Source organism: Ciconia boyciana, chromosome 8 (assembly GCF_034638445.1).
Source record: "Ciconia boyciana chromosome 8, ASM3463844v1, whole genome shotgun sequence".
Classification (NCBI taxonomy): domain Eukaryota; kingdom Metazoa; phylum Chordata; class Aves; order Ciconiiformes; family Ciconiidae; genus Ciconia; species Ciconia boyciana.
Window position 1 is genome coordinate 56,256,508 of NC_132941.1, and position 72,089 is coordinate 56,328,596.

Sequence of the window (72,089 nt, forward strand, 5' to 3'; positions counted from 1 at the left end):
ATACTTCGGAGACTCCTCAGTTTTTATTTAGGGTAGGTTTAAATCTGCTTTGCATTGGTGCATCAGGAGATTTTTCAGTAAAAAACACTGTGGGCTGATGAATTAGGCTGTTCACTGGTGGTTTAATGACTCTTCTTCTTGGGGCACTTGAGTTCAGAAGGTTAGCTCACAAGGAAAAGTCTGCAGAATATTTTAAAATTAAATTAACACTTTGCAGAATATTTAGGAGATGTAGGGATGCTGTGAGGACACCTTGTACCCACATTCAGCCAAAGTCTTGGAGTTGCTCTCCAGCATCAGAGGAAGGTTTACATCTAAAGAGGGATAAGCTGAGCTGGCAGCCCTGCCAGGCTCTCTGAAACACCCCAAGGACACAGCCTCTCCTTTCCACCTACCTTGCAGAAGACCCAGTTCTCTGCCCTCCAGAGCTGTAGAGGGGCATTGGTTCTTATGGCGTGGGAGGATGGAGGGATCTGATGTGGGCCTGCAACCCAGAAGTCTGGTCTTGCGTCTGGGACACTTCCAAACTTGAGGCATGCTCAGGTCTGGACTTGGAGTGATACCTTCGTTTCTTTAAAATGCCTGTCCGGACCACAGGTTGCAGGAGGAAGGTGAGGTGAAGAGCTTCTCTCCTAATGCAAACTTTCTCTTGGAGCAGTGTAAACACCACGCTATGTCCACAGGCTTTAAAGATGGTCTTTCAAGGTGGTGGTGTTTGCATCAGGTGGCAAACACAGCCTGACTCCTGCAACTATAAAAATCAATCACAGCAACAGATAAAATCAGCTCCAAACGAAGTGCTTTCCATGTTAAGCAAATATTGCATCTGGCTGCCAAGGAAATGATGTTTTTTTCCTAATGGACAGCCTGGGGGCTGAGGTGTGGGAATGGTGGTGTCCAGGCCCTCCTCGGGAATCACAGCTATAGATGAAGCTCCACCACCATCTGCTGGACACACTGAAGATGGAGCTGGGCTCATCCGTGTTTGCTAGCGAAATGCCAAAATCCCTTTAAAGAAAAAGGTTAAAAATGTCAGGGCCACCCAGTCCTTACCCCCTCTGTTTTCCAGCCGCTGGGAATTTTTCTACACATGGACATAAAGTGGCAACTACACATGACCTTTGGAAAGTCTGTTTTTATTTCATGTTTTTGTAGCTCTGACAGATCTGAGAGGCAAGTCGTATGTCACAAAGCACAGTCTGAATGCAAAAGCAGGCAAACAGTGGGGAAAGAGTGTTTTCTTAGGCAATTTAAACAAAAAAAATCCTTATGTGGTTTACACAGTAGGGAGCAGTCAGACTCAAAGTTAACCTCCTGTTTGAGAATGAGTTGGGAGAAATCACTGTACCAGAGCCCATACGGACAGTGGAAATTGCTATAGTCACATAGCAACAAGAGGCACAACTGAGTTTTTTGTATTAAAGAAGAAAATAACCCTGAGTTAGTTGGACTTGGAGTCTCACCGTGCCTCCCCTCCCCTCACTTATTCCTACCTGCCATGACGCTGCTGGGTGGCCAGGACCTGCCCAGGTTGGCAGCCCTCCGTGCGTGCCACACGCTCCATCGCTGCCGCGGAGCGGCTGAGCAGGTGCCACTTGTCCTGCTCAGGGGCAGGGACGGGGCAGAGGTGCCCAGAGCAGAGATGCACCTCGGGACTGCCAGCGCGGTGCGGCCGAGCGCTGTGCGCATTAATACCTGTGGCCCTAGGCAGGCATCGGTCCATCCTCCGGAGGAGGTCCATGCTCCCAGGACCTGGGTACCTCAGGGCACCACGCCATCACCCCCAGGCACTGAAGGACTTTCTAACAAACACAGAGCATTAAGTGGTCTTCCCAGGGTCACATTTGGAGACCATTTCAGAGCCAGGAGCTGAGTTCTGTATCTCCATGTATCAGAGTGATGTCCCTCTAATCCTGCTCCAGTGCGCAGCCCTCCCGACTCTCCCCACCCTCTCAGCCCCTCGTCTCTTCATGTGACTTACAATAACAATCCCCAAGGAAGTGACCAGGCTATCTCCAGGAGATCCCACATCCCCAAAATTTCCTGCACTGAACCCACCTTCCAGCTTATGCCGAGACTGCAGCAGGGCACGACACACCAGGCTATTGCAACAGCAATGTCTCAAGCCTGCTGCATCATTTAGATCTGATTCTTTAATAAATGAAGAAGTGAGGCTTTAATAAGAGATAAGGGAGCCTCGGACTGCCTTGCTCAGAATAATCTTTTAATGGTTGAAAATGATAGACAAGCTGCTCCAATTTCTTATCTAGCATTTTGCTTTGAATTATTAATAACCAATTTGTACTTAATTTACTTAGTTCAGAAAATTAACTACGTGTCACTGGTTCCAACATTTTTCATTTTTACTGCCTTCTGCATTGGCAAAGGGATAACTTCATACAAACAAGTTAAAAGACAAAAACACACACAAAACCTCCTGCCCTGGTTCACTCTCCTAACTCTCTGGTGTATATCCAGAAGTACCAGCTTCTAATATTTCTATGCTTCTTTGCTTCAGACTTCCTTAAACTACAACTTGGGTTAATGATTACAGCTAGTAAAGGGATAGGATTCTCCTAATATCTAAAACAGTTTTCCCAGACTCTTGGACAAAAAGAAACATTTTGGGATAGAAGGGACAGAATATGCAGTTTTGATGGAAGAATGGAGGAGTTCTAAAACGTAGAACTAGAATTAATTCACATTGTATGTACGTATTACTTAAATGTTCAGACAGACATGTCTAAAATTCCCCATCTCCTAGAGACAGGGAACATTCACTTTATTGCATGTAATGATTTCTTTTGGGGGTTTAAAAAATATTTTTCAAGGAATGTGCCCTGTGGTATGGCTTCCTCGAAACATAATTTCTTTGCATAGAACGTATTATTCTGCAGCATAGCATTAAAGTTCATCTCATTGAGTCAGGTTGATAATTTTCAAAAACAAAAAATAACATTTATTCAGGAAAACAAATACTACTGGATTAATCAAGCTAGTCTTCAAAAAGAAGAGATGAATGACATTTCAGTGACAGCTGAATCGAGCATCACAAATATTTCAAATTCAATTGTTTTGTTGAAAGTTTTTATGGAAAACTTTTTTGAGAAAAAGCTTGTTCTACCTTCGTTTTCAAAATCCCAAACTGAACAAAGCCACTACTTCAATGCAAAGTCTTTCTTCAGATTTAATTCTTTCACAAACACCTTGCCAAAATAAAGAAGCACAGACAGAAATATACTTGCTTTGTAACACATCAATTTTTAAGGAAACAGGATTTTCTGATAGAAGCAGGATAAAATATATTCATTAATTTTAATTACCATGTCTGGATTTTAAAGGAGCTTATTTTTATATTTTGGGGGCTCTGTTTGAATGAGAAAGCTGAGTCACCCAACCAAAGAGTTGCTGTTAAGAAGGAAGAATGATGAGAAGCATCTGGGAACAGGAATGGTCGCGAGGATGATGAGTGTCTAAACCTGTAGCACACAGGAAGAAGAAATGGGGGAAACTGGAGGCTATAAATGGCCAGCCAGCCAGAGAGACAAAGGGAGGGATTTGTAGGCAAAGATGCTGAATTATGATAATTAAGTTTAATGAAGGGGAAATAGCACCACTGAAAAAGGGCTTTTACAGCTTTCTGACAGGTAGTAGGTTAATTGGCCTTCTCCATCCTGCAGAGACAAGAGGAAGGCTGATTCAGAAAGATGCCTAGCACCACCGCTAAAATTAGGCTTCAGCTAAATTTAGAGAGTACATATGTTAATGTAGCCATAAGGTGAGCCTGTAAAACTTTCCACAGATACACAAAATGCTTAACTGGGGAACAAAACCAATCTATCAGCCCTTCTTTAGCCTCATCTGAAGGAGGACAACAAATCAAAGGGGAGAAATTCGTTTTATAGACACGCTCCAACTAGCTGTAAACACACCATCTTGGGTACCAATTACATGGCAGCCATCACACAGGACAGAACTCACTTAAAGAGGTTGCTTAAGTATTTTTGGGGGATCCTGGAAAGTCTTCCAAAGAAAACACATTATGCTAAAATAGTGCCACTGTCAATTCTGTGGCATTTATAAATGTTGTTGTTTTCTTTGGGTAGATACAATCACTGGAGCCTGAACTCCTGAGATAACGCAATAGTCAAGACAGCGGTAAGCCCAAAACTCAGGAAACATCACTTGGCTTTCGGCACTTCTGAAGCAGGGTCAGAGTTAAATTGTAATCTGTTAACAGATTACAGGGTTAATTTGTAATCTGTTGTTGCAGTCTGCCAGGAACAGTCTGGAAGGTGAAAATGCCAGGGGCAGGATTCCTCACCCATTTTCCAGTCACCGGAGATTTTACTGCTGGCAGAGGCAGGAGGCTCCTACACATCTCTCCATGAAAATGCTCACACGACACTCAAGATGCAGTGCAGAGGCACAGCGATGTTATCTGGTTTCTTCTCTATTCCTTTCCTCATCACTGCTGGCACTCCATGTGCTTTTTGACCAGCAGAGACACTAAGCAAATATTTTTACAGAACAACCTTAATAAAGCCCTCATATATTTTATTCCTGACTGAATAAAATTTAAATAAATTTTTAAAAAATTTAAATAAAATAAAACTTATTCCTGAATGGAACAAGAAGTATAATCTATATTAGAGCTGCTCCTGATCTCGGGTCTCAGGGATAAAGAGCCAGCCAGACCACCAGTCAAAGCAGCCTGACCAAGCTGCTTCTGCACAAATCCATTTCTATTTCACCTAGGAAAGGTGGCCGGACCTGGAAGGCAGAGCTTCACCTCTCGTCCATTCCGCTCACCACCACGCAGCATGGCACAACCAGCTGGCAGGGACAAGGACCCAATACCCAGAACAAGGGAAACATCAGCCTGCTCAGGCCATCTATTTCAGTGCTTCTCTATGCTTACAGTAAAAAGATTTTACAGTATCTAACCTGATCCTTTTCACTGCAACTGAAGACTAAATTCACAACTTTCATCCAACCTGGGTACTCCCATATCCAGGGAATAATCCACATTCCTCTCTTCTTCTCCACAAGGGGGAAAATAAAAGCCATTTTTTTCCCTTCCATCTTGCCCATATCATCCTTCAAATAGAGCTCCTCAAACAAAACACGGTATGCCAGCTGAGACCTTATCAATCCGAACGGACTGGAAAGTTTTGCCCTGTGTTTGTCATTCATGTGCAGGCCTAAGGTATCTTTGCATGACGCCTGCCCTTTTCATAACAGCATGCCACTTTTGACTCATGTTCTGCTTGTGATCTGCCAGTAAATTGAAGTTTTCTCCAAAGAATTGCTACCCAGCCAGTTTATTTGCTCTCCTGTGCCTGTGCATTTAGTTTTTCTTCTCTCAGTTGTAATACCTTGAACTTTCCCTGCTGAATTGCATTCTTCTTTTTGCCTTCAGATCTTTCAAAAAATGTATCATTACCATTGGGATCATGACAACCTTCAGTGTACTACCTGGCTCTCCCAGATCTTGTTATCTACAACTGTAAAGAGCAAACTCTCTCTTCCATTCCCCAGGTCACTAATGAAGACACTGAATAGACAAGACTCAGAACAGATGCTAGTAGAATCATGTCCACTACTAATAGTAATTCTTCCACTCTGACTGTGAATTGTGCTTTAAGGAGAGAAAAAAAAATCCACTTAGTACCTGTACACATGCAGCCTTCCTCAAACTACCATCACTTGCTAATGAAAGTACAAGACAGCATCAGAAGTCACATGTAAATTAGGAGCAAAAGAATAGGTTCATAGGTGTCACTGAACCCACGCACGGCCTTCGACACATTATCTGATCTCCATGTCTAGGTTCCCTCATCTGTCAGAGATTGTTGCTCTGTAAAACATTTGAGACCAAGAGATTGCAAATACTATCAGTTTAAGAACCAATATTATTATTAGGCTGGAGAACACCCTTTTTATGCAAATTACTCGTAGCAATTATGCCATGCATCTTTTATTGAAATTTTGCACTGCATAGTTACATACACATATATATGTATAACTAGAAGTTATACAATAATTAATTAAATAGCTTTTGTTTCTGTAACTGTCAATACTTTATGACAGATGAAATTTAAAAGTCTCTATGGGGTTTATGGTCTCTCAGGTCTGAACTCCGGCGTAACACGCAGCAATGAACATTTCATATATGTTTCTTCCCAAAAGCCAGAAAGTTCCTTATTCTAATGACAGCATCAGCTATGATACTTTTTGGACAATTACATTAACAGGTGGACCAACTTACAGAAGAATTAATAACGACGATACTTCTCACCCAGCAAATGCAAAGTGCAATGAACATCTATAAAAGACTGAAAAGAAAATGTTTCAAGCAGCAATTCAGATCAATGTGGATCTTATCTTGAAAATACAGGGCTGCTGAAAACTTGGTGTACCATAAGAGAGAATAAAGCAGAGAGCTCAAATCAAGTGATTCTTCTAAATAAGCCTGACAAGCTTTTATTACAAGAAAACTGAATTAAGCAAAAACCAGAGATAAGTGCTTTATCTGACATCTGGGATTTTAAAAGACTGAGAAATAAGAAGACATTTACAGAAAGAATAACATGTAAGGTCATCACCAATACAAATTGGGGTTTATTCAAGCTATTGACAATAATTGGATTTTAGTTTCCTGCCTCAGCCTAGAGTTGTCAATTAATTGAGCCTTGCTTGCATGTGAACATTGCTAGAGGCCTCTTAAAGAATCAGTTGATTACAACTTTTTTTTTTTCTGAAGGGTGAAACAGCATCCCTCCTTCGCAATTTAAGTAATGACCATCTATGCAGGTTTTATTATATTAAAGCCCCACTCCAATTGATTCACATTTGCCAGATGCTGTCAGAATTGCTGACGGGTGCTTATTGCACTTCAGGTCAGCTTGAAATCACCAGGAGAAGGGGCAGTCTGCAGCATCGGAGCCGTCCCAGACTTCTGAATGACCCCCCGCCACTCCATAAGGCGAGAGGAACTTTCAAAGAAGCAGCCACGTACAAAAGCCTTGTGGGGATGGGGAAACAGAGAAGCAAAATGGCACCTCCACTTCGCATCAAAACAGACAGCGACTCAGCAGCCAGGATGTCACCTCAATCTGCTTTTTAAATGGTTCTGCTCCAGTGCATACACTAGTAGGGACACTTCTACAATGAAAGCTTTTCATGGTTTAATTTCAGAAACTACCTGGAATGGGACAAAGTTATTGAATGAATTATCTTAGCAGGTTATTAAAAAAAAAACAAACAACAGCAAAAAAACAAAAAAACCCAACCAAACAAAAAAACACTAGAAGAGCTTGTTAAATGTCATATTAGCAAACTGTTTAATTTATTAAAATGACTCCAGTACACCTCTGTGCTTCTACAACAGACACGGCATTTCACAGAACAGGTAAAACGTGGTAACATTCTCACAGAAGCAGTATCAGGCTCATTAGCACAGAAACACAAGAGAAACAGTATCTTACATGACCTCCCAGCTCAACCTTCTTGACATGGTGATTCTGATACTTCTCTGTGGAGCAGGCAGTCAGTTCAATGCAAGTGTGTGTATATGTTTCCTAATCAAAGACAGGTGAGTAAAGCCCTATACTGTCAAAGAGAAGGCAGGTATGCCTCCAATGTCAGTGTGAGTAGAAAGTAAACGTATTAACAAGTTTATGATCCCTGGGGGCCTGGGTGGCTGTGGCGGCACGGGAAGTGGAATTCTACATTTTCATCACTCTAAAAATGTGAGATCTACAGGATGCATATGGAAAGATTAAGTTTCTCATATCATAAAAGATCCTGGCCCAAAAAGACTTGCACACCTGAGTAATATGCTCATAAGAATGATGAGACTCATGTAAATCCTTATAAGAGGAGAGTCTTAGAATACATTCGTGGTAATTCAGGGCCAGTCCTTTCTTCTTTACTGGTTAACTTTACTGAAATTAACTCAACCTGGCATTCTATCAGCAAAGGAAACATGAGAGGTTAATAAAATCAGAAGACACTGAAGGTGTAAATACAGTGCAAAAAAGTGTTGGGTTTTAGTTTTTGACTGTTACAGCCTGATAATTTTATATCCTGTGCTTTATTTTCAGGGAAAAGCATAGTTGTGTGTCATAATATACACGCTTGCATATATATGTATACATACACACTTCCTGCAGAATGCAAAGGCTTCCAGTGGCATATGATTCATAGTACTGACTTCTCACATGCAGGTTTTTTTCATACAAAACCAAACCAGTTTTAAGGTGCCCCCTCCCTCTGCATACTAAATGTATTCATTAATGTGTATTCACATGCATTATTACCCTACCAACTCACCGATTTTATTTATTCATTTATTTATTTAAAATGTAAGCCATAAGTTACCTTAGTTGCAATACCTAGCCAGAACACTTCAGTGACCGCAGTACTCCTGGGTTTTACGGTAACTAATACATCAGTTGGCAGAACATTCTTAGTAAAATGACTCAAGTTTTGTTTGCTTCATATTGCTTCATTTTTAAAAATCTTTTTGATGTACAATCTTTGCTGTTAGTACACATCAGATTTACTGAAATGCAGTAAACTATGAGAGCTTGTTATTCAGAAGCACCTAGCCTTTTCTTGACATTAAATGGAAGCCATCAGCAACAACCGTTGTATGGAGCATTCATCAGGTTAACGAACAGTGCACATTAGCTAGTATGAGATGAAACTGTTTTCTAAATAGCTAGTAGACTTCACAAACCAAATTATGTGCGATGTAGTCACTATCGTGCTGAAACAGTGGAAGGACATAAGAACAAAAGCAACTCTAGGGTCAGTTTCTATCCATATTAATGTAGCTTTGGTTCAGAAATTCTTTCAGTGTTGTAGAGCACCTGGTTTAGTGACAAAACACATGCGTCTCACAGTGCTAACAGTATAATGTTAATAAACTATAAACTGCAGGTTTCAAATATTAATAGCATTTAATAAAAAAATTTACAGAAATATTCTTGTTGACAAACGTGCAGTACAAATGCAAGCTCCTTGGCCACAAACTCAAATTGTGTGCATCAGTTTTGTGCTGGCATAACAGTGCAAGTGCTGGGATTCAAGTATGCTTTTCTATATTTATGTTAAGCAAGAGAGACTACATGATGAAGTTTGGGGGATTTTCTGCTCACAAGGCCAGAATGTGAGAACCAAGCGAAACATTGCAGTAACTTAAATGTTTGATTTCCCTCATATAGAAGGCAATCTAAATGAGGAAAAAAACACATTTCACAAGCAAACCAGCTTCACATACCACCAAGTTATTGCTTCAGCTAGATCAGCTGTACTAAAATACAGGACTACAGGTTGCAATCTAGTCTCCACTCACATGAAGAGAAGATGAAATCTACAGTGCAAGCCCTCCATGCAAAAGGATCAAATCGCAAGACCAGAGTCCTGTTTCATAGGACAGAATTTATTCATCATTCAGTTTGGTCTGTGAAATTTTTTTTTTTTTGTAAGTCAGTTAGATCAGAGTCAAAAGTATGTTGTTTATGATATTTCTGTGTTTCTAGAGGTTACTACTTCATGCCAATTTAGATCTGCTCAGCAACAGAATACAATATGAACACTTGTTTCCAAAGAATTGCAAAGGTTATTGCTGAAATTTTTAGGGCCAAAATTAAAAATTATTTCACCAAATCAAGTCTTTACTCCACTTTAAAAAAAAAAAAATCTGACATCCTATTAATTAAAAAAACAAAAACAAAAACCCCCAAACTTAATAGCTTTTTTCAATTAAATAATAGTCTAAGATTTTACAAGATATTCACATTCAGGCAACTGTCTCCTGACTTTCATCTGGCTGAATGACAGATGCCATAACAAAAACAAGAATGCTACTCTCGCATTCTTCATGACAGCAGTGATTAGTGCAATTTACCACTGCACTACACAGCTCTAATAGTGCAAGGTGTGCCTGCTAACAATGTTTCTCACAATCATCTGCTACATGATAATTATTCAAATGTCTGTAACTGTTATTCTCATTAGAATTTTGGCATTTATGTTAACATTTATGAAAAACTATGGCTTTATCCGTGAAATATATATCCTGCCTAAGCAAAATTTTTAAACCATTTATTTAAAACAATAAAACTGAATTGGAATGAAAGTTACGTGTTTATGCCATAAGCTGTGTTGCCACTAAACTCAAGATCTCAGGGTTAGCTACAGACCACAAATATGTGCATTTGTGCATCTGTTACAGTCTTTAAAAGTATATTTAAAACATAACACTGATAAAACTTCACTCTTCATTTTAAATCTAATTCTAATCATTTATCTTATTTTTTGCAACGTTAAATTACTTGTATCCAAAGTGTCATCCGAGTATCGCTGTATTACAACAGGATTGGGACTGTAAGAAACCCATAAACGCATACATAAGAAGGCACTTGTCTTCCACTAGTTCAAGTCAGAGAAGGCCTTACCCAGACAGTGGCACCTTACACTCTGAAGGATTAGCAAATGTCCCCAGGCTTTGACACAGTCTCAAAACCCGTCTTCATGTCTGGGGACAAAGGTGCTATCTGTGGTCTATAATACCATGAAGCTCATGATGAATTCCAGTAGTTTTTGCCTGTTGTGCTGAGGTAGGAACGTAGTGCTTAGTTCCAAAATGGTGTCTCTTCTTTGTTTCGTCTGATTGAAAACCTAAAGCACAGCATGAATATATGTAAGCATCACCATGTTCAAGGAATCTCCTTTCTTTTGTGATTAAAAGTTTATGGTCTGTACTAAATTTGCCCTCATTTACAAGAATTTTTTTTTTTTCCTTTCTGGAAGGCTTAGATGGTAATGCCTTTAGATATCCTTTAGATATCATTAGAATTCACTCAATGTTGAAGCCCTTCAAGTGGTATGGAAGAAGAGAAACTGAGAAATAAGCACAGTGTATAATAAATAGCCAGCTCCTAACAGTGAGGGATAAAACACACACTCAAAAGGCATCTGAATTGAAAGAGTAAGCACTTTGAAAACAAGAATTCAGATGTTATGCTCTGAATAGATGCTCAGCAGATGCTATCTAGTTCCACTTTTCCAACAGCAGAATAAACTAGAATTAAATGATGGATTTGATATGTGCTTTCTTCATAGCTCTTACAGTCTACAGGAAGATACCTTTACTATAGGCTTTACTATAGGCTAACTAGTGTTAAATTATTTAATACAGCAGAATTCAAGGACAAAGACTTCAAAACCCTTATCTAGCAATACTTTGCCTAAATGCTGATGCTTTCAAAATTATAATGCTAAATCCCATCTGGCATTCAGGAAGCCATGTCATTCCGATGAAAGAAACTCTTCATTTGCAAAATCTACATAGGCGATTTAAAATTTGAAATGATAGTGGTAAAGTGCAAAACTGATCTGTTATTTTAAAGATCTGTATCCTCATGGTGGACACTGGACACCTATTAGGATGGTTCTGCTGGAGCATCAATCACTGCTAAGACAAAATTCAGTAACTAATACTTTTTGAAGATTTAAGTAGTCCTTCAAAACTTAGCACAGAGCATGCTCTCAGCCTTCCAACATTGTCACTGATGTTCAATAAGGACATGGAGTAGAGCAGACAAACTTCATTTGCTGTGAATAAAAATGCCTAGTCACCTAGCCCTCACCTAGACAGGTTTCCTCAGGGGCAAGAATTGCCCTGTTCTGCAATGTGTGCTCTTCTCCTACAGCCCTGAGCTTTAAGGAGAGCAAACTGCTCAAAACCCACAATACATTTGCAGAGATACATTGACATATTTTAAACTGACACTGAACAGGTTCCATGAATTGTCAAAATTGTGCTTCTTAAAATGAAACTTAAGAGTCTCCAAATTTTATCACCGAACACTTACCCCAATTTCCTTAAAAACTTTCACTGCATTTTTCACATGACTGTAGGTAGCACTCTCAGCTGCAAGAAAGAAAACCCAGAGATAAACAAACTGCAATTGAGTTTGGGCTACCTTGTGCTAGGAGGAGCGGAATTAATCAAATCCGGCTCCAAAACTGGTTTAACATACCATATACAGCAACATTCTTCTCCGTCCTGCTTATTAAGTGCCTGTGTAACTTTTGAAGGTATTCAGACTCTGAAACAGGACCACTAAAATTGTGCACGAAGATAACAGCAGAGCTATATGCTTCCAGTAAAGGTCCCAACAACCTCTGCAGGAAAGTGATGTACTGCTGGTGCTCTTGAGACGGGCTCACCTAAGAAAGGGCAACAAGAGCTTACGTGACAGAGACCAGCAGAAACACGAAATGACCTGCAACACAGTACACAGCAAAACAGCAGCCCAAATAATTCTTAGCACAAAAAGGAGTACGGGGGCACAACACAGCACATTATGAAAGCATAGCAAAAAAGCAGTTTACCACAAGGGACAAAACAGGCACTGCACATCACAGATCAATGCTACTTTTTTCTCCTCCAGGATATTAATAACTATTTTCGTAAGATAAAATTAAAGACATCATACTGTTCTGCAGCCAACAGAAGGCTTGCCATACATTCAGAGACAGACATAAGTTTCCAAGTGTTAACAAGATATCCTAGAGAGTGCTTGTGTTAGCGCTGTGAGAAAACTGGTAACATGTCTAAAATCAATGATCAATCTATGAAGTGAAATTTAGGCTGAAAATAAATACCAGCACGATTTGACAGACTGTGCGTGCTGTCAGTAAAGAATAAAACATTTAGACACTAAGATACTTGAGCCTTTATCAGTTTTCATGACACTAACCATTGCCCTTCCACCTCCCTCTAAGCTTATTTGATGTTTCTTCACTGTTTTCCCCACGAGAAGGAGAGAAAGGTGTTTTACTGACTGTAGCAAAATACAACAGACTAATACTGTGAACCAGCAAAAAAAAAAAAATCATTACCCTTCCTGAACTAATGAAGTAGTTTGTGTCTCTTTCAAGAGGCTTCAATGTTATTAGCCTTAGGATAGTATTACCTTCAGGTAGCAATCTCTCTGTTCTTCTCCAAAATCACTGTCTTCATCTTCCTCGTCACTTCTCCAAGATAATGGCTCAGGGAGTTTTTTATCCCACTGCTGCTCTGTAAGACTAGGGCTAACATCCTCCTGATCATCCTGCTTAAATTGGAAAGACAAGGTGATAAATAGGTAAAAAACCCAAATTCAGGCAAATAACAGGTTTATTTTATAATCTCATCTGACTTAATCAGTCCATTCATTAACCAATACTTAACAAAAGCAGATGAGACCCAGTTATAGACAAGGTAAGAGATAAGAGATCTGAGATAAGAAGAGAGAAGAGACATTTGGTGAAAAAGACTGTTTTTCTTTAGTTTGCCTGTCACATAAAAGTGAAAATCTTTGCAAGCATTGCTGAATCTTCCTACCAGAGGCCATGCAGTAGCAGTTGCCAAGAAAGGGTTTTCAGTTGTGTTAGGATAAAAAGTTGAGGTACTATCTGCTAACCTCCATACTACTGTGGCCTTAAAGACAGAGTAGTAAACTCTGTGTTATATTACAATAGTTAAAATCTCAGTTAATGCAGAATGCCACAAGTTGCTGTATGGAAGTGGTAACTTACTGCCTCCAGTGACGCTGTTCTTGTATTTGTCCCCATGTGAGATATTGGTTGGAATAGAATGAGCCAGTTTTAATCACAAAGGCCCAAATTGTTTAAAGCTTGATTATGTTGAGACATTAGGACCCCTCCAGCTGTTGCATCACAGCAATTCCCTTCTGCTAATCACCCTGACAAGCACCATCCAAGTTTAGCCTGCAAATGCCCCACAGTAATCCACCCTTGGAGCAAGACACGGATTTACACTTATACTTATTAGCAGGTAGGTCTCTTAGGCAAGTATACATTTCTTCAGGCTTTTGAGATGAGTGCATGATAGCAAGAATACTATCGGTGGAATTTCTTAACTTGAATATTGTGAGGGAAAAAGAGTTTGTTGTTTGCTTTTCATCTATTTAGTAAAACCATCTGTTTTAGTAAAAGCATTAATTAGTAAAGTGCTTTCTAAAGTATTGTAAAGTTCCCTTGCAAGGGCATAGTGAGGTAATCTGCCAGAAACAATAAGCACAAGTGGCAAATATATACATACTAGATGTACTTTAATAGTGATTTCATTCTGTTGTGCAATAATGCAGGCGTGTCACAAGTTCAGGTGTACGGTAACTGAGGTGCAACAGAAATACTCCACCTGACTGATCAATGTCTGATGTAACATTCAATTTCAACAAGGCATCTTCAGAAATGAGTTTTAGAGATAGTAAACACACACTCGAAAGAATAAGGGAAGGCTTAGTGTCAATCATTCGCCATTATTTGTTTTATTTAGAGTAGAACAGAAAGATTTTTCAAAGGTCACCACTGCTAAGTCACTGTGGAAAGACCCCCATACAGTTATTGCATTTAGAAATGAGAATCAGGCAAGATTAAAAGCAAATGGATAACAGACACCTCATAGATATGATTACTGTCATAATATTCATAACAAAGAAAAAGGCCTCTGCAGCAAATGAAGAATGATATCCTTCCAATCTTACACTCTGATCAAATATTTTATTTTGAATGAAGCAAAGGCCACAAAATAAGTTTAAAAAAATACTAAAGAGATCACTGTGTGTTAGGAGTATTTCTTAGTTTTTGAGGCAGACACTAGAATCACAGGAAAAGAATTTTTAAAAAAGCATGGATCAATGAAGCTCAATCTAATGGGAAATTTAACAATGTGTTAACGTCAGCAGTAAACTGAAATAATGAGAAAAGGCAGAAGCTAGCTACCTGTCTTAGAGAAGAGGTTGTAAAAACCCCACAAACATTTCCAACCTGTCCGAAGTCATGAAACAACTGTTGCTTATACTGTTTGCACTGATTATGCAAATTCTTAATATTTTAAAAGACGTAAGCAGGTACAGAGGTTTCCTAAGTTTAAAGAAAATTACTGATGGAATATATCTCCTTTTTAAGCATTCAAATGTTGCATTGGTGGTGTATATCAGACAACACAGACAAATATTTATATACTGCCTAATAACTATCGATACCCCAGCTATAAATAGCCAAGTACCAGACTCAGCAACCAAAACTTACAGAAGAACCCTCAAGACAGGTTTCATGCTTAAGTAGACAGAGGTGCATATCTACTGCTGTCCACACCTATTTTCCTCATCTGTCCCCGGGCATGGTACATACAGGTTTCTTCCTAATCCTCTGATTAGCATTCACTTTTGGATTTATCTAATAACGATTACAATCTAATGCATGACAACATGTCAGTACCTCACATAAAAAGCAAGCAGTAGTAACTCCAAAGGAGGAGAATGTTTAATATCCAGATATATCAAGTAAATAGTACCTATGGTTACATATATTAAAAATGGAAGCATGTATCAAAAGGTATGCAGCAAGATTAGAGTGAAGCAGTGGCCATTAACAAAGACACCAGAAGCAGCTCTAGCCTCCTTTGAAACTGGAGAGCTGCAAGAAGAAAGCAGCCAAATACATAACTCTTTTCTATGTGCTCTTTAAACCTGCTTGCTTCCTCCAGGGCACCAAGGTTTGTTTGCTGTGCACAAAAAAAGTTTGGGAAGCAAAGGTGTGCTGAGTCAGCTGCCCCCTGGTTCCCAGGTTTTCTTTACACTGTATGCCTCCGGCAGATTGCACCACACAGCGACTCCAGTACACCCCTGAAACTGCAAACTGTGCTAGCAGAGGAGGTTTACAATTATTTCGAGATCGATGCAAAGGAATCAAAGAATAACAAAAGATCTGGACTACTGCCTCCTGTAGAGTAAAAAGTAAACATCCATGTAGCTATGCTACAATTTGAAAGGGCTCCAATAATAAAATAAATCCCCAGTTTACAAGACAGTATAAAATGGTACAATGAAATTACACACACAAGTCACTCATAGCATCACAGGATGACTATACCCACATGTCTGATGCTTATAAATGTAAGAATGAAGTAGTATCAGTCCTGGTCTTGCTACCTTGTTACAAGCTTTCGGTAACAGCATATATTTAGAACAAGACTCACAACTAAGCAGCATAAACTACCTATGGCTGAAGTCAAGCACAAGAAACAAAGCTCATTTAGTATCTCTACTACCTTACCTCAGCCACCAGAAGAATACCATATTGTATCAGCCTTTCCACAGATTCATGGCAAACTTGATATATCACCTGGCAAGGCTGCACAACAAAAGAAATGCACTGAAAAAATCACATCCATTATACCTATTATAGCAACACCAGTTCCCCATTCAGTATGAATGTTTTAGATACAGCAGTGTTATTCCTTTTAAGTTATTAAACTTTTACCAGCATAATCCCAATGCACCACTCTTATGTTTATCCTGGCAGACATTAAAAAAAAAAAATTACAGTGAAATAGGATATTTAAAATTTTTCCAAATTTTTTTTTAAGAAATGCATTACAACACTGGTAGAAAAACACATTAAATATTCTCCCCTTTTAACTGCCTCTAACAAAATTTCAGTTTGTTAACAATTCTGGAATAAAATCATCCTAAAACTGAAATCATTGAGACTCATACCAGTGATTTATTTGGAATTTAAAGGAAAGCACACTTTTAAGAAATTCCCTTACGTGTTTTGAAACTGAATAAAAAAACCCAACCTCTTTTACATTGCTCAGAATCATGGAGGAAATATTTTCTAAGTTAAAAAAAAAATTAATTAACTCTGAAAGCAGAATAATAAGATTACTAAAGAACCCCACCATCTGAGCTATATTACTGCCCAAAAATACTAAATTTGGCTTATGCTTCATTTAAAAAGGCACGAGTCAGAAATGTGTGCAAATTTAAGAACTAATTCAAGAATCTCTAGTATTCTAAGTAACTTCTACACATAAGAAAAAAAAAATATCTAGCACTTAAAATTGCAAGTATACAGAGTGTCTGAAAACTGAGATAACATCAGCTCTCTTCAGTGTTTTGTAACAAAGCAAAAACCAAAGTCAGGCCATGTTTAAAATTGCCACTAAGTACTAGGTGTAGCACATTGACTATTGCACTCCTATGCAAATTAAGAGTATCTTTAGAATCTGGAGCCGTAGTTCGCACTGTAATTTCAATCATCTATGCAAACTCACAGGAGTTGGGTACTCTCAAAGACCTGCATTTGTTTAAGTAAAAAAATATTTAAATAGTTTGGGCAGAATGCAGATATGGTTGTGATGGTCTAATGACATAAGCAAGACAAAATCTGTTTGAAGGCATTAAGAAGCCCAACCTCAAGTTGTGGGAAGTTGACAGAGATAGAGTGAGCAGCTTTGCTTTCTCAGGAAAGGCCTAAAGCCAGCACAGCAGAAACACTGCAGGCTCACCCCAGCATCACCCACTTAGCACTTGCCAGAGCAGCAGGCGTGCACTCAGTATGTATCCCCTAAACTGGATCGACTGATTTTATCACACCTTACCAAGGAAACAAGGTAGTGACAGGAGTGTGGCAAGTTAATTCACGTGTTATCTTAGGCCAAACATCTTTTGGATGAACTGTTCTGATGGAACTACATTCATTCAAATGTTCAGACATTTCCTTGAAGCAAATAGGAACAACACTATCTTCCTTTTTCAAGGAATCTTTCCTTTTTCCTTATACTTTCCTATACTGAAGAAAGTATAAATTCTCTTTAAAGTATAAATTCTCTTTAAAGTAACAAAGGCAGTTACAAGCAGAAAAAAAAAAGACACGTGGACTATTAATGCAACTACTTACCAAAGATACAGTAAATTCATTAGAAAGCAAGTAACACAAGCTGGCAGCTTTTCGGACCAGGTGTTCTTGACTAATCAAACTGGGAGAAGGACCATTGGTACCATTTCTGTATCTCCTACTCTGAACTGCATGAAGACTGCAGGCTAGAGCAGAAACAAACATAAGCAAAGTTTCTTTTTCCAAAGAGCTTTACAGCAAAGGAAACTTAAAACTTTTGTCTTGTCTATTTCTAGGCCTAAAAGCAGCAAAACATTACACATGCAATTGAAGAATAAAGACAGAATTCACCACTATTCCATTTGCATCCAATTAGTGTCAGATTGAAACAAAATCTCATGAAATATTAGTGACCAAAGCACAAGTTTTGCCATGTTGGCTCAAAACTCTGATAGTGCCTTGCCTAAGGCAATGACCAATACATGAATACTTCCCAAGAAAGACAAAGGACGATGAGAAAAATGAGTGAAACATTCTACAAACCAAAACCAAGTTTACTTTAAAATTGGTTTTGTTAGAGTAAACATGGGCTGAAGCAGGGAGGGAAGAAATATATACAAGTAAATTACACGAAAAATGGGGGCTGGGGGAGGTTGTGCAGATACTTTGACTTCATGGGTCACAAGAAAGTCTATCCTTGGCAAACCACAACACATACCAATAATGGCCTCTTTAATAAATACATGTAGTACTCCATTGCTGTAGAAGTTGAGTTCAAAGACAGCAGGTATCGTTGTGCTGGGAGTGATGAAGAACTCATTGTTTCGGCTAGTGTTTGTGATATTTACACAGTTCCCCAACAAGTGAATGGCATGCATGACAACATCATCTGAGTTCCCTGAAAATCCCAAATCAAAGTCACGGGCTAAGACCTCCTCCTTCATGGAAAAGAAATCTTCTACCAACCTGGAAAGATCAGTTCCCTAGGAATAAAATCAGAATCACAAAGTGAAACAATTTTTTTTGCACAGGACTTTATCCATAAACCACATAACCATGTATATGGCAAACACATAAACAAGCCATTAATTTTCAAAAATTTAAAGCACAACAGTAGTATTAGAAAACCTTGTTTTCACAGAGATATTGCTAAAATAGTCCACAGGTTTTGAATTATATGCAATTATATTTTAAAGCCATGCAGCTATTTGAGAATCCAAGTTTTTTGTTTGCTTCTTGGTTTATTTCACAGCATGCAGAGACTTGAGTTGTTCTTTAAGAACATGTTACAGATATCATATTTCCATTACCTATGCTATAAAATGAATGATCAATTAGCTGAGAATACTGTAATTGGCAGAACTTCTCTGCAATTGTTTGGGGACATGAGGAAAACCTTTTCCTCAAGCACTTCCTTTCCTTGTTTTTTTTTGTCAAATTGGCTTCAGATCATATTGTAAAATGCTTCTTTGATCCCACTATTTTAGGAAATTGGAAAGACTGGACTGACAGGAATAGTGATACTGTCGTCGACTAGGAAGATTACATGTCTGACCAGTATTTTTCAGTTTGTTCTTGATTTACATGCAATAAAAGTTTCAGATTAGAGGCAGAAGGAAATTCAGAAAAAATGCTAAACACACTTGTAGGAGACAAATAATTTCTTCCATGCCCTAGGCACAAGACTTCAGTTAAACATTAGTATCATTTTGCCATCATGGTATAATATTCTGGACCAAGGAACAGCAACACTCATTTGAAAATTAACAGAAGAGTTGCTAGCATATTCAATAGCAACTGTGTTTAAGATCTAAAAAACAATCTTAATACAATGAACAAAAAAATGTATTCTTTTAAAAAAGTGTAACTACATTTTGAATTACAAAAATCTATTTCCACATGAGTATTTATTATTATCCCATCAATAATGTCTTATCTTCAAGCATCCACTACTAACTAAAACGTTAGCATACAGACTACCTGAAATCCACTTTAAATGCATCTTTCTTCTTTTATTCGTATCATACAATAGTAAAATACATACTATTGTTTTAACTAACAAGGCCAAAGTAATGTTTGGGTATTTAAGCAGCATGGAAGTCCTACCTGCCTGTGTCTGTACAGCAGCAAACAGGCAACAATGTGGGTAGACATCACAGCACAGGACTTGTTAGCAGCTAGATGTAAACAAGATAAACTCGTTAAACACCTGAGAAGTTCAGAACATCATTCCAAGTGAAAGAGTACCCATTATTTAAAAAAAGAAATTAAAAAAGTGATACCAGCACAGAACTGTACCTTCTGAATGAAAGACAAAGAGTATTATGTCTATAGACTAACAATATTAAAGTAATAAAATTAAAGTAACTTCAACTAAGAAGGCTGAGTAAAGCTTCCACGTCTACTAAGCTAAGTACCATTTTGTATGCATCTCTTATACCACAAATCACAGATCTACTGAATGAAGCATACACCTCATAACCTATAAAACCTGGCAACACTGGTCCATGCACCTAGATGAGTTCACATGAGTACTAACTTAAATAATGCCATCAAGACACTGCAATAGCTTATTACATAAAGTGATAAGAAATCGGTGTATCAATATGACAATCAAACACTTCAGAGTACAGCGAGTTCAGTATACTAGTCCAAGGAATACAGAAGTTACCCAAACAAACAGAATAAAAAGCTTGTACTTAATCAGAAAGAGAGTTTATTAAACTTTGAAGAGGAGGGAGAGAGGGAGGCAAAGGATGGAGAACAGTCAAGAGAGCATTTGAAGTCATGAAATGATCACCTGAATGGAGGGAATTGGGAAGTATGACATTACCAAAGAGCAAGTTAGTTCATGCAATCAGCAAAACAAAACAGGTAGCTGATAGTGATACTATAACACTTACTGAACAAAATATGCTCAGCCAAGTTGGATATCAGCTCTCTTCTGAAGGGTTCACTGGTGATATCCCTGGAGTTGAGCAGTGAGGCCTCTGTACCTTCATCCACAGTATCATTAGGTCTGAATACAGAATAAATATTCACATTATGACATTTAGATTTTCATCAAAATGTAAAATAACCTAGACTGATTTTTTTTTTATACACTAACTGAACCACAGCACAAAAAACCTCTATGCAGTCTGGTAAGGGCACAAAAATGTTATGCGTGACAAGCTCCACAAAAATTTTAATATCTATCGACTTTTCCAGATTATTTTTTCACACTAAACAACAATCCAAGATAAGACTACCAAAAAAAAAAATTGCAATATAGAACATTTACCTTGTCCTATGGCTATTCCTGACTTTGCCATTACACCATTTGTACCCCACAGCTCTTTTCCCTTCAATGAATATGGACAACAGTAGATTAAGCAAATCTGCCTAAAAGGCAGTTTCCAGCCCAGCCTCTCTACAAACTAGAAATGGTCTTGTGTATGGATCTACAACCTTCTAAAGATAAATTACTGACTTTGTCTCTGATAGGACCACACAGGTTTGTACAAGTCAAGCTAAGACCTCAACTAAAATGTATATCTGTGTAACAAATGCAGATCTAGCCCTTGAGCACAGTTTTGCATTTCTGAGTGATAGTCACCTTGAGCGAGGGGTATTCACTCACAAGTTCTATTTGCTTTAGAATTATACCGAAACCCACCTGAAATGTTTGTGAGGTTTAAAAACAAATCCTTTATTTTTCATTAAGTGTGTAATTTTTTCCCTAAGTTATTCCATAAAATTTAAAATTAAACCAGCAGAGGTCACTAAAATTAAAAAAAGAAAAAAATAAAGCCTCCTTGAGCTTATTTAAACAGAGCTCCCCAGAAAGAATGCAACTCTCATAATAAATTGCACAGTTACAATTGTGTAAGTTTTTAATTTTTACGTACACAATCAGATTACCCTCGGGGAGTTCAAGCACTGCTTGGAATGTAATGCAGAACATTAAAAAGACAAACAAACAAAGAAACCCCAACCTGTTCTCCCTCTCCCCAACACCGAAAAAATCTCTACCTTGACGGAAGTATAGCTGGTAACAAAGCTTGTTCCAAAGAAAGAGGAGCAGGCACAGGTTTTTGGCTTTGGCTGTTTACATATTCCTGTTAAGAGAAGATTTGTTATTTTTTGTACTTTTTCCACCTTATTCTTGCATTCAACTGATAATATTATTATAAGATAAAGGCAATTATTAAAAAATGCAACAGTGATTAAAAATAGCTCACACTAAAAGCGCAGTAATAAGGTCACAGAAATTAAAAGTTTGCAACATTTTATTCCCTTCTGACTTTATTTTATGAAAAGGCAAACTTTCCACAGCAAGGAATCCGTACTTTATAAAAAACATTGCAACAAAAACAATATATAACCCCTGTCAGCACCCTGCTGGAAACAATTCCTTTGAGACTAGCTTCTCCATGATTAAGTTAATGAGAACTGCCTTCATTAACATGAATGCGAGCAAAGTCTAATACCCTTTCAGAACCAACATGGAGACTGTAATTACTGCTTGCTGCTACTTTCCTCAAACACCAGGATAGGGAACTTCTCCACAGGTAAACAACAGTGTAGAGACTCCAGTTGCAAGACCCCTCACAGTGCCACAAACTAAAGCACCCAGGAAGCAGGCAGGGTACCGCATGCTTGGAATTCTTGAATCCCAAATTTCTCAAAAGCCAAACACCTCTCCTTACAGGTTAGCATTTACATTACTCTGTTTTCAGGACATTGTGTTCTTTCAGTTTCTATAAAGACTGATGTGGGAAACTAAAGAGCCACTTAACCTGCTGGTCAGGAAAACAGTTCCCTCCCAGGAAAGCTGGTTAAAAGACTCACAGCCAGCTTGCTCTCTTCTGCTTCTAAGCCTGTGCTCACAGAACGGCAGATGCCCAGAATTAACCCCCAAAGCTCTTCTCTAGAAAAGCCTGCAGTGACATAACTACAGCAATTTAAAAATAGTTACACTTCCGCAAATCTTGGTTAAGGCATACTTAAACAATTTAAGTCATTTATTACCTTTCTGGAGTACAAAAATGAATACACGTATAAATGAGACCTGATAGAGGTTGCTAGGAAGGTATAGAGTGATCAGCGTTTCAACAGATTAAGAGGGCAGATAACAATTATTCTTGGATCAGTATAAGGAAAAGAAGGTTAACTCCCTACCAAGAACAGCCTGGAAGTGACCCAATCCTTCTCCTTTGGAAGTGAATTAGTATCTTTCCCTACTACGCTAATTATAATGCAGTGCAGACAGTCACAATAATTTCATGCTGCGGTAATTGAACCCTCCAAAGCTCTCCAACCTACCGCTTTTCTGAGAGAAGTAGGGCAGAAAGAAGAACACCTAATTAATTTGAATAATATTCTAGTAGGTTGTTGTTACAGTAGTTAATCTTATTAAAGTCACACTAAAAATAAGGTATAATGTAGCAGAACACAGATTAGTGAAATGTAGATAAATTAAGTATAGTACTAGCAGATTCTGCAAAGAGATCAGAGAAAATTTTAAAAGTGAAGGCAGCTAGTACTGCACCACCCCATTCCCTGAGAAACTACATAACAGTATTTGGTGAACTAGTATAGGTAATAATTGTAAACTAGTAATAAACTATGACATTCAAAGAATATGCAGATTTTTATGATACATGATCCATGATACTTTTATAGCTAATTTGCTTAGCAGTTTTAAAAATCCAGTGAGATAAATGCCCTTCCTCAACAACAGTGTAAACCATTCAGTTACTCAAACTGGAGAACAGTATTCAGTTTCCTTCAATTCCAAATGTCTCAACAACTTAAACATGGTACAAGGATCATTTTAAAGACTGTTTGTTAAAACAAAACAAAGAAGCCCAGTGAGAACAGTTACACCATTTCAAACCTAACACAACCCTTTATATCAACTCTGAGACTATTTCAGCTTAACACAAACGTGTCTGAAGACTCATGCCTTCAGCAAAACAGGTATATTTTTGTCCCACTGGATGGACTTCAGCAGATAATGCTAGCAATGGTAACCCACAAAGAGAAAAATCAAAATAAATGCATCCCACTATTGAAACATCAGAAGTGTCAAACCTTCAAAAGGATCTTCAAAATATCAAACTTACTTTTAAGGAAAATGGTTGTGCAAAATCTACTCTGACACACCCATAATTCTTCCGCAGCATTCTGAAGACTCCTCTAGCTATACTCCAAAGACTTTCATTCTTCTTAGGCTTGCCCTGGAAAACATGGGTGGTTGTTTTGGGTTTTTTCCAATTTGCAATTAAAAAGTTATGTTTAAAATTAAAATGCATGCAACAGCAGACAAAACAAGGCCGAATCTTTTGACACACCTTAGAACGTCAAGTAAATCTAGAGAACTTTGTTTTCCATATATATCCACTTGAGTATATTATTTGTCATGTCATGAATGTGCACTTAGAAGTATGTCACCCGTACCTCAGCACTCCCTATCAGAGCGGTTTTGTGATTCATGGCTCTATGCTCTTCAACACTAACACCAAGTACATGTGGCAGAGGACTATTAGCACTCAATTTAACTATGTAACACATTTTCCTGCACATAAACAGAAAATCCCCTAGGCAAAACAAGTTGTTCAATTGCTCTTACCAGCTGCTCACTGTTATAGTGACCTTCAATTATGCGATCATAGGAGATTCCCACAGGTATAATTAGGACATCAGGAGTAGCATTTGAGAAGAGAGCATCCACCACCACAGATAAAAGACCTGCTCTAGCTCCAGATGTCTTTCCACTTCGAGACCGTGTGCCTTCCAAGAATATTTCTAAAAACTGCTGCTGTCTCAACAATTCTTCTACATGCTGAATACAAAAAGATTGGAAAAGAGGAAAAAATAAATATCTAATTATACTGGCAAATTCACATTTGAAATATATTGTCAGCAACCACTTCCTCTTAAAAACATTGGAAGATCATGAGCTGGCATGAATACTCGTGAAAAAAACAGAAGCAATAATTAATGCTTGACACAAACCCAGTCCAAACTGCAACTGAATTTGCATGAATATACAAGCAGTATAATGCCATTTGTTAAAGAACAGCATCTCTAGCAACAGTTGATCTAGCTGATTTGCGTACATCTCTCCTTTTGGTTCCTCAGTACATCCCATCTTCAAAGATGCAAATACAGCTATTATACTGAATGGCACAAAGGATTACATCAACCCATCATAAACAGAGACTTCCATGAAGTTAACAGAATCACTGTAGATATGCCCCAGTACAAAAGAAATCAGAAACAAGGCTTAACATTAATTCTGAGAGTATCAATTCCACTTTCTTTAATAAGGATTACGCAAGGTGAAAATCTGCTCATTCGCAAAGGTGCTGGGCATTCAATTCTCTTTTATTCTATACATTCAAGACTTCATACAAAAACATATCCCTTTTTTTCAGCATAAAACCTAAGACAAATTCAAAGCAGTAAAACACATCCCCAGACTGATGAAACTCACCTTCCTACTTGCCGTCTGACTGAAACGCTACCTACAGAAACAAAGAGAAGAAATACGTACCACGTAGAGCAAAGCTCTGTAGAGGAAGTCCTTACGACCATCAGGACTCTGATCTAACTTTCGACGAATGAAAAATCCTCCCAGCTTGCGGATCAATGTGCTACGTAATAAAGAAGAATTATACTCATTGATTTTAGTTTGCAGAAAACTACTATGCGTCCAGTACAAAATTCCTAGCATGCAACAGGAACCAAAATTACTGAATTCTCAAAGACTAAAGTGTATTACACTATTTATACATGATGGGACCAGACAAATATTACTTTAACTTATGAAACAAGCTTCTCTACACTGTCTTACTCCATTTCACTCCCTTGACAGACCACTTACCCTCTGCAGTGACCCTGACCAGGACACTATTGTACATTGAGATGTTGGTGACCCACATAACAGTTAAACTGAGCTGGCCCAAGTCCGTCCTGTGCTGCACATACAGCATGGCCTTTGTGCCCATGTTGTGCTGCACATACCCCTTGGCTGCAGGATCAGCTCAGGCAGCTAATTTTAACAGAGCAGCCTGCAGGCAGCTTGCACTTGGCATCAGCAATTATGCCACCTGCGTGGCCTTGCCTTTATCTAACAGTGCAGCAAGAAGTTCTTGTGAGAACATCCTTTCTGTTTGACAGAAGAAATTATGAATAGAGTTGTCTTCTTGTAAGAAAATCCTATACTAGCTTGAATGACCAAAATGGGGTAACCCTGTGTGTGAGCAGGGTCCACGTGGTGTGCTGTGTGTGCATCGGAGGCCCGCCGAACGCTGCACAACTCGGGGTTGCCAGCAACTAAAGGGACGTTAGATTACCTATACTAGTCTCGCTCCCTTTATACTGCTAGCCCTAATAAACAGCATTTTAATTGATACTTTATAGAGACTGAATGCCTTTCTTACTGGGATCATCACAGACCACCATGCTCTGGTGCAAAACACCCTCTAAGTCAAGGTATCCCCCTTCTTTCCTCATCATTTCCTGCAATATCCAGTGGCTTTTCAGAAATCAGTCATCCTCAAATTCTGTCTCACTGACAAAATACTACCTAAAAGACCTTCTTATGTTCTTCAGCTACCAGAAATACAATTTAAACAGAGACCAAATTGGAGTACTTTCCCAAGAAGTATTATTCCCTCAGTACTGTCAGTGCCCATTAGCCAGCTCATTAACCTTCATTAAGAGTTGACCATTCACAACACTTTTTCACTTACTTACCTTTCCTTAGTCACCTAACCCACTTTGAGACTCCTAGAAGAAGGGAATATCCTTCCTTACCCTACTTATGACAGAATTTCTCAGAAGGATTTTGTTATGCTCTCTCTCTGAGCATGTAATAGGAACCAAAGAAGTTCTACGTGATGGCCCAATAATACTCAGATTATCTTACACCTGGACATTGCGCAACAGGTCATCTGACAATCCCCCACCTCAGTCTTTTTCAAATAAGAAGAGGTTATTACCTGAAGATGGGGATGTTGAGATTGTTCCCTGCAGCAATGTAGGGTGCTTTGATGTTATGGCAGAAAAGAATGAATGTAAGGAGCAGGTAGTCAATGTGGGATTTGTGAACAGGCAAGAAGATAAGAGGCAAATTCATCTGTGGTGCAGAGAGAAGGAAAAAAAGAGAGACAACAGTTGGTAAGAACTGTGGAATATTACTCCTTTTCTAAAATCCATCACTGACATTGCTAGCGTCATATTATCAGAACTGATGGTATTTTCTGATTACCATCATTCAGTTTGTTTACTTCTGGTTTTCACTCCACTGTGACAACGAGAACATTTTAGCCAACTGTACTTCTTAATTTTCATGGACTGTAGTTTTTAGTTGTATGCATTACAAGAAACAATGATTAATTTTCCCAGTTTCTTCAGACTCACAGTATTGAAACAACTATCAAACAATTAAAGGGATGTGGCCAAATCATCAGTGTCACCCAAGTACTGCTATTTCTTTCCATTAGATATGAGCAAGGATCTATGAATAGTGGGGTTCCCAAACACTGTAATCAAAAGATAACAGAAAATATTAGGAACCTTTTTTGTGTTTGTTTTATTTATCTAATCCTTCTTTCTAAGGTAAACCCTGCAAAAAGAATCAATTAATTTGAGTGTAAAGAAAATGGTAGAATTTAGGAGTTATTTTGATCAATTTCAATAAATATCGAAGAACTGGGAACAGATGGCTAGTAAGAAATAGGGAAAGTTAATTTCTTAAAGATTTTTATTCCAAATTAAGGTAAGAGTGAAAAATCCTAAGTAGACCTACTAATTTATTACTGGCTGCCTCAGCACAAAAAAAAGAAATAATGCTGGAAGCAGGTTATCTGAGATAATAATTCAGCCTGATAGTTAAAATTTGATCCTGAAACAAAGGTAAAACCAGAGTTCACATATTATTTTAGGTTAAGCAACTCAAAGAGCATTATATTTAATTAAAAACATTATTTCACAGCTATGAGAGAGATCTATCTACAATCTGATATCATACAGACTTAGCAGAACTCTCCCAAAAAGAGAAAGTGCTGTAAATATTAATAGAAACTACATCAGAAATCTGCCTTACTAGATTCTTCCCCACCCTCCCTTACCTCTGTTGCTGCTTTGACCATTTCTATTTGACCTCTGTGGATCTGAATATTCCAGAAAAAGCTGTTAAACAACTTCAGTAACACCCAGCCGGTCAACCTGAAGGAAGAACAAACACAACTCAAAAAGTTCCATTCATCGCTGCCTCCGTTTTATATTGCTTCTTTCTATATGACTAAAGGCAAAGCCATAAAATCTGATTACTTTATATTCAAACAAAATTACTATAAAATCCAGTTGCTTAACAAGTTTTTGCCTATCAGCTAAGCCACGGTTAGTAACCACATTTCAGCCTCCTGCAATTATGACACAAAACTTGTTATTGTCAACCTCAGTGAAGGCTGTTCAAAGGGCAGAGACCACTTTACATATGGGGCAAGTTAATGGAGGTCCTATGATCAATTATAGTAACTAAGCTAGTTAGGTGACCTGTTAGGTGACAGCATGTATCTGGTCTTGTGGGAGAATTTAATATAGTTACAAAAAATATAGGGTTTGCATCACAAAAGTCGGTGAAGGGGACTAGGAAGATGACAGAGACTAATTCATCCTTAGTAGTAAAGGCAGACACCACAGTAGAAGATTTTATCTAAGATAAGACGCTCTCTGGGATATTTATAACTACAGGTTATGATATTTAGTGGGCTACTGGAAAAAAGATCTTTCACAGTCTAAGATGCTGCAGCTAGCTGCTCTCGCTCCTATCAGCCTGAAACAACAAAGGATACTAATATTGGTCTAGGCATTAGCACCAAGCCTAGTTTCAGGAGAAAAAAAAAAAAAAAGTCTGTATTTAATCTTATCGTAAGAGTTATCCCTTGAAAAGGCAGAGGGTTTCTGCTGCATCTGAAAATGAAGAATAACTACCATTTCATTAGTTAACATTAGAAAAGGGTTTTTTATGAATAATGTATTATTTTTGGAATAATTATTCATTATTTATGAATAATGTATTACAAGCTCTGCTGGTATAATACAGAGAGAGCTTGGCTGTCCTTCTACGCATTGACAATACTGATGAGCCATTTTTCTTACCTGATTAAAGCAGGTGACACATTTGCTACCATTTCCTGGAGAATTTTCCTAGCTTTTTTTTTCACTTTGTTGATAGCTTTAGGATCCGTCTGAGCAAAACTACCCGGAGCACTTGGTTCAGAAGCTTCATCTACAATGGCCTTCTGGACTCTAACATTAAAAAGTAAAACTTATGAGACTGTCCCGCCACAGAAAAGTTCAAGACACAGACAACAACTGCTGGGAATGAGCTATATATTACTACAGGAGTAACTTGTAGGCATGAAAGAACATGCACACTGAAGTATTGTGTACTCCAAATGCATTAAATTTAATGCAGTAGTTTTCTAAGCTCTGATTAAACAGCTGGATGATGGATGAACGAACTGAAAGTTGACCATATAAAACAGTATGTACGCAGTTCACAGGTACTGATATTAAGAGATTGCCAATTTTCAGAAATGGTTAATAAGGTTAAAAATACAGAAAGAACATCTGAAATCTCCTCTTTGTTAATATTTTCTTTTTCCTGCCATAGTAATTTCACTTAGCTCATTAGACAGATTTATGCAGTTGCTATTTTGCACTTCTGTGGTATCTTCCCCCTTGAATTCCCAGTTTTACTGAGAATGTGTAACTAAATTTTATAAGGGCTATTTTCCCCATTTAAAATATATCTAAGAGAGATTAAGTGGTTTAACACACCATAACTGTGGCACAACATGGTCTGCTTTACTTTTCAAAAGCAATGCTATCATCTTCAGATAGGACTCGAACATTAACAATTCAGGAGACTTAGGAATGTTAATGTAGGCAGTGTGTGGCCTCTGACAAAAGCAGACTCAAGGAGTGGGAATGCGGTCGAGTTTCTTTGTGTCCAGGGAAAACAGATACCTTAATAGCTAATCAGGGGCTCAGTGTCCCATGCAAAATGCAGTATATGAACCAGAAAACAAGCTCCACAAAATAAAGGGTGGGTATTTTGTTCTATAGCCTTTTTCCAGTTTTGCCTCACACTCTTGGTGTACACTCAGGATACTCTGAAATGCTGCTTTCCTATTATTTCTGAAACACTGACAATTTCTGATGACTGCAGGATTACTTTAGTGGTAATGATTTACATGAATTAGATAAACAAATGTTTGAAGAGTTCCCATGTAGCAATTTATTCTTCTGTGTACTGTCTGCTGTCCACCCACTATGCATCACTCATTTGGAGATTTCTAATTCTTGATCTCCCCTGTTTTATTACTCAAACAGAAGTTGCAAGCTACAGTCCTGAAGGGCTGTGCTGAAGATACTGTATCTTCTAATATTTTAAATAGTCTGATTTTCAAAACCTGCCGTTTCCAAATTCTTGAATCATATTATAATGTATCACTCATATAAAAAAGTTTATTTTGCATTATCTTACCTGCTGTTATTCAGCACATTTTCTGTCAGATTCTTGGCAAACATACCCTTATGAACATCCCTCTCTTGCACAAAAAGGACATAACAAAGGCGTCTCGCAAGCCACCCTCTGTACCTACAAAAATATGAAAGGTATTTGATTGTGACCCTCGAAATATTTCACTGCCAAAAAAAAGAATTTTAAACATACCTAAAAATACAATTAAGAAGCAAAAGTAAGTAAAGTTTTATGAAGGGCTGTCTAAAAGCTTCTGTATCTTCTAGTAAATTGTCAATATGTTAATGTTACAGATGAAATAACTGATGAGTAGTGCAAAATATCGGAGACAACTGAGGTCTGCATTACTTCAATTCAGGGTGATACTGGCCTTAAAACATCCATAGTATCACAGGGAAGTAGGTACAAACCAGCATATACATTTTGCCTGTGCCCTGGAACCGACTCCCCAGCTCAGGGAGGACAAAAGAAGATGTAGTGCCCATTTCCGATTCGGTGACTTTCCACCGAGGAATGTAAAATGCCCAGCTAAGAGGTTTGTCAACTTCTTCAGGAAACACTGAGCCCTCTTGGGAAAGTTGCTCGCATTGTATGCACAGGGTAAACTCTCACAGGCACTTTTGAAAATATGTCTGTATTAGCCACCAACACTAAAACCACTTTTTTGGTAATCTTTTCTTCCTTTCCAGTACTTTTAAACACCCAGTCCTATGTGCCTCCTACGTACCTTCGCCTTGCAAAGTTTTAACAGAAGTAGAACCACTAAATAATCAGTAAATCTCTCTACCATTCAAGCATTTAAGAAAGGCAACTTAGGTTACGTGGCCAGTCTCTGCCTTTTAAATTAACCCTGTCCTCTACTCTCTGGATCATATAAGCATGTTATTTTGAACAGTTTTCCTAACATCACAGAAGATGCATGTGACACAGGAAGGGATAAAATCCAGTCCCCAGCAGTGAATATTCATTACTATTTTCTCTCCTCACAGTTCCCTACCTCACTTACCAGGCCAGGACTGGACAAGCCACCACTCATGCGGGTCACTCCACAAACCAAAGAGAGCTGGGACCCCCAAAGAGCAGAGCTGATGTGATGGGGCAGAACTAACACTTGGAAGAAGAAATTAAACTCTGGCCGTTCCTAAGACCGGAGCACTCAGTATTATGCAAAAACCCCTTCCTGAGGACTACCAGTGCAATGCACCACTGATGGTCCAGCGAGTGTCCCAAAGTGAACCACGGGTGGCAATACTCATGTTGGTTTCCATGCTGGAGTGCCGCCAAGGTCTCGCTCCTTGTCGTCACCCGAGTTACTGATCTTGGCTGTTAAACCTCCCCACCACATTTCAGTAAATTTATGTATGTGTTAAAACCAGGTAGGAAAGATGAGAAGGAACTTTTACACTGTAAAAGGCCAAACCACCTGAGTGCTCAGGCCACTTGCACTATAACTGAGATGAGCGCACATGCACAAGCCATCGGCACAGTCTGACACATAATGGTTATACAAATATTCAGACCATCTCAAAGGACAAAGAATTTTGCTATTTATGCCTGTCAGGGAAGTAGACTGGTGACTCTTTTAATTGCTTTTCCATTTTCCCCTTCCCCTTGGAGTTTGAGAGCCTTATTGATTTTTCTAAAAAGCAAAGTTAAGGATATGCTTCTTTCTGAGAACAGTTTTGGTAACTATGAACGTATCATCACAACACATCCAGCTGTTGCAGGGATCTGTCCAGGTATAAAGGCTTCTACATTCATTTTACAGCTTCAATACGATGTAGTATAATTAGAAAAATCTGTTTTCTAATCATGTAGCAATGATAGAAGACAAAAACCACACCCGGCCAAGATAGACCCGGTCAAGATATATTATGAAACTGACGTATTCACACCTCTGAAAAAGGCTGTGGTAATGTCTCAATACAAGTACAGTACACTAGCGGTTAAAGAGAATCCCTCTTGCTTTCTAAGGCCAAGAAACTGTGACTATGTAACCCCATGGGACCTCAGAACTTCATTAAAACTGTCAATTTTCAGACTATAATGACATTCTGAGCTAAAGGCATTTTATTTCAGAATACTTCATTAACCCATATTTTGTTGCCCTTATACTTCTAATTTAAGTAACTCTGACCATTCAAAACCATTCAAGCATTAGACTTTTGAAACTAATTAAAAAAAAAAAGTTAAAGTTAAACACTATTTCAGTTATTTTTCTGCATTCTAAACTACAAGCTCAACTCTTAAAAAAACATAATTAATTCAAATTGAAAAAAGAACAGCCTCTAACATTAGCTTCCTCCCTCTCAAGCACAGCACAATGCTGCCTTTCTTCTGCTCAGGCACTTTGGCTCATTTCTTTCAGGCTGCTGGCCTCTCTTTGTTTGCTCTGACTATGACAAACACTGCAGGATCTGCTTATGCTAATGATTACTGTGAAAACCTTAGCAAGCATTATTAACTTTCCAAAGAACAGAATAAAGATTTTTGTGTACTTCCAGTGTCTTCATCCCAGACACAAGATATATTTCCAATAGCGCAAATATAAATCATAATTTTTAGGTCATATACACCATCCTTCAGGAGCTGCACTCTACTACTGAGGCAGAGGAGAGAAAGTCTAGCAAGACATGTTCAGATTTAATTGTCTTTATTGATAATGGTCAACGCCTAAATTGTGAGCCAGATCTGCTCAGTAAATTAAAATGAAGCCTGAAGTCATTCTTAAGCATAGAAATAAAACAGCTCCTCTCAGCATTATGCTACAGATGCTGCCATTTCCACTGAAGGAGAAAGGATTTAAACATGCTCTGTTTTTTGTGAAACAGGTTTGACCCTTACACTCCTTGCTTATAACCCCAAAGGACTTTGCCCAGCTCCCAGATAGACACAGCCGGATTTAACAAGTACATTACTTTCCTGAAGTCAGCATCAATTCCTGCATTTTTAGGACAGCAATATATATTCACTCAGTCCAGACTATCCTAGAGATTTCCCTGCCATAAGATCAGAACACATTGGATTTTAAAAGCAAAAGAAAGACTTGCTACATTACCTCGTATGTGTTTCATTGATATATATGACATTACGCAGACCCAAAGAAGGAATACTAGCATTGAAGAAGTTATCCTGTAAAACCAAGAAAAAAAAAACATTGGTGGACTATTTTGTTATGTAAGAATAGCTGTGTGTTTACATTCACCACAATATTTTAAGATAGTGCAATGTTTTTCACCTCTATTATAAACAAAAAGCAAAGCAGAGAAGTGCTGAATTTGCTTATAAAGTACACACAAACTGTTCTGAAATGAAAATGAAATTCAGAAAGTCACTATTCCCAACTCCAATACTTTCAAAGTATTCTCTAGGCTCTACTGCATACAGAAATGGTTGTATTGGTTGTATTCTTCAAGCCAGAATATTTTATCATATTCTGATGTAATATAAACCCTGACTTGTCATAATAGAGAATGCATCTTTGAGACAGAACTTTATTAAGCCACATTCAGCATTAGTATAATCATGAGCCTTTTGACGCTCAGTCTGTGACATCCAGTTTGCCAGCAGATCAGGCATCACGTAACGGCAGCCCAAGGGTCAGGATATTCATCCGTGGTTAGGTGGCAAATCTCCACACCCCTGCTCTGCCTGAACAACAAACTCAATCCAGCCTTCTGCATCCCTGGTACAGACTCTACATGCCAGGCTATTAACTGTTCTGGGATGAGTCTGGGAGCAGTTCCACTGTGGGTAAACAAATATTCCCTGGCAGGAAGACCTAAACTTTAATCTTCCACATTCCAAGTAAGTACCTTGACTGAGAGGCTAGTTTCTTTCTGCCCAAATAATATTTAATTATAAAACTGGTATCATGCCAACAGTGAATTACAGCTAAAACCACTGGTACTGTGCATGTCAAGGAAGGCAAAAACAGGACAGTGAAGGAGAAGATGGTTACCAGCAACAGCGTAGCTGCAGAACAGGCTCACTACCAATTTTGCAATGGCAGTCAGGTAAGAGTCTCATTTGTTTGTATTTTATTTAGGACACACCATTTGCCACAAATTAAAATCATGTGTCTATGTCAGTTGCAAATCAGGTAGAAATGACGTGCTACAGTGGGAGCACACAGTCTTTTGCCCCATGTTAAAGCGTAACTGTATAGTACATACAATCAACAAATTGTTGCTCTAGGCTCTTAAGAGGAAACTTCAAGGTAATACTAATTTCTTTGACTATTCTCTGGTAATTTTTTGTGGATCTTAAAGCTAGATGAAATGTTCTGGCAAAGAGAAGCAAAATGACTTGTTCTCGGTCTCCCAAAAAAATCAGCAACAAAAAGTTAAGTAGCACTGAACACCCAAGTCCATTCCAGTGCTCTAACTGTTAAGTTATAACCTCGCTCTGTGAACTTCATCCTCCAGCTGTAATGTCACACGTTAGCTTTTCCTTTTTTAACTTTTCCCCAATCCTATGTCAAGATGTGGTTCTGTAAGACCAAGTGAGCTGATACAGCATCTCCCTGCCGCTGCAAGAGAGAAGCCCGGGTCCCACCATCACATTCTACCCTTTCCCTCTAAACACTATCCCCCACCTCCTAACTTACACCACCTCTAGCATTCATCACACCCCTTAACAAGCCAACTTCATTCAGGCAAGGTAAAAAACTAAGACAGCCAGACTAAGTGAATAAATAAAGCAGGTAGTTTTCTGCTTGGTTAGTGAACTTGATCGGCCCCCAGGAGAGCAGGAAGGAACAGAATAGGGAGAAGCAAGACTTCCCACCCCCTGCACCAGGCAAGGTGTTAGTTTGGCCAACTAACAGGCATTCTGTCTGGCTCATCCATCCCTTTTCCTTAAGAGAATTAACGAAACAGGCAGCTCAAAAAAATTGAAATATCTAGCATCTAATGAGAGGATCTAGTTTGTTATCATCTGCTGCAAGGATGGTATTTTCTCCTTGTGGCAGAAGGCAATAAAGTGCTTAATCAGGTCATGCCCCTTTCCTAAGTGGGATCTCAGGACAGGTAATTAGTTCCTTATTAAATGGACAAAATACAGAACAAGATTTTCCTTCCTAAAGCGTAATTCCCAACTTGAGAGGAACAGTCTAATTACTAACACACTAATTACTAAATGTATAAAGGCCTAAGTTGAGGATTCCTACACATCTTTTTACAAGTCAAAACACTTAAGTGTCTGTTAGAAGTAGTCTCGGTTTATCTAATTGATTGTCTTGTCGCCCATATCATACGTAGCCTTCACGGCACATTTGGATTTCTATCCCACATTCATATGTCATTGCTACAATTTTCTATTCTGGCATAGGAATAGAGTGGAGTGAAATAACAACTTTTCCTTGGTCAAAGAAACAAGAAAATTTTCCCTCTAGTCCAGCCAACCATGGACCTCAGTGCAGGTGTAACTGAGTGCAATTTAAAGCCCATGGTGTACACATAGTCAAATTACATGATGAACCGGCTACAAACTATATTATGCCATTTATCAGCATTTTGCATCTTCAGCTTACGGAAAGCCGTAATGCAGTTCAATAAAGTTCACATTTTAAATCAGCTTGGTCAACCCCTCTAGAGCCACCATCTTGACACTGTTCCCAGCAGACAAATATCCCCACTACTCTAACTGGCACTCCTTGTGTCCAGGCTGGGCTGAGAAGTCAGGAATCAGCCAGGTGTAGAAAACCAACCTGCCTTCTCAAGTTTGAAGGGAAGCATATTGCTTACTTTCAAAACTGTACTTATTCTGTGGATAGAGAATTAAGTGTCCTAAAAGTAAGCCTTAATACTTTCATATGCACCAAATTCCCATTATTAATCTAGCAGAGCAGACAATTTTTCCATACAATTTCTTAGTGCTAATTCTGAAGAGCAAGAGAGAGCTTTGTGCAAGGAATAAGTCCACACTCAAAAGCGGGAGACAAAGCATCACAACAGGTCTGTGTCATCCATTAATTCCATGACAAAAAATATAACCTTAAACAAAGGTGAAAAACTGTATTTCTTTATGAAGTAAGAACATTGTAACCTTAATTCTGAAAGCAAGAAAAATACTGAAACTTCATTACGCTGCAACTATGCGTTATTGTCAAATGTAATCCAGTCCATAATCTTCTTACCCGGCTCTGGGGAGTGCATACGTAGCAACATCGTCCCACAAATGGCCTTTTTCTGCTCAACAGAGTCTCTTTCCATTTTAAAGTGGCGGATCGGAAAAGAGTGGGCCTAGAGTTACACTCTCCCTGCAGAACAAAAGACCACTGTATAAATATCCAGAAATATGTGTTTTACTGGGTATGTGAAAACTTTGAGTAAGAGAAGATGCCAGACACACACACAAAAAATTTACGTAAAACTAACTAACTAACTAAACTAACATAAAATTTTCCAAGATTTTTCTAAAATAAATTATATTATCTCCGATGATGTGATTTTAAAAAATAAAAGCAAAAAATCACAGTGTCGTACTTATGTATCTTAAGCACTGCAGCATTTGCTGACACACAAAATTTTCAAATAAATAATAACTCTAATAAGCAACAGCAAGGAAACTGACAGCTGAGAAAAGTGGAAGAAATTAACAGTAAATTACATTCTCAATAACGTAAGGGTGCTTGTAATAAGAGCAATGTATTTTAGGCTTTAACTGGACATCACCCTGTAAAATTGCATGACTGAATGTAGGCAAATATTAACTCCGTTGACCCTGTAGGCTCCTTTTCAGCAGTTTCATGCAAAGTGATATGAAAAAGGAACCACTGTGCCTTCTCCAACGCTACACTGTCTTTCTGAAGCTTACAGAACCAAAAAATCTAAAGTAACTGCATTCACAGAACACATTCTCTATGTTAGGACATAATGAATATATATTTAACTACGATTTTTACAAAGACGTTGATCGTTCCCATTAAAGTCTACTGAATTATTGCTTGCCTGAGAATGAGCACTGGATTGTCATTTTCTGAACCATATATTCTAAGTTTTTAATAAAAAAGAAGTTACAAAAACATACCAAAACAAAACCAAAACATTGTTTAAAATAGCACATTTAAGTGGAAGAGAAGCAGGGTAGAACCAATACCTTAAACCAGCATAAGGGTTGGAAAACACAAATACAGATCATCACATACTCAGCTAGAAAGCCAGCCCAGTGAGAAACAACCAGAAAGTCAAAAGCAATGCTGAAGATGCCTAAAAACTAAAATGTGCACATATCACATTTGGCAAGCGGTATGAATTGGCAATTATTCCAAGGCTAAGTCTTCCATCTGAAATAAACAAGCATCGAGATGCTAAGCCTGGCCCAATCCCTTCCCTATCACCTTCTGTAATGCTAACTCCAAAATGAACCAACTTTGTAACAATACTGTCTTCATTCTGCTTGCCTCCAAGCCCTGACTGAACTTGCAACCACTTTCTTACAAAACCTCATTCCTACCTCTTTTGTCTCGCCTGCCTTTATCCCTGTCTCTCACAGATCTCTTGGTTACCGCAGCTTGCTGTTCCATGTAACTTACATCTAGCTATACAGAAAAGCCAGCTGCCAGGACGTCTGTCCTTTCCCTCAACTCTGACCATGTCTCTAACTCTTCTGTATCAAGTTCAAACTCCTCCTCTCCAGAGCCGCGTCTAATTCTTCCTAACCTATGCTTCTAAACCAACCAGTACCAGCCCAGTCCCCGTGTGGTTCTTTTTGCTCCACCCAGCCCTCTCTGCTCACTGCCCCCTTTGTCTCCTCCAAATCCCAAGACTCACTCAACAGAGAACATGGACTTTTAATAGGCTCCTTATTTATATCCACCAAATTTTCTCTTCCCTCCTCTATTGCACGAAAAGCTCCAGCTACAATGGCTACATGACCATGATCTTTAGCTTCACGCTCCTTTTCACCTGTGCATTTCAAACTATGTCCTTCAGAACAGCAACAAGCTTTCCATTTGACTTTCTGTTTGACCTCAGTCTACTCCAGAATGGGATTCTGCAGATTTACTGCTACATAAAATGATTAGTTACATCACACCCGAAGACTGTAAGACTATCAATAGGGTTTGATAGGCTTTTTCTTTTCTAGCAACATTGGTCTTTGGCACAGCACTGAACTGTTGGTTCCTCCTTACATTTCAAGTTAAATTAAAACCAAACTGTATCATGCATGACAGAGGTGATGTCTTATCTTCATTCTTCATAATAATAAAAAAAAGTCCACCTTCGACTTGATGAAAAAATAAGATAAATATGGCCAGTAACATTCATGATTTTTACTTACCCATTCTTCACTGGAATGCTTACATCTACTGATACTGCACTCTGCTGAGGTGGACAAATAGGAAACATCTATTGTTCCAAGGGACAAAGCAGTTTCATCCATGACACAGGAGTTGAACTGAAGATCAGAAGCTGCAAAATAATAACATACATACATATATATACACACCTAGAAACACATATACACACGCATAATTTCAGTGATGGGTATCTAGCAATAAATTAGCAAACTGGTATTTTGGCACCCTTCAGTAGAAGTTACGTTCTGAAGAAGTCTCATTGCAGTCTGAAATCAGCATGATTTTAATATGATAAAAAACCCAGCACATTCAATTTCCATAAACACAGCACACCAATCAGCTACCTGCATGTTTTTCTCTCCCTGCTCTTCTTCCCATTACAGGTCAGTGTAGTCCCTTTATGCTTTTCCGCTGTTCTTCACTGCATGGTTTAAACCATTCAGCAACAAGGATACACATTTCAGCCATTTTCAAAAGTTTACTATTCTCTTGCACACCACAACCTCACTCTTTCATCATTTGCTTCTCAAGGACACCTATTATCTAAAAAAAATTTCATTAATAGTCTCTCCCAGTCCTATCTCACAGTATATTTTATGTGTCTGATCTAGCCGTAGTCAAACCAGTTTGCAAACTCCTCGGAGGAAGGAGTGCTCTACACAAAAGTACACCCCTAAATCTGAACGTGCTGCTGACATAAGTGACGTTACGGGCTTGTGGGATTAAAAAGCAGTAAAGAAGTCTAAACTTACACTATTATTTTAAAATGGAAGTTATATAGTTCATATAATAAGCACAGTAAACTATTCCTCCTCAGCCAAAGAAAAAAGAAAGTAGGCCAAACATAGCAAAACGACTTAGTGTTGTACTGCATACCTGCAAAAGACTACAAATTACTCTGCTTTGTTACGGAGGGCCATCAAAATAGGAATCCCAGCATCTTCCTCTAGAGAAACTGTGAAGTGGCAATACCGCCTCTCCCATCTGCTACCTCAAAGAAACTTGCGTTACAGCCAAGCTACGAGCCATCAGGAATAAGACTGTTCCCACCCTGTATGCTAACATTTGCAAGAGCAAGGCCTAAAACTTTAGTCCAACATTTTGTCTCTCTTACCGTCCTCCCCAAGCAGACGCAAACCTCTCCTGCAATACCTCCGCACAGAGTCCCCAGCACAAACTGGAGTTTGAGCTAGCACATCCACACGCACACTTATCTTTACACAGCCTAAGTACATAAGTTATTCTCTTACGCTCCATTTGCCTTTTTTTTTTTTCTTAGTGCTCAGGCAAATTAACATCTAAGCCACCCAATAAATACAAAAAAAAGGCTCACAAACATCTAAACGGTGAAAGCAAAACGCGTCCTCCAATCGTGCTCAAGGTGACCTTGGCTGCACCGGCATGGGTAAAAGACGAACTTTAAAAAAATACGTGGTTAAAAGCCTGTTTGAGCAACAGCAACTTCATACATACCTCTACCAAAATCTGCCCTCCCGAGTGCCCGCTCTCCGCTGCGGCGCTTACGCTGCTAACCTGCTGAAGCACGCCATCCCCACCGGCTCGGAGCAGGGCTGGAGTATCCCGCACGCTCACAAGATCTGCTATAAATAAAACCACGACGGTTGAGCGCGGGCATCGGGTGTGGAGCGACCCCGGGCAACGCCGCCACCCGCTGCCAAGGGGCCGTCCCCGCGCCCTCCCCCGCCGCCGCCAGGGGCGGGCGCCGACCGCGGGCAGCCGCGGGCAACCGCCGGCACCGGCCCCCGGCAGGGCCCAGCGCCCCCGGCCCCGGAGCCCCCGCGGGGCCGGCCGAGGCTCCCCGCGCCCGCCCGCCCCCCGCTCGGCTCCACGGCAGCCGCCTCGCCCCGCCGCCCCTCAGAGGGGGCCGCCACCCGCGCCCCCCGCACCCGGGCCGGCCGCTCCTCCGCGGCGCCGCGCAGCCCACGCGCCCCGGCTCCGCGCTCCGCCGCCGGCTGCTGGCAGCGGCCCGCCCCTCCCGCCACGCGGCAGCCCTCGCCCTCCCCTGCCCTGCCCCGCCCCGCCGCCGGGGGCAGCACCCACGGACACGGACCCGGACCCGGACCGGGCTCCCGCTCCCGCACCGCGGGCTCCGCAGCGGCCGCTGCCCCCCTGCCCGCCCGCCGGGCCGCGCGGCGGCGCCGGGCCTGACGCGACTTCCTGAGCGCCCGTCGCCATGGTGCGGGCCCGCGGCCGCCTGCCCCTCGCCGACTCCCGCCGGCTGCGGGCCCGGCCCTGCCCGCCCGCTCCTCGGCGACGCCCTTACACCCCCCGCACCCGCGGCGGTGCCCGTCCCCGCGCCGGCACCGGCGCTGCCCCGAGCAGCTCCGGCCGCCCCTGCTTTGAACCGCAGCCCAGCGCGGCCTCTCCCCCTCGGTGCCAGGTGTCACCGTCCGCAGCCACCGCAGATGCAGGGGCATCGTTAAACAGCCGTTTCCACCACCAAACTGCCTCCCCTGCCCTCTCCTGCTGGCGACAGAAGTGACTAACGGTTATTTTGCTCTCAAATCAGAGCTGCTAAAAAGAAAAACACTGGAAAAGTTATGTAAAATCGTGTTTGTATGGGTTTACAGCGGCTCTGAGCTGCAACGGAGTTGCTGTAGAAATGAACAATTGCAGAAAATTCGGGACAGGTATCGATCTGCCTACCTGGCCTTGCAGCAGTGCCAGTTTGCCTTTTACTGAGTGCAAAAGTAAATGTTGATTGAGATTGCTGCATATAAACAAACATGGGCTGAGAGTAGGTTTTGGCTTTGGCAGCCTTGGGCTATTTAAAGACAGTCTTTCTGTGGCTTAAGTTAAGTTGCAGACCTACGGAAAGGCTAGCACCAACATTCCTTCTTTGAATGTCCAAGTCTTCACGGTTATTCAAAACAGTGCAACACAGGAATAAAGCGACAAAATACAAGATATCATTTTACACTAATGTGAATATTCTGCTTACAAATGTAAGTAACCCAAGGAGGTATTCTCCTTCTAGAGGTCTCACTTCTAGATGTCATTTTCAATTTATGACAAATGAGGATTGTTAAGTAAGAATCACAAATGCTTGTCACACATAAAAGAAAATGCATGAGATTTGATAGACAAACCCCAAACTGCTACATGCATATGTGAGTCGTCCTACTTCCCACAACTGAGTGCCTCCTGGGGAGTATCACTGGGGTATTAGAGCTGACACTTTACAAAGAGCATTCTGCAGTTTATGGGTCAGAAGAGATTTTGGATCTGAATTTTCCTCCGTTTATCAAGAAAAGATACTCTATTTTGTTGCAAGGTGGACTTTGGAATATAAGACATCTACTTTTCAAATCACAAAAGTACAATAAGATGTGATCTAGTGAAATGTACAACTCGTATAAAAGTTTGTATTTCTGCATAATATACAGTGCAGCACTTGTGTACTGTGTAAAGCAAAGCACCATTTTCTAGCGCATTATATTTTGTATAGAGAAAGGACAATGTCTAATTGTATTTCTTACAACATATTCACATACTAAAGTTTTCTCCCAGTTTTCTCATCATCTGGGCCAAGAATTTCAGATTTGATTAGCAGTTCTGTGTGTCAGTTCTCATGAAGGAGAGTTGGTTGAAGCAGTGCCAAACACCCACTTTCAAGTTTTGGTCTTGAAAAGCAACATAGCCAGAATCTGTAGCCACTTCTGAAATACAAGCCCGTAACTGTTCAGCTTTATAACAAAGCTTTTGACTTAATACCAACTTTTTATTGAATTGATTTACTGAAGGTCAGCTGGGAAAGGGGCAGATTCTGCTTTCATCCGGGTCTACTGCAGCTAATGGGATTTGTAACTGCTTTGCTAATCAGAGCCTAGCCCAGGAGGCCATCTATATGGAAAGAAAATCCATGAGGGTTTCACCAACAGAGAGTCACAGTGCTACTGTCAGCTTTGTGTGATCTCAGTGATTACATCCTCGTCTCAGCTTTGCTTGCATGATGAGCATCTCATTGACTTGGCGGAGTTGTGGAGGCCAGAGAAGGAGACGTCTGTCTCTGATCCTGTGGCCCAGCCGGTCAGCAGGGCCACGTCCCACACTCAGGATTGTGTGGAGTTGCATTGGAAGCATCAGAAGGACTCCACTCAGAAAAGTGAAGTCCAGTGTTACATCATGTATTTTTGTAACTCTCTTTGCATAAAGAGCAGATCACAGAAGTAGTCAAAGTCCCAATATAATGCTGCAGGCCACATCCTGATCATTGCTTCCAGGATGGGTCTGTCTATGTAAGACTGTGTGCAATGGGGGAAGCCAGAGCTGTGACTAAAGGGGCAGAATTATCTCAGAAATCACACTGGAGGAGATGATTCAACAACTGTATTACATGAAAACAATATAACAGAGATGGCAATGAATGGTTACATCTAGAGTCTAAGAAAATGCATGAAACGTAAGGCAGTTAAAATTCTTATTAGTGTTGTCTAATAATTTAATTGCTCCACTGCATTTGTATTGTTACTTGGGAACTTCTTAGTAGGTTCTTTACATTAAAAAGGACCATCGATATTGCTTACACACAACATTACCTTCTCTAGGTATGGAATCACTTTGATTTTTTTTTCCTCTTCCACACATAAAAATAGGGGATCAAACAGTGTACTCAGTTTCAGCGTGCTATAATGTAACTCACAGCAAACTCTCAGCCACTGAGTGTAAAGCAAGCTTGTCTGCTTTGCTTCCCATCTAAAAAGATGAACTATAGTACGTTCAGAATCTAATATGAATCTTTTGGCATGTTTTTTCCTTGCATGCGTTTACACTGGTATATTTTTCAGGTTGCAAAATAGTTATTTCTGTGATAGGAGTAACACAGAAATCAAAATAAAAGTCTTCAGTGGCTTTATCATCATTTTATACAGTCTCTAGAGTCTGATTTTAGTATCATTTGTGAGAAAACTGCTTAGGTTATTCTCTAGACTGTTTTGAAAAGAATAGTGAACAGATGCAGTGTTTTACTCAAACATAGTGATTCTGTGTAATCAAAAAAGAAGTTGTTTCTGGTATGATTGTAAAACAGTTTTCTTGCTTTTCTAACCTTAGAAAATTCTTGGCTTATTGTAAAATAAATCCAGAGATAATTTTGTCACTCATCTGAAAAGGATGCAGAATTAGTCCAATGGCAATTGCAGCTCAGCAAGATCTTTTTACAGGATACACTTGTATAAATCCTCAGGCTGAGTAGTAAAATCTCATTTCAGTATTGAGAGCTTGGTGGTGATGTTGTGTTGCTATGGAATCAAGCAAATGGGAAAAATTTTGGAATGCCCTAAAGGAACAGACTTTCAGAGCTGCATGTGCTCCAAAAAGCTCAAATACCACTGGGTCTCGCTTCCAGAAAAGAGAGACTCTATCCTGCTTCCATTGAAGTCAATGGGAGGCTTGCCACCGACCTCAGTAGGAGCGGGCGCATGCCTAAGTTTTGCAATCCATCTTTTTAAACTTCTTAAACCGAGGTGTTTACTGTGCCAATGAGTCCAGGGAGGTAATTTGCATATGATGGCAAATCCGCAGAACTCTGGCTTTGTGTGAATAAGCTGCTGACCACATCGCACAGAGCAGCCTGCAAATGAGAAAGAGCTGGCAGGGCTCGTTTTTTTTTTTTTTAAATAATGATTAGTCCTTCCTATGTTTAAATTCCTCATGATGCTTCCAACGGAGTGCAACAAAGTACCTGTTTGCTAGACAATGCTGTGGGGAGGAGGAGGGAGAAAGGACGAGGGGGGACTTCTTTTTACATCGCCTCTACCCCGGTCTGTGCTCCCAGCTTGTTTCCAGCGATTCCCATGATGTCACTTTTAGTAATGGAGATGTGTTTACAAAAGAGTACACAGCATCCTCTTTAAAAAGAAACTTTCAACCCAGGGAGTGCTACAAAAGTTAGGAAACCAAAAACTGCGTGAGGAGGGAGTAAAGATCCAGACAAAGGTTCTTTGTTTGCAGTGACCGAACTCAACCTCACATGACTATGAACAATAATGAATATGCAATTTGGCAGTTGCAGAACTCCATGTCAGCAGTATTGCCTTTGGTATACAATGTATTAAGAGCATCTGAGAGTAGCAAGTGGCCGTGAAACCGACTGATTAGATTGTACGTAGAAATGGTTTGGATATACTTTATATCTCCTTTCAAGACAAACGATTTCTTCTATTTCATCTCCCTTATCTTGAGAACAAATGCAAAATTCATTAAGAGTACAGTGACTCTCTCCTATGTAATATAGCACATTGTGTTTCTGTAATTTCTTCTCGTTCAAATATCGTATTTAGATAAGGGCATTTCAGCCCAAGCTGCTCCTAGCTTTTCCCTTGAACTTGTTACTCACATCAGTACAAAAAAGGCTTTTGTTCTAACAGAAAGCACTACTGGGTTAAAACCAGTATAACTAACTTTTACACTTGCAAACTTAGCACCATTTATCTATCAAGCAATTACACACATACTTGTATTACACACAAATCAGAAAATCTTAACTGTCCAAAGGAATTTGCCAGCATTTTTAATTTAGGAACACTGACTGACAGAATTTGGAACAAGATTCTCCCATATTCAGACCTTAAGCAATTATCTGCCATAACAATGCAAGTTTCCCCATGCCTGCTGTGAATAAGGGGTACATTTTGTAAGGGTGGTTATTTCAGTTCTCTGCTTTTGTTTGTTGAGGGTATTTGCAAAGCTGACATTTTATCTAAGCGTTGATTTTATCTGAAAAATAACAGATGAAACAACTAATTTACTGTATATAGGCCCTAAATACTGTTGGATACCTCAAAAATATTATCCATCTGTAAACCATTAAAAAATCGTATGTGTGGGGGACTCTGGTTACATAAAGGATAAATCCAGTTTTGTGTCTGCAGATATTTTAAGTTTCACTAATGGCTTTATTTTACATCAGGCCCAATGGACTTCTACTTGTTGCCATCTCCCCCACAGAAGACAGAAGATTAGTTTCTTCTCATCTGGTTCCCTCTCCAGGAATGTAGAACTGCCTCCTATCCCTCCAAAGAAACAACCAAGGAATAAAGAAATCTGAGAGCTGAGGGCAGTATGGACTATTTTGAAAAAATGGCATATCACAAAAAAATCACAAAATCGTGATCTTATCAAATTTGCTGTGACTCATCCTTGAGGGATTGCAAATTGTTCTAGAATAACACAACCCCTAATTATTATGAGATGCTAGGCAAGTCTTTCATCAGCATCTCAAAAGGAGGCGGTTTTCACCGCTCAGGTTTGCTCTATTGTGCAGTTGTTGGCTTTAGAAGGACTTGTCATACCTTATAATTTAAAGCGCTGTAGATGTTGGAAGTTGGGATCACAGACAGCTCTTTCAACTACCAGTGCACAAGAGTCTTTTCAACAGATTATATGACCCACGTGTTGAATCACATGATATCCCATCCCTCCCCTCATTTTCGGGTATTTGGGACCTTAATCAAGGCACTCCCGTGTGGGCCACTGGAAGTGTCTTAATGCCTTTGACATGGAAAACATAAGACCTGTTGGTTGGGAAATTTTCTCAGAATTTTGGGGACATGTTTTGCAAACACCTTGGGAGGGTTAGGAGAGTGTTGGGGCATCTGTTCTGACCTGATGCAATGATCCTGATGCAGACTGCCATATTCCAATGAAGGCTTTACAACCCCAATATTTTCCAGTCTCCTGTATGATTATCTCTTCTGCAGATGAACAGAGAACCATCTTCAAAGGGCAACACCCCCACCCCAATTTACCCAGGCAAACAAAATGGATTAGCTGATTTGGGTTTTGCAAAAGATAAACAGGAACTAAAATTTCCTGTAGATGTCTAGATATATTTCTGTTGTTTTGTGAGTCACTCGCACTAAAAATACAAGGTCTCTGGGCTTTAGTTCATCATAGATGTATGTAATTAAGTAGCTGAAATTTCATCTATGAACAAAATCAACAAAAAGTAAACTATAAATTTTGTTTCAGCACTGCAAAATTAACTGAGAACCCTGACAAAAGTGATTTTTTGCCTGTGGCCTTCTCTTTGCACTAATCTAGCTACACCAGTTGTTATATTCCAGTTCTGACATTCAAATCACGTTGAGCAATTTTCCCACAGTGTGTTTCCCAAACAAAAGCATTTTTTCCCACTCCCACTTATGTGTATCCTGGATCTGGGAACTGCAGAAAAATATCCTTGTTTTAGTCCTAAGACCCAGCCAACAATTGTATTGCAGTGCTAGATTTCACAGACTATCAGTGCTCATTTGACCAAAACGATACGAACTGGCCTGGCAAAAGCATACCTTTGAGTTACTAAATAACAGATATTCAACTTACAACATAAAATCCTACTTAGTTTTTTTTTTACCTGTTTGAAGCATAACCTAACACTTTCCCAAGCACCTTATACCTTTGTAAGAGCAGGAATATTTTTATGTGTATACCCTAAACTATTAAATTGCTTAATTATTCCAGGATATTCACCTGGAATGGCAGAGGTCTTGACAAGGATATCATCTCTTGCTAAGAGATGATGTTTTTGCAGCTCTGGCCTTTCCCCTTTATAAAAGAAGAGTGCATATTACCAGCTTGGTATTTCACACATGACCAGCCATTGCTTCAGGAAAATTAGATGGGGCATAGCATGACAGGCTGGTTTCATAAAGCTGTTTATAGGCTCAGGACTGAGTGACTCCACAGCTCTTTCAGATTTAGGATAATGCAGGAATATGTATGCCTTGTTTATTCTTACTGCACTTTCATTCTCTCCATAGGAGGGGTAAAGCAACAGTGGTTTCTGGAGGGTTCTTGTTTGTTTTATGTTTACCTGCAGCAAGAGATTAGACTACACGTTCCCTGCAGCAAAATGCCCTAGGCTGTAGTTTTGAGCCAGGTCTTTTGAGGAAGATAAATGATTGATGCCTTTCATTAGGACCTAATCAACTTAACCTGAGGTACAAGAGAAAAGTTTGCCTTTAAACCGCCTGTCTTTCAGAGACATAAAGTTACAAAAAGAACATTTCATCCAGCATTAGAAAATTGGTCAAATTTGAGCACCTATCCATCAGCATAATTTACTAAAAGTGTCACAGTAGTTCAGGTAAAATAAAATTGGCATAACGGGTGATAGAATTCAGCTTGCAAGGCAAGATGAGGAGCCTCTTGAAGCAAGTGTCTTATTTCTTCTGAGGAACTGGAAAAAAAATAATAAACTATAGATGCCACTTCTGTATTTTGTGATTGAACTTTTTCATTTTCAATGTTATGGATTGACTACACCAGTCTGATATTATGAAACATAAAAAGTAAAGAGCAGGCCAGTGCACTTCGAATGTGCATTCAGAAATCTGCTTTAGTGGTCAGAATATACTGGGCATGCATCTGCCTCAGGGTCTGCCTTGCAAAAAGTTTTCTTCTCATTTTCTATCTGCGCTACTGCACTGTCTCCAAGATCAAACAGAGCTCCACCATTCAAGCTGAGTGGTGTTTCCCCAGCAGCTTTTTTCATAAAAGAACTTTCTGTGCATTTTCACCTGTGACATTTCTCAGATATGTTTTTTGTGGATAGTTAGTATTTAGTATTTCTTATATGACACAAGTTTAGAATGTGCTAATTAAGTTAATGAATAAAAAAAACCCAACACTTGGGAAGCACTGGCCAGATTGGAAACTGGAGGAGGCTCCTATGCAGTTAAGAATTAATTTGTGGAACAGCCTTCCAAGAGGATTATGGGGCAAATATCAGCCTCAAGTCCAACCTACATCATGGGATCATCCTGACATTTTTGGCCATTCCTCATTCAGTTTCAGCTCCTCTGGTAGATCATTAGTACATATGGGCCAGGAGGTACCATCAGTAATCCTAATATGATGAAAGATGGAGCAAAATTTCAGTTTGTTTACACTAGGAACACTTGTTGCTAAAAATGTCTTCATTACTATATTTTAACTAATATTTCAAGCACTAGCATAGATATGTTATCTGTTCCTGATCAGCCCTCAAAGTGAGAGCCAATATATTTTGAAACACAATTTATTTTCTAATCTAGGCCTTGTTAAATCTCATAAAACCTGGGTCAGGCAGATCTGGAGAAGAAGTCATCCATATCTCTGTACTTGGAAAATCTGGAAGCAGAACAATGCACGATCAAAGAGTTCAAATGCCATTTTGCAACTTTGTGGTCACTAGCATGACCCACTCTCTCTGCTTCTCTGTTCTATCTATTCCTCTGGTAAATCTGTATAAGATGGTTTCTGATCATAGATGTGCCACATCTCATATTTGTGTGGTCAGTTGATATTCGGAATTGAAAAAGGGTCCATACTAAGCAAGGTGTGCATTTTCAGGGGACACACCAGAAAATACATGCTGATGGAGCACTCCAGTGAAGAAATGCCTTAAATCTAACTTGGGTTTGCTATGGGAATTCAAATTAATAATTTAGAAAGGTGTTAAATTAGTGTTAGAGAAGGAAAGGAGGTAAGTGTTATTATAGCTAACAACACTTCAAATTGCCACTTTGTCTATAATCCTTCTGATTTTGATTTAGATTTAAATACTTGTTTCATTTTTGCTAAACTAAGATTCCCCTCCCCATCTCAATTCTCTTCAATTTCTTCCATTCCAGGCTAAACTCTGTATTTAGTGCAACATCCAAGACATCCTTAGATTCTCTTTCCCCAGTACTGATCCTGACTTAGCCTAATTAAAATTAGATTAAATACAAGAAAAAGGGCTAACACAGTAGATGTAACTTGTCTTCTTCTGATGTCTTCTCTGTCTATATGTTACTGTGTTTTAGCTGATATAGCCTGAGACACCCCGGGTAAAATCATGGCATTGCAAAAGTCAATGGTGAAACTCCCACCCAGAACAGGAAAGCTGCATCACACTGGTATATGCTATGAATATCACATAACTTATATACTGCCACAGCTACATATTTTCTGAGCCCTATTTGAACTTATACCATGCACTTATATATTAATCAAGTGTTTGACTTACGTAGGGAGGATTTTAATTAATGTAAAATTAATTCAACCGAGAGTAACCTTTGAAACCATGCTTACATTATCAGTTGTGATTTGTGCAGGATACCTCATGGAGCTGCAATCTATGCATCCTTACGTAACAGACATTAAGAAGCAGTTACACAACTTAATGCAAACACCACTGACAGATGAAAATCCATGGCACAGACAGGATCTTGAGTAATCATTAAAGCAGTGCCAGAAAGCAAATTCTACCTGCAGAAAACTTTTTTTCATGTTAAATGCATTTCAGGGGATGCTGTGCATTTCAGCTGCTGGTAGGCAGATAGTACTTTTGCAAGCCTTGATACAGAGTCTGCCACAAAGTGACTTTTTATTGTAATCTTTTTATTCTTCAAAACCTGTTAATACAAACTTTGACCAACACTTCCACAAAATGTGTGTGCAATTCAACTCATATCTTTACTGACTGCAATAATAAACTTTTGGTCTAAAACAAACAGGTCATTAGCAAACAGATACTTTTGTGCACTGTGGTTGCTTGGGCCCCTCTCCTCCTGTCATCCCGTTTTTCACTCACTGTTCACATGCTTAGAGTTTGATGTCTGAGTATGTCTTCATGATGCCAGGGCCTTGCAGCTTTCTCAAATTTAGTACGGATTAAGAACACACTCCATTTCTCTGTGCACAAAGTTTATTAGTGTCCCTTAATTATAACTGTTAATTCAGGCAATACTTTTATCTCAGGTGTTAACTTAGGTCACAGGGTATGTCTAAATTCAGGCAGCCATGCCCATACATACATATATTGTAACTTCAAGAAATTATATGCAATTATCTTTGTACTATCTTCAGAATATTTTTTAAAAGTTGTTGTAATTTCTTCATAAATAGATTTCATTTTGTACAAAAGGAGCATTCCAAGATCCCTTTTAGATACTTTATATTGCAGAAGTTGAAGTGCTCTACAAACTGTTTTATGGGACAGATCCTGGTCACTTTTACATCAATAGAAATTGAGATGACTCCAAATTCCTACTGGTATAACAAAACAGAATTTTTTTCCCCAGCCATAAAAAAGGCTCACACGCATGGCAAGACATAACTGCGTGGTCAGAAATACTTTTTGAAAGATGCGGTTTATCACAGTTCAACTACATTACATCTTTAGAAAACACTCAAGTATTTTAAACACCATCAGGCCTGGAAGAAGACACTTACAGGTTTGGTTTTTTGTGTTTTTTTTTTTTTTTTTTTAAATCTGTGGCATTGCCTGCTTCCTTGTCTGAGGTGTTCACAATGGTTTAAGAGGTAATGCGTTTGAATCAAATATATTCAAACAACAGTAAAATAGCAGTACTGGATGATGAGGGCACACAGAATTGGGCCACGTTCAGGGGGACAGGAATGCTGAAAGAAGGGAAAGTTTGGGTTTTAACTTTTTCACAGCCTGATAAGAATTCCCCCATCCAACTTCTAACCCACTAGTCTAAGGAGGCATTCTATTTCCCCTGTTGAGTCTTCCATTTTTAGGCTTCCATCTCTCCAAACACAATCACTTGGAAATACTTAAGTACATTTATTCAGTCACTGAAAAGCCTACCCAACAAAGCCCAAAGACTAGGTTTAAGAATCACCTGAAAACCTGACCCCTCCTGATTCACCTTTTCCATTGTTTTTCCCTTCTCTCTCAACAGAAAGAAAATACACCATTCTTTGGGGTTTTTTGGTTAAAACTCACTAATGACAAAATATATCCCTCAGCTGGGAGGTGTTCAGTGAGCTGGATGGGGGAAACAAACCACCTGAAAAATAAGTTGTCGTCAAAACCATCACGCTGGTCCAACCGTAGAGGCAGTGGAAGGGTGGGAGGAATAACCGAGGGAGGGGCAGGAGCTGCACAAAGTGGCAGGGCCATTGAAAGACATGTATGTGGAGTTGTGCTCAAAGAGTCGTATCCTACTGCTTGTGAGGAATAGCATTGTTTTCTGTTATTGAATGAGAACATAAACATGGAGGAGGGAGAGCCCCAGGAGGAAAACAGACTTCGTGGAAAATGAGGTCAAATCTCAGCTTTAAAAAGTACATTCTTTACATGATTATCCAGGTTAATGCTTAGTTTTGTTTTCTGGGGGTGAAAAAAGGAAAATAACTTAAGTACTCATAACATGCCTTTCCCTTCATTTAAATTCCCAGTTTAAAAAAAAACAAAAAAGATAAATTAACCAGTTTTTCTTGTATGCCAGCAATTCAGTTTACCAGAATATATGTGTATTCATTCCCTAATTAAAACTAAATTCCATTTGTCAAAGCCCTTAAGAGCACAGTGGTGTCAATGGGATTAATCACCAAAGCATGTTTTTCTTGAACAAGGTATTTTCCTCAATGTTTTGCTACAAGTTACATCCAATTCAGCCATGCTTGAAAACACTATAATTATATTGGTCAGGAACATAATTTCTTCCTTAATGAAATAGGTTTCCTAAGTGGTTTCTTCCACCTACAGTTTGGAAACCAGTATACTGTCATATCGACTACTTTCTTTCCTTGCCTACTATTGGCAAACTGTCATTTTATCTCTATATGCAAGGTTAAAACCTCTGGATACAAGTGGAGGAACTATGAGGACAGAAGAATCTGGGAAATGTGATGAAGTGTTTATTTACTATCTTCTGAATTACTTTTACCTTCAACTCCTAATTTTTTAAATGTTTCTTTGTAATGGTTATTCCAGAATTGTCTGTCATCTACAACATCCTAATTGTATTGCTTTAACTAACAGATAAGTACAAAACATCATTCCACAGACTTCTTTTTAATCGTGGGTTTCTCTTCCTTGATTAAAAAATAACAGTAAAGGAACACATAAAAAGATAACTGTAAAGCAGGCAGTGATTCTGAAAGAAATTAAGCTGCTCTGCCCCAAATAATTCAGTTCACTTTGCCCATTGTAAGACACCTGGGAACCATTTATTTCCCACCCTTCCCTCTGCTTGCAAGTGTCCTGAGCACTCTGTGTGCACCTCTAACTGTACCTTCTTTTCCTTTTATCCAAAAAACTAATGAGAAAATAACCAGTGTCTTACCACATCCAGCCAATGCTGCCAAACGTGTGGTCATGAACAAGGGCATAAATAAAATCTGCCTGGATGAAGCATGGTTTGTATTTAGAGGGGAGGTACCCAGGAGAAATGCCAGGGATGATCTCTGTCCCCTGCTATTTTATCTGTCTTGCTAAGGCATTTACACAGCTCCCATTACTATGATGCCAGGATCATATAGGAACATACGGCTATTCTTACAACACTCAAATAGGGTGGACAGATTACAGGGCTTATCCCAGGTCAGAAGTTTGAAGCAGAACAGATCATTACACAAGCTTCACAAGCTCTTGATCAGTAGAAGGTGTTTATCAACCATTTCTATATAAATCAACACCTAACCCCATTCCCAAAGTATCCAAATGTTTCTCAAGCATTTATGCTAAAATAGTCAAGAAGCCCCATCTTGGAGGTTTTATTGGACATGAACCAATGGTTGAAATGAACTGGTGTTTGACTTACAGCAGCTTCTTTTGGTGCACATCAAATACTCTTCAGCTATGCCTGTCAAATATATTTTGTAACAAGACTTCTAAATTTCTGGTTTAGTCAATCATTTTAATCATAGAGTGCCTAGTAAGACTATATTTCCCCATTGCCCATGTGGTCATAAAATTGAGTTCATTTCTATTAGATGAAGATGTCACTAACCTACTCATGCCTTTAGGTTTTCAAAGTTAGACTATCAGAACATGCTTTAAAGCAGCGTTATATCTGAAATTGATTTGGAAGCAAAATATACGTCTTCACATGCATCAAGAAGTTATCTCCAAGGTATATATATTTGAATATGATCTTGTTAATTTACTGGAGCCAGCAGTGAGATTTCTGCGTGAGACACAGACATGTTAACAACCACTATGAGTGATGTCAGTTCAGGCTGATGGTTGGATGTGACCTGGTAGCTTCTCCTGTAGAGGTACGCATTGCTGGCTGGCTGAGTAGCACATTGTGTGCCCCTTAGTCCATAAACTCTATACACCTGCTTTGGCACAAAAGGGGGAATAATGCCCTTTATACAATCCTTTATGATTCCCATATGATACCATACAGCCAGAAAGTATTAACATGTTTATAATTATTGTTATCTGTAAAATGGCAAAATACTTACCAACCTGGTGGGATGCTGGGAAAGATAATTAACTATTATTTGGAAAAGCTCTTAAGACTGCTGAATGCTAAGTCCTGCAAGAGAGAGAAATATATGAGCCACTGACACTTGGTTAACCCACACGCATGTCATCATCCCTGCAGACTTAAGAGCTTCATGGGCATTGGTAGCCAAAAGAAATAAGCAAGGCTGGATTGCTCAAAATTAATAATGGGTTTGGACAATACTTGGCAGTGAAAAGTCATGTGTTCAGTATGTTGACATCTTTTCCCTTAAAACACCTAGTATTGCAGTTTAATCTAAATATTTTCATCTAGTACCATCCTTCTAACATGAGGCATTACTGTATCCCATAATTTTACTCATGCCAATATGTGTTCATGCTCAATAAGCTTAGTCAGCAGTGATTTGCTTCAGATTTCATTATGAAAATGTTTTTTTTAGCCATTTTATTTTCTAAACCAACTTCTATTTTTTATTCTTGGTTTAAAAGTCACACGGATATGTTGCAGATACCTAGACAAAATCCTCATGACAGAAAACCTGTGACCAATAAAGGTACCGAAGGAAAAGCATACAAGAAGAAAATGTCATGAAATTCCAGATGCCAAAGACACCTTCTGCAGCAGCACCATTGCAGCAATGTAATGAAGGATGTTTCCAGTATTTAATAAATTTCTAGTTTCAGTGGTGACAATTTGAGCTTAGTAAAAATCAGAGGGGTTGGACTGGAATTGGTGGCAACAATGCTAGACAGTTTCACACAATGCACCCATTCAAATGACTTTGGGAAGTTATGGGCTCCGCCTTTCATATCTTCATGCTGAAATATCATAGTGGCTATTTCAGCTGTAACAAATGCAAGCTTTAAGATTAATTTAATACATTAACCTTTATATGGTGTAGTCAGATGTAAGAACCAACCAACTCTAAAATGTTCTTAACAGGTTTTAATAATGCCTTGCACTAGAGCTGGTAGGATATTTTTGCATGAAAGAATGGATGGCAAGTATTACATAAAGTTAGTCTTTATGGGAATTTTTGTTGTTCAGCTCTCATTTCATCCAAAAATAGGAGTAATTTTGACCCAATCACTTGCTGAAAAATGAAGACGTGAGCTCAGAAATACTTAAACACTGCCTTATGGAGATGGAGGATGAGCTCATAGTTTAACAGTGTGTTATCAATGACATCATTGTGTTTCAGGAGAGATGTAGTTCAAATGCTTCCTGCCTTCATTCTCTCTGTTTTGGGATCCTTGGCTAGGTTATATGTTCTGCAACACCTGCCCTGGCATAGTGCATCTTGAGAGATTTTGTCTGAGATGGAAGTTCATGCACTGAAATGCTTCTCTCCAGGTCTCTGCAGCGATATTTCTGAAGAGGCAAGCATTTCAGTTGTCTCTCTCAGAAATCGTTGGACAAATCTGTGAACACAGGCTAACTTTTCTCTGTTTTCTTTATAGAGACAGCATTGCACATACACATGACAACATTTCCTGTAAGTTTAGCCAGGCAGGGCAGTTTGCGGCAGAAAAGCATTAATAGATAATATAGATATAAATTCAAGTCCTGACCCTTGAACATTTGTTCAGCTGAACAGTCTCCTCTCAGGAGAGGAATCTCAGTGATGCTGAAGAGGCCTGTGACATGTATTACTCACAGGAGCCATGGTACAAGACAGGAAATTCACTTCCAATTCATTATGCATGTATGGTTTCAGTTCTCTTAATGGCAGGCTTACACAGATACATACGTTTTAACTATACAGCACTGGGAGTTACAAAAATCTACAAGCATTCAACGTAAGTGTTCAGCAATATACTGCATTAGGCGTGTATCTGCAGACACCTCTCCACGGCAACTGGGATGAGCTGGTAGCTGCTGCTGTGCTATACTTCAATCCAGAAGTTTCCGTGGAGAGGAAATAGGGCAGAATGAAGGCTATGAGGAGTTCTCACATTTTCACACAAGCATGTCTAGATGTTTGTAACAGGCCTTCAAAATTTCCATTTCAACCCCTGGATATGCATATTGGAAAGAATAAGATTCAAGACGCAAGGACCATAAAAGGCAATAAGAAAGAAATCTGTGCATGAATAAGAGGAAGGAAAAAGTAGGTTCACTATTCAGTGGAGATGGAAATCTACTGATGAATGATGCTGAGAAGGCTGAAGTGTGTTGTGTCTTTTCATTTTCCACAACTACCACAGAGAACTAACAATTCAGTGACCGCTTTTGCTAATTCCTCAAATATCCTAGGGCAGTTTTTTCAGATTCTGGTTCTCTCTATATACATGCTTTAACATATTCTTTAAAATGTTTTTTTCCATTTTCTGACTTAAGCTCCTACCACATAGTTAGAATTAATTTTGCTAAACTTCTGGACACAACTAACTTTCAGATTGAAAGCCTTGAATAACTTAATTTTCTTATCATCTGCTATTTGATCTCTTTCCAAGTCAAGCAGTAATCTTCTAACTTGCCTTTGTCTTTCCTTTACACTTTCATTACAGAATCTTTAGTTCTTGCTTTTTATATACCCTCCCAAATATATCTCTATTTAGCCTTCCTGACTTTATTCCTGTATTCTTGACCTTTATTCTCATCCTCAGATATGTCTCCTTGCTTCTACTTTTTATACAAATTTCATTTTGATTTTCAAGTCACAACAGTGATCCTGACGCAGCTTTGTCAGTTATGGGGGGAGGGTGTAGACACAGCTCACTCCAAATCAGAAGGGGAGCTGTGATTCTGTCTCCCTGGCCATGTGCTAGACCTGCCAGGTCTACAAGGTAGCAGGTGTTTCTCTAGTACATTCAGAAGGGATGGTAATTTGGAGTTTTTTTGAAAAAGCATTATGCTTTTGAAAAGCATAAACTGGAGTGGACTCACAGGTCCAAACAAGTTATATAAATTATTTGCCACACCCTGCTTTTCTGTCTGCTTTCTCTGTGCCTCCTACAACATAGAAAAATCACCCTAAGGCCTGCTTAGCCCTGCTAATACTGAGAGATTACTGAGAGGCTAAGGAAAAGCTGAACTGGACTGAAGGGCAAATGTACTGGGTGAGTTTCATCCAGCTGAGCTTAGACATCCATATCTGTATCTCACTCTGAGAAAAAACATTCATTTCTAGGGCACAGTTCATCTGATCCCAAAGCAGATGCCTTGAACATCCAGATGCATTGCTCGTAACAGGCTCTGAAGAACCCTTCTTCTCCGCACTGAATACTGAATTAGTTTAAGGTGACCAACCCAAATATACACAAACCACTAACTTCTAGTGATGAGCAGAGTAAACTCCATCCCAGTTGCTAAGCCTTGACAGTATGGTACAAAGTAAATAAATGAAGAGTTTATATAGATGCACAGGACTGACATGAAGCCCTGAGGTATTTGTAGTTACCCACTGGAACAGCTCAAGGAAGTCAAAGCTGGACTTCGAAATATGACACTATAAACAACTTTGATCATCAAAGGCTTTCACCAGTTCAAATCTATTCCAGCAGTACTTTGCAGCTGGGCTCCCATTTTGCTCACAGGGTTGCTTCCGTCCTTGGAGTAGACATTATCCTCCCACTGAAGATCTCCAAGTATCTAGCTGTGATGGAGCTAATTATAGGTAATCTGCTGATATATGATTAAATATGCTTGCCAGTACAATTTGCAGGTTGCATGGTATGCTCTGCTATGCCAAGCAAAAGGATGTGACATTGAACAGGAATAAATACCAGCTCGGACTGCTGGGGATTAGTGATTTGAAGCACCTGTTGTGTGACAAAGACATCCAAGCTGGGATGCCAGTTCAAACAAATTCCCTTAAACAAGGATGCCTCATCATGTATGTGTTAGGAAATACAATTCTTCCTTAATCACAATTAAGGAATCATTTTCTAATATCTACTTTTTACTACAGACCAGAGGAGGAGTGGGCAGAACTGCTAATCCACCCACTGTGCTAGATGTGCTACAAATATAGTAAGAAGTGACAATTCTTCCACTAAGGAGACTGGAAGCTAAAAATACAAGGCAGAGGCTGAAGGGCAGCCAAAGGGTGATACTCCCATGTCTGTGATCACATGGCTGGTCTGTGCCCAAGGACTGTTCTCTGTCCCCACAGCACTGCTTAAATACAGCCCAGAGAGTGACAGTGGAAATGAGAAAAGCCTCTAGAGATTGTAGAAAAAAGGGTTGCATGGAATGATGTCTTTCACGCTGTCCTTAAGTTAACATGAAGCCAAAGATCTCAATCAGTGCAAGATTGCATGAGTTGCTGACTACTTTTCTGTAAAACAGACAGCAGAATCTTCTTCTAAATGACTGACCCTACCAGCACTGTCTGAGGATTGATGAAACCAGTAGTGGGATTTGATTATGAGTAGTCTCAAACTGGATCAGAAAGTTGTTTTACAGAAACCATTGCGCAAATCACCGAGTGAGCCTTAGGAGAGGTCCAAGGCACTGCAGAAATCCCTTCTGAACTGGACACGCAGGCCTGGAAAGAGGGTTTGTACTACACCAACGTTCCCAGTTCAGAGCCTCCAGTCTGAACACAAGGAGCTGCAAGAAACAGGAATATGTTCGACACAATAACACAGAGTGATTCTGTCTTCTACACCTAACAAAACGTAACCAAGACAAAAATAAGCATACCTTAACTGCTGAATCCCGGTGGGAAAGTCGAGGTGAAATTATGTCCTCCCAAAAGTTTATGCCACTGTCAAAGACACCCAGAGCTCAAAAATACACAAAAGACCCCCAGTGAGCATGGTGAATTTCAGAACAAAGTCCAAAATGTTCTGTTCATGTCATTTCTTTGAAGTTGCCATCAAAAATGAAGCAGCCAAATGAAAAAAATTGCATCAAAGTACTAGTAACAGAATATGAAAAATCCAAAGAAACTACACAAGACTTCTGATTCCCTGTGCCAGGGCTAGCATGTACGTATTTGAACGTAACAGGATTTATTCCTATCCGTGGACTACTCAATGTATTTATGTTTGGAATTGACCTATTGCACAATGCAATGAATAACACAGTAATAACAGTGAATAAATCAGTTTCCTTGGCACCAGGTTCTGGATAGTAATAACCTGCAAATAACACATGACTCATTGGCAATTCCCTTTCATATGCCGGTTTAAAGGGAACAATACTGAAGTTCATGAAATTATGCCCATACAGTCAGCTATATCCAGTTTATATAGGTGCTGGCACTCAGGTATTTTTTTCACTAACCAGGGTCCTGAGCCAAAGGTTATTAACCAAAAGCAGTTACAAGAGAATGATGAACGTGACCTAAGTAAAGCAATATCTGTTACATCTGTGACAAAACAACTGCTTTCACATAAAAGCAGAGCATAACCTATAAGTGAATTAACACCTACCTATTTTACAGGTGGGAGAGAATTAGTTTTTTTCCAAAAAGAAGGTGGCAGGCAATTTGTTTTGGAAACAATCAATGCCTTCAATGTTAAGATCATAAAACAAGCCACCACCACGGGTTGTTTTCAACAAGAACAGCAGAAGACATGCTACCACATCACAGGAGAAGTCCTGGCCTTCTTGACATTCAACCAAGAAATGTCTCAGTTCTGAGCCTTGCTTTTTACTCCTGTTTGGGTCTGTAAGAACAACACAGGGAGTAGAATTCCAGCACAGGGGAGGCAGGTGGTGGACACAACACACTTCCAAACACTGCATAGTTAATTACAGCCCTGCAATCACACTCAATTGATAGAATGGGCCAAATAGATTCTGGGTTTTTTTAATTGCTTGTTGCTATATTAATGTTACTTTTATAGTGATTAGAAAAGACGTGACTCAGAAATGAGCCACCACAGGAATGACAAACATGTCAAACTGGAAGGAAATGCACTGGTCTTTCCTGATGTAGATCCACCAGGTGGTGAGGCAGTGAAAATGAAAGGGAATCTTATAGCAGATAAAATATTGTACTTAGCCCATGCATGTTATTAAATACCTGCTAGACATGAGTAGCATAGAGTCTTGTGGGGAACAAAATTGATGAAGTCAGGTCCACCATGCAACCAGTTCAGAAAGACCAGACCCTTCTAGAGCTGAGAACTCAAGTGAGCAAATCCTCAGTGTTGCTGCACTGTTGATTCACATATATGCAGGTGGGTGCTGAGTTAATGGGTGTACTTACACCCACAGCTGAACACACGCACACTGGCAGGCATGCACCTCTGTCCTTATTCAGCATAACATATCTACACAGCATCATACACACACCGAAGAAGAGCCCACACCCCTCCATGGTAATTTTCTGGTCTGTGCTAAGAGCATATCCCCCTATTGCTTTGTGCTAATTTGGCCTCCCATCTTACTTCTTTTTTCTCATTCACTTATCTGCTTGCATTTCTTTTGCCTTTTGATGTTTTTCAAAAATAAATGAATGCTATGCAAAAGCTGTGTTATTGCAATGTTTACCCAGCAAGGTCAGGAAGATGGCAAAAGCTATGACATACAAAGATGGGGGAGAAGTGCAAACAAGAGCAGTCATGCCAGACACTTTCAGAAGCATAGCCAAAGGCAGGGTCAGGGAGACCAGAACAGTTAAAATCAGTCAAAATGTCCTATCCTGAGCACTGCAGTAAGGCTCAAGGAATACTCATGTAAATCATCACCAATCTCAAGAGGTTAAAATATGTTTAAATTTTCCCTTGCATTGTGTAATAAAAAAGTTTTCACATCAGAAGCAGGTATTTCCTAGTAGAAGACTTTTGACCACAAAACATTATCTAGATCTCCTAAAGGTATCTCTCACGTTAGGGCACAAATAAAAGCAGGATGTGGAGACTGACTATTCTTCCCCTCCCTACCAGCTGCTAGTTGGCTATTTAGAAACTCATTAACTTCCTCAAGAGACCTTGGCCCTAATTAGTGCCTGGACTGGTCAGCCTGCCCCTTTCTCCTTCACCTCTGCCTCTCAGAGCCTTCCACAATGATTAAAGGAAACCATACTCCTTTTGTACAATTTTAAAAATGGAATTTCTTGAGCTATCAGGATCTGCACACAACTTGAATTCAGTTCTGCCTTGGAGCTTACCCGACCAGCTTACTCCAGAATTATCCAGCTTGCTTTGACACCCTAATTCTTCATGCGTACACAGATCACTCTTAAATCCCTCTCTAAACCAGGATCTGTAGTTTCTTTTCCTTTGCCTTTCATACAACGAACCTGTTTTAACTGTGACTGAAGTTTCACCAGGCCCATCCAGCCAACTATAATGTTGATGCCTATCCTGCAGTCTTTTTAACACCATCAGTGAGAGGGAAATGAGAAAAAAAAGGGACTCATTCCATCTTCCAAAATTATAATGTATTTTGTATGTAGATACATACCCATACGCTCCATAATGGTGACAAAAAGAACTTATCAATATAATACAAAAACAAGAGGACTCCTCACTTTAATTTCTGTCTAAATGGATGCAGTTAACAATGTTAAGTTCAATAAGTATGTGAACTGAAAAATAAACAAAACGTAGAAAGCAAAATGAGAAAAGTTATGATTGCAAAGCACAAGCACAGTCTTACTCAAGCACTTGCACAGTTTAATGCCTGTGGCCAACTTACACAAAATGTTTTTTATTTCCTGAATTTCTTCCAATTTCTCAGAAATATGTTTCACATTCAACGTGTCTGCACAAGAAAATAAATGCTGCCATGCCCTGAAACTGGTCTTTTTGGATGACTGGACATGGGTTCCACTGCTGCGCAGCTACAGGTGCACACATTGTCCAGCAAAAGCCATCCTCTTCCCAGGTAACTGTGATGGTCCTTATTCACCAAAATAAGGGGAAGTATTGTCCTTGCACATGGACTATTATAATAATCGGTCCAAGGGCTATAAAGTAGTAATACTACCCTAACACCTCTCTAATTAATATAATTACTGTAAATGCCACCTAAAGACTCTTATCTTATTTTGGATATGCACACAGATCTTCCATTGGCATTACAGGAAGGCAAACTGAAGCCATCACAATTCATTGTCATAATTATATATTCATGATAACCCTAGATTTTTTTTCCAAAACAATGTTTGAAAAACATCATCACTACAACAACAGAAATCCTAGCAGTAGTGAGGATAGTAATCTCCTAAAGGGTATCCTACCTGTAGCAATTAAATGAAATTGTAATCAACAGATTTCTCAGCTCAAAGACAGCCTGGTGAAAATAATAAAATGTTTTAACAAAACATGATGCCATGACACCCAAGGAATTTCTTAACATTATATCTAAGAGAGGCATGAGGCTACAAGGCACATTTAAAATAACAGTCAGTAGCCTGTTAAAAATGTTCCTGTTCTGGCATCCTTACCTTGAGTAGTCACTTATTTACCAAGCTTGAGCTGCTGGTATGGTCAAACCACTGATTAAATATTTCCTGAATTCTATCGCTGTTTTCCTTAGGATTCCATATAGGTTGTAACCAAGCCATACTTGCCTATTTTCTGCTTTCTCACATTCTCATACACAAATTTCCAATTCTGTGTTAACTGTCCTTTGTATTCAAACACAATTTCCCTCACACACTCAGGCCTTTTCAATTTCTGAAAGACCAGTCTTTAAAAAGAAACATACTGAATAAGTAGACTGTTCCCTCCACCCTTCCTAAGTAAAAATTTCAGTCTATACAATTCTTGGGAGAAAAGACTTCTGCTTCAGGGAATTCTGGGGGACAGAAAACTTTCCCAAAAAATAAGTGCTTCCAGCTTTGTAAGCACAACTGATCAAAATTCAGAATTTCCATCCTGAAGAACATTGCAATATTTCCACATCCATTCTCTCCAGAATTTGGATGAAAATTTGAAATAATGAACTCTACGGAAATATTGATATATCCTATAGACATACTCTCCTGATGGAATGGACCGTGATCTCCTTACCAGTTCTCATTTTTAAATAACTTAAGGGCAACAGATCATCTTCAGAGTGAACACCGCTTTTCCGAATGGCCCTCTCTGCCAGTATTCTCAGGGCAATGAATCTAAATTGCCCTCAGAAATGATGGAGGCTCCCCGTACTTGCAGGATGAAGACCAATCTGAAGAATACATGGTAGGCTCAACAGCCCCACTGTAAAGTAGACTCACTGCAGGCAAAGTAGCTTCATTGCAAAAGATACTTGGTGAAAGATGGGATTTATTTTTAAAAAAGATGGTCTGCATGAAACTTAAAGCGCAATAGATTTATTTGGCAAATATAGACAGAGAAGCTTCCAGTGCTGAATAATAATGGCAAGAGGACCATCAGTTTTGCAATCCTGAAAATCACTAGATTTTGACTCCTAAATAACTTCTTTTGAAAATATGAATTAGCCTTCTAAATCACTTAGATCAAATTTTTAAAAAGTATTTAGGTGCCAAGTCTCTCTACAGTTGATATTTGACCATAAACAGGAAGTTTTAAATAGAATAGTATGTAATTTCAAAAACCATTTCAAAATTAGAGCATACTGGCCAAGCAGAAAGAGCTGTTACCATCACAATAGTCAACCACATAAATAAATCATCAGCTTGATTGATCTCAGTGGCCTTTAATCCCGATGGCTCTTTTCCCAGGCCATCTAGGACACTTTGTCCAGTATGTTAAATCTAAAAGATAATAACTATTGTAGATAACAGCTATATACAGCATTTAGATACAAATACCAGGGCATGTCCCTGCACAAGAACTATATTGTCTGCTAGTTCAGGATGCCCCCGACTTTGGCATGGACGGACAAATAAAAGCTATGAGGACAAGAGGAGCTGCGCCTTCTGGTGTGGTCTGTGCAAAATGAGAGGCAAGGACAGTCCATGCATCGGGGAAGGCTGCGGCAGGTCCTCTTGCACACCAAGCCATGGAAAACTCCCTGAAGAAGGCAGAGCAATGAAATATCAAGGTACACTTTCCCTCTTTCTCCTTTGACCTTCTGGGGCCTTTGAGCAGCAAAACTCAGGCTCTACCTGGCCTCCTGACTTCACTTCAAGAGACCATAGTTAGACTGAGACTAAAGGGTCCAGGCTGGCTATGACTGCGCAGTAACACAGGCACTACGAGAGCCTTTATTTCCTTTGGATGGTAATGATTAAAATAGGTGATAAAGTGCAAAACCATGCATGAATAACCTGGGATCATAGCAACAGCCTGGTGCCAAGGAACTGTGTTAGCTGACCACCATCAACTACCCAACACCAACTACTGTCTCCCTGCCCGCAGAGCCTTTCCTGGCTGACGGCATACTCCCTGTTAGAGGAGCAGAGGCAGAAGGGCAAGCAGGAAACCACCACTGAAACCCTGCACAAAGTGAGGGAGCGTTGGAAGGAAAGATTTACAAACAAAATCTCGCGCACAAGCATATATACGTGGCACAGGCAAAGTCATGAAGTGAAGGAGACCGTATGAGCATCCGTGTTTGCTGAGCTCAATGAAAGCGGTAACTGAACAGAAGGGTGGTGGGAGAGGAAACATTAAAGGAGGTTTGAAGATGAGAAGCCAGCCCACAATACCAGAAGGTGGCATTACATAGTAACAACTACAGATGATGTGGTTTTAGTGGCATGTTGGACAGACCGTAAGGGTTGCAACTACAGGAGGAAAATGAAGACTAGAAAGTGGTGAAATGAGCTGGCATAGGGATTAACAAAGCTGACAGAAAAGGAGACTGGAAGGTTTGATGTCAGTCTGCAACTGGGAATCTCAGCTGAGTTGGCTCCTGATAGGAGTTGAAGGAGGAAGGGAACATGTGGCATTTGTCCTGGAGAGGAACATCTTTCCAAACTACTTGTTACTAGCCACAAGATTAAGGCTTGGAAGAGAAGTAAAAAATGTTTGGATGACTGAACTTATTTCACTCACATCTGCTATTCCTGAGTGATGTAGGCTTTGATCTATTCTATTTTAAATTACCTGATAAATTATCTACATTATTAGTTAATGAATGTATCCCCAAATAAATTATTTCAAGGAAATTATGTTTGCCGTCATATCGTTGCTTGCTTGCCATACTGAAACAGCAACACTGACTAATAATTATTATGGATAATGCAAATAATTGGAACAGGCCAATGAAAGGTCCAAGAGATGGGGCAGCACTCAGAGGAGGATGAGATGTCTTCACCAGATTTCATATAAGTGAATCACTTTGCTTCTCTGTGTCACATGCTGTCTGTTTCTAGTACACCACTAACACCATCTCCTGGCCAGTTGGTATCTGGAGTCAAAGCTTTATAAAGGTTTGTGAAAGTCTGGAATGAAAGGTATTGCAAACCTAGAAAATATTATCTTTGCAATATCTTATATACATTCATATTCATTGACTTTATGTGTGCCAAAATAATACCAAAAAAACCCCACAGAATTAGGTGTGGGGTGCAGGCATTTCAACTACCTTTTTTTTTCCCAAATGGTTTCCAGCAAGGTGTATCAGAATAGTCTGAAATCAGCTTACATTTTCAGAACTGACCATTGATTTAGGTATACTTTGGTTTGAGGCCCACTGAGAAAACCAAAACTGAAATTAAGGAGAAGCCTGTGAAAACTGACCCTTTTCCAGTGTTTCAAGCTCAGCACTTTAAGCCTTCCACGCTTTCTGAAACATTGCTAATGTATCTTCACCACCTATTGCTATCAAAGATTCAATATTTTCTGTTGTTTTCACTCATTTTTTAGATATCAAGACAATCCAGAGATGCACATCATAACTCTTCAACTTTATGTGCTTTTGGTACAGCCAAACAGTCAAAAGACCAAGGTCTGTCCAGTTAACACTTATTGAATTTATCCAGCTGTTTTCAAGCATTTAAGACAAGGCTTTGACATCTTCTTGATCTTTCAAAACTTAAATATCTGTAGATGTCCAACATAGCATGTTAAGGAGTTACCTTGGAAATTGCTCAGGGGTTATTATATATATGAATTGGCCCAGACACCTTTAATTTCAAAATCATTTAAGAACTGACTCACAACTCAAGGAAAACACCTTCTTAGCTTTGGCTTTAGAGACTGTATTTCCAGAAAATCAACAAAATCAGTAACTTGTATTTTTGCCTTTAAATTTATTCAGGAACATAGGGTCAACTTCTAATTTTAGCTAATCCCAGAATAAACAAACAGCAGCAGAGCCTCCTGCGTCATTAACAGCATAATCAATCTAGTCTTCAGCACAGTCTGTCCTAGAGAATTCAGTACTTGGAGCTACAGTGGGTTTCTGAGGACAGCAACCCTATGAATCCCTTGGAAAGTAATCAGATGATTGTACTCCTGAGGGATTGTCACAGGAGAAGAGAACCGCAGTGTCATACTTTCTAGAATAGCTTGTAGGAAATTTTGTATTAATGTCTCTGGTGTATTATAATTGCAAACATTTTGCAAATGACCACAATGCTCTGTTCAGCAAGCTTAGATTGAAATGATCACTTTCTGCAGAGTGCATACTTCATCCAATTACATTACTGGGAGACACACTAGAAGACAGAAGCAGTAATTTTAAAAGCTAGCAAATAGTACTTATGATCATCATGCAAGATGGTCAAATTGATTTTGAGTGAATCAATGCAATGCCAGCTACAGCCCAGCAGAAGAAAATGCAAAAGCAGTCAACTTTCTCAAACTTGACTAGCAGAGGAAGCTTGTGAAAACCTCTGAAGAGCTGTATATGGGCAGTAACACAGCCATCTTTTGCATTTGGTGTTTCAGTGATTCTCCAAGAATTCCTATCTTCAAACAGCCAATTAAAAAAGGAAGATCTGGTTTTTATTTGCAATTGGTTGAGTCATAAAGAAACAAGCATATGAATACCTAAGTGCCTGAAGCCTCTAGACTTGATTGCCCTGCTTCATCCCACTACATGGAGCCTCTAATATCTCTCTACTACTATAAAACATGGTGAATGGACAGAACCATCTCCATGTATATCATCATTAGTGTGTTGGTGCAATTTGAAGAAAACTATATCCTTTAACTGATCTGAAATTTGGTCTTTTATCTATGGAAGTCTCAGAAAGTGACCTTTTTTGGAGGCTGAATGCACTAAAGGCTATGTCTTGACAAAGGGGGAAGAAAAACTTTGTTTATGGCATGAGAAGAGGAAAATCCACTGAGACACTCAACTGGTGATGGATTGTGAGTCATCAAGTCATCCTTAATAAGCCATAAGGCCCAGTGTGAATGGTAAACTGACAAGCAGGGGGAGTACAGTACTTTAGGTGGTAAAAAGGCCTCTGAGATAAATGGGAGTCCTCTGTTCCAGAAGACATGGCCTGACAGTCCAGGCAATCGTCCTGCAGCTTCCCAGAAAGCTTTTCTTATTCACAGGACAGACCCATCCAAAGTTTGCTTGGATAGCTTCTCCTCCAAGCTGCTTACTCTTTCAATGACACAGGGGAAATAAGAGCAGTATGGCCAGCTCAAGAGCCCTACAATGGGCTTTGCCTTTCTGTGGCTCAGTTCCATTATCTGCAAAACAGAGATAATGGTACTAAGATCATGATAAGCATTATTATGATCACTTTACAAGCACAGCACAAGCTAATTAATACAGTTAAGTTTGATACATGTAGCTCTCAAAGCCATGTAATTCTTTATAACAAACAGATCCCTTTCACAGCAAGAGAGACTGTCTCCAAGCATGATGCTATCAGACTGCTGAAAAATCACAAACTTTTAAAAATGGGGACAACACTAGTATAATGGATACGGTGTGGTAAGAAAAGTAGGTCTAAGAATGAACTAGTGGGATTATGTAGCTCGGGAAACCAGAACTGTGATTCTAATCAGCAGCTGCTATTGATAGAAGTGTAGAGGTTTGTGTTTGATTTGGGAAGGCAGCACTACAGATACTGGAAGATTATTTCATAGGGAAAACAAATGGATCTTAACTCTTCAAAGGACAGGCATTATGGTGAGCATTTCTAGAACCCGATTTTTACTAGTCCTTCATGTGTGCAATCCTATCCAGATCCCACAAAGCACGTTTATAATTCAGCTGGCTCAGACCACCAGGTAATCAGGAAGTTGAAGACAGGCTCTGTAGCTCAGTTAAGGGTAGAGGTGTTACGGAGGGAGCAGGAGTACTCCGGGCTCCCAGGGCCATAGAGATTGCAAATCTGAGGAAAGGTTTCTAGGCTTGGGAATGTGAATGGATGGAGACACCTCCAAGCTAGCTGGCAATCAAGTCCTTTATTGTAATTCTGCATTCCTCCTGCTTCTGCAATTTCTTTATCAGTTTGCCTCTGCATTTTTCTTTGCTTTGTTTTTTCTTACTTAACCATATTTTTAAAATAAGCAGCATACATTTAGGGTCAGTTCCTCCGCGGTCAATGGAACTGCCACTGAGGGACACCGGAGGAGAAATTTGCCTTTAATATATTTTTAATGCCTCACTGCACTGCAGTCCTTTTTTTTGTCAGCTTTTCTGTAGCAAAGCATGTAGGCTGGGTGAGCAGTATTATTTATGGCCAACGCATCATGACCAGGAGTCAGGCAGAAGATCAGACAGCTGCTACAGACTCTTTCAAAGTTGTAGTGCCATACCCCAAACCAAGCTGAGAAACATCATATTGCTGCAACCTTCCCAGCACTAGTGGGATAATGTCCAGGAAAGAGAGCATTACTGGAGCAAGAAGAGCAATGGTTACTGTGTCAGAGCCAGCTGCCAACCTGAGAAAATTAAACTAATGAATGATACAAAGAGCCCATTCTACCTTCTTTCTCACCTTCCTCTTAAAATCCTTCCCCCCAACCCCCACCCCACACTGCCAAGAGATCAAGACCTGTTGTTGAGATAACAAGAACTAAAAGGCTTACAAGGTGTTATACAGGACGACACGGCTGAGATCCAGAAAAGCACTTAAGCACCTCAGAAGCCATTTAGGCCACATTCAGGTGATCCCAGAATGCTGTTCCCCAGCAACATCATTCTGCTACAAAACACTTAATCCATGTATTCTCAACAGAAAATGCCTGCAGTTCTGCTATGGCACATACCAAGTGGGACAGCAGCACTGATTACAGCCGAGCCCAGCAGCCACAGCCACGCTCTCTTCAAAGGACAGCTGGAGGAGACAGGCCTGGTGGTCAGAACCCTTGCCCAAGACTATGGGAGATGCAGATGCAATTCTCCTCTCCTGTAGAATTCAAAGCTGTCTTTCCCCAGAAGTGCTCTAAGTTCTACCCAGAAGCTAGTCTTGGGCACTCAATGAACAATTTGAGGGCACTGTGCCGACTGGAGCAGGCTCAGACACGTGTGCCGCAGAGTGTGCAGGGGTGCTCAGACTTCCAAGGCAAACAAAAAATGAATGTCAAGCCAACCAGAGCAATGGTTGGCCTCAATTCAGATGCCCACATGCAGACACCCAGTGCTATTTAAAGTGTCCTTGAGTATCCTGCCTGGCCTCCAGATCCCACTCCAAAGGCGCATGAGTCTCCTAGAGGTCCTGTGCCACAGCTGCGGATATCTTGGCCACCTCACAGCGCCTGTTAATGCAATACATGCCTCCTTTAGGCAAATGAATCAAGTGCCTGGCAAGTTTAGGCATCTCCAAAAGATGGCAGTCCAAGGATGGTTATGGTCTCATGTGACCAGTATAAGTCATCAGTTCCGGTCTCGCATGACCTGTTTTACGTGTCTCATGCCTTTATTAAATCAAGCCCCATGCCTTTATTAAATCAAGCCCCAAATCCTTATCCTGTATAACTAGCTAGCTCCAAGACAGTCCATTAAAAAATACGCCAAATAAAACACTTACCCACACAAAGTCTTCAAGGAAACTCAGCTGGAAACCGATGCTTTGTTCTAACAGTAGCGAACTCCAGGCAGAACTTTGCTGGAGAAGCTTCCAAAGAATAATACTCTGAATATGCTGGAAAAGCTAATCATCAACAGGATGAGGCATTCAAATGAACATGAAATATGATTATTTACTTCAGCCACAATTCTATGCTCGGTGAGATTCGGTGTTGTAAATGCCTGTGTGAATGCCTTGCACAGCAGAAACGTCAAGGGAATGCTTCTTCAGCTGAGCGTCTGTGCTCACCCACACCCCAGGGAGTGCATGTACCAACAGCAGCACTGTCTCGCCAAGCATATGGCTGCAGGTGATTGCTGAAAAATTATGATTCAGCATTGCGTAGTTACACGAACAGATAGGTGATGCATAAGGAAGTTTAGAGCACAAGACTCTCTCTTCTGGTGGCCCAAACCTCTGTGTCTGATTTTTATGTGACTACCTCTTCCACAAACACAATTTCCTCCAATTTTCCCTGCTTCTGATTTGTTTTGTGCAGTTATTGAAGAATGTCAGCCACCTGAGGACTTAGGGTGCAAGGTATCTGTGGGTCCCAGGTGCTCTGTTATGCACCTGCGCGGTTCTATCATCTGCTCACAAGGCTGAAACATCATAGAATAGAATCATAGAATCATAGAATCATTTAGGTTGGAAAAGACCTTTAAGATCAAGTCCAACCGTAAACCTAATACTGCCAAGTCCACCACTAAACCACGTCCCTAAGTGCCACATCTACACATCTCTGAAATACCTCCAGGGATGGTTACTCAATCATGTGCTGAAGTAAGTGACCAACCACATGCCATGAGTAACTATTGGAAAGGTATTTATTCTATAAAAGGCAAACCAATGCTGAAATCTATAAGGTGTTTATGACTTGAGGCAATGAGTCTACACAGCACAGCTCACTGTAGACTTAGGATCCAGGACAAGTTTAACTTTACCAACACAGTGCTGCATTTCCAACAGGACCCATTAACTCAGATCAGGCCAAATATAAATGCAGTTACCATGCTTCCAGACCCAGCATGGATGTCTCCATGCCTGTGGGATATATACACTCCTTATCTCAGACAAAAGTGAGTATGCCAGGTTTTGGTGTGTGGTTGGAAACACTATCATCAATACGTTGCAGCTTCTAGGTGAGTGTCACCAGATCTCACTCCTGGAATCAGCTAGCTGTCTCCATTGATCCTTCATTACCCCATAAAGTCCTTCCATAGAGCTAAGGGGCTCTTCAGGTTTATTGTCTTATCCAAAACAATGAAAACTGGATGACACAATATCCTTTGCAGATTTGAACAGCAGAACCTCGTTTTCTTCATGTAAGAACCAGACAGTAGATATTCACACAGCTTTCCATCACAATGCAAGGAACAAAGCTGGAGAGACAAGCTGCCCTTGTAGGTGAAATTCACAATAAGGCCTTCATTCGCTCTTTGTTGAAATCTTTACAGATACTTAGATTGCCCAGATTATTCAATGGGCTTGGAAAGAGTCAGGGAAATGCAACAAACCTCAATGGTCTGCTTTGCAATTTAATGGCTTTCCTTTTTCTGTGTGTGCAATTACTGAGAGAAACCTAACCCTTCCCCAAGCCTTCACCTTTGATCAGAGCAGGTATCAAATGCTGTTTGGCTTAGGTACATTTTGTGCTTGTTTCTCATGCAAATGCAAACTACTATACACCAGCTGGCACTTTTGCCAAATCTGTTTCATGGATTTCATTCTGTTTTCTACCTTTCACCTAAATGGGGTATTATGTACACAGAGATTACTTTTCTGTGAGAAGATAGTGAGAGATTTATTTTCTTTCAAAAATTATGGGACTAGATCCATCTTGGAGTAATTCCACTGAAACCTGGAGCCTTACAGCAATGATTATTTAATTACATTATTTGCTAAAAATCATCAGAACAAATCTAATCTGTGTTTCAAGTACTTTGTTAATGTTATGGCAAGGTTGACCACTCACATCATTTTTAGCAAGGCATTTACACTATGCCTAATCAAGGTTAGCCAAATATCTTATGCTCCAAATCAGCCCTGTGTAGGCAGACCTGAGAGACCAAGTCCAATGCCAGGGCTGAACCTGATCCCTTGAGCTTGAAGAAATGGTTTGTACAAGGTCATGAAGCCTTTCTCATGCTCAAAGTCACAAGCTTTCTCCTGCAAACCCTCCCCTTCTTTCTGGGCTGTATATACTTGACAACAGGGTGGCTCATAACATCTCACCAGTCCCCGGATTCAGGTTCCAGACCAAATACACACTCACACACACACAAAGACAAAAATAAATGCATATTTACAGTCTCTATTCAGTCAGAGTTGGGCTTTGGAAATAAAATTTGGGCCTCAGTGCCTGCAGAAGGATTTGGGGTGAGGATATAAAACAGACACCTGGAGTTAAATCTTCCTTATTTTAGGATTTCTGATGAGGATAATCCCTAGTCAGGTCACACCAAATCATTTATGAGCTTTGGTTCTTGTTCAGTGGATTATTCTTTAATG

At 39.6% G+C, this 72,089-nt stretch overlaps 1 protein-coding gene across 7 annotated transcripts; it reads right to left on the reverse strand.

Moving 5' to 3' along the window:
- Nucleotides 1-7,334: 7,334 nt before the first annotated feature.
- GPAM (glycerol-3-phosphate acyltransferase, mitochondrial) lies at nucleotides 7,335-40,763 on the reverse strand. 7 transcript variants are annotated; one of them, XM_072870877.1, is made up of 22 exons: nucleotides 40,627-40,763; nucleotides 40,035-40,162; nucleotides 38,543-38,673; nucleotides 36,396-36,518; nucleotides 33,315-33,388; nucleotides 30,260-30,373; nucleotides 28,867-29,016; nucleotides 27,834-27,930; nucleotides 26,703-26,839; nucleotides 25,253-25,352; nucleotides 24,326-24,538; nucleotides 23,820-23,933; nucleotides 21,724-21,809; nucleotides 20,613-20,728; nucleotides 19,816-19,886; nucleotides 18,428-18,692; nucleotides 17,773-17,915; nucleotides 16,144-16,221; nucleotides 12,996-13,136; nucleotides 12,057-12,246; nucleotides 11,889-11,947; nucleotides 7,335-10,692 (listed from the first exon to the last, which is right to left on the reverse strand). In XM_072870877.1, exons 3-22 carry the CDS (start codon nucleotides 38,642-38,644, stop codon nucleotides 10,576-10,578), a joined length of 2,490 nt encoding a protein of 829 aa, XP_072726978.1. In that variant the 5' UTR covers nucleotides 38,645-38,673; nucleotides 40,035-40,162; nucleotides 40,627-40,763; the 3' UTR covers nucleotides 7,335-10,575. The 7 variants fall into 7 exon arrangements, with proteins under 7 accessions (XP_072726978.1, XP_072726979.1, XP_072726977.1 ...); XM_072870878.1 differs by having other exon boundaries at nucleotides 40,035-40,159; nucleotides 40,627-40,720; XM_072870876.1 differs by lacking the exon at nucleotides 40,627-40,763 and adding an exon at nucleotides 40,469-40,555.
- Nucleotides 40,764-72,089: the final 31,326 nt, after the last annotated feature.

Excerpts from the sequence above, each read along its gene's own strand:
- GPAM (XM_072870874.1), bottom strand. The coding sequence starts at position 38,939 with ATGGGAAGAAGAGCAGGGAGAGAAAAACATGCAG. Across the intron at positions 20,729-21,723 it reads CCAGCTATACTTCCGTCAAG|ACCTAATGATACTGTGGATG; the intron begins GTAGAGATTTTT and ends TTCTGTATTCAG. Across the intron at positions 12,247-12,995 it reads AGAGAGATTGCTACCTGAAG|GTGAGCCCGTCTCAAGAGCA; the intron begins GTAATACTATCC and ends GCCCTTTCTTAG.